Consider the following 60,948-nt stretch of genomic DNA (forward strand, 5'->3'; position numbering starts at 1 on the left):
AGACATTTGGGGGTGCCGGTGTGCCACAAACCAGCATTCGCCGAAACTCGGATTATCGTGAAAAATGTGTTAAAGCTCGTTATTTGAGGCTGAAATCGAACAGGTTAATTCATGAAATCGAACATGTTGATTCCTGAAATGAGATCGGACGCGTGATTGAAAAACAGGGAGAAAAAGAAACAGAGTCCGGTACGACCTTCCGAACGGCTGAAATTGAAGTGTATAATACACGGTTTTTCGGGATTCCGGAACAAAATTCTCCGGAAATCACATAAAAAGTTCCTCGGGTCATATAAATCGGCCACGCAAAGTTTGAGCACCAACGCAAGACATTTGGGGGTGCCGGTGTGCCACAAAACAGCATTCGCCGAAACTCGGATTATCGTGAAAAATGTGTTAAACCTCGTTATTTGAGCCTGAAATCGATCAGGTTGATTCCTGAAATCGAACAGTTGATTCTGAAATGAGCTCGGACGCGTGGTCAAAAAACAGGAGAAAAAGAAACGGGGCCCGGTACGACCTTCCGAACGGCTGAAATTGAAGTGTATAATACACGGTTTTTCGGGATTCCGGGGTCCCGGGACAAAATTCTACGGAAATCACATAGAAAGTTCCTCGGGTCACATAAAGCGGCCACGCAAAGTTTGAGCACCAACGGAAGACATTTGGGGGTGCCGGTGTGCCACAAATCAGCATTCGCCGAAACTCGGATTATCGTGAAAAATGTGTTAAAGCTCGTTATTCGAGCCTGAAATTGAACAGGTTGATTCCTAAAATGAGCTCGGACGCGTGATTGAAAAACAGGGAGAAAAAGAAATAGGGTCCGGTACGACCATTCGAACGGCTAAAATTGAAGTTTATAATACACGGTTTTTCGGGATTCGGGATCCCGGAACAAAATTCTCCGGAAATCGAATAAAAAGTTCCTCGAGTCAGATAAAGCGGTCACGCAAAGTTTGAGCACCAACGGAAGACATTTGGGGGTGCCGGTGTGCCACAAATCAGCATTCGCCGAAACTCGGATTATCGTGAAAAATGTGTTAAAGGTCGTTATTCGAGCCTGAAATTGAACAGGTTGATTCCTAAAATGAGCTCGGACGCGTGATTGAAAAACAGGGTGAAAAAGAAATAGGGTCCGGTACGACCTTCCGAACGGCTGAAATTGAAGTGTATAATACACGGTTTTTCGGGATTCCGGGGTACCGGAACAAAATTCTCCGGAAATCACATAAAAAGTTCCTCGGGTCATATAAAGCGGCCACGCAAAGTTTGAGCACCAACGCAAGACATTTGGGGGTGCCGGTGTGCCACAAAACAGCATTCGCCGAAACTCGGATTATCGTGAAAAATGTGTTAAAGCTCGTTATTTGAGGCTGAAATCGAACAGGTTGATTCCTGAAATGAGCTCGGACGCGTGATTGAAAAACAGGGAGAAAAAGAAACAGGTCCTGACGACCTTCCGAACGGTGAAATTGAAGTGTATAATACACGGTTTTTCGGGATTCCGTAACAAAATTCTCCGGAAATCACATAGAAAGTTCCTCGGGTCATATAAAGCGACCACGCAAAGTTTGAGCACCAACGGAAGACATTTGGGGGTGCGGGTGTGCCACAAACCAGCATTCGCCGAAACACGGATTATCGTGAAAAATGTGTTAAACCTCGTTATTTGAGCCTGAAATCGAACAGGTTGATTCCTGAAATGAGCTCGGACGCGTGATTGAAAAACAGGGAGAAAAAGAAATAGGGTTCGGAATGACTTTTCGAACGGCTGAAATTGAAGTGTATAATACACGGTTTTTCGAGATTCCGGGGTCCCGGAACAAATTCTCCGGAAATCACATAGAATGTTCCTCGGGCCAGATAAAGCGGCCACGCAAAGTTTAATCACCAACGGAAGACATTTGGGGGTGCCGGTGTGCCACAAACCAGCATTCGCCGAAACTCGGATTATCGTGAAAAATGTGTTAAATCTCGTTATTTGAGAATGAAATCAAACAGGTTGATTCCTGAAATCGAACAGGTTGATTCCTGAAATAAGCTTGGACGCGTGATTGAAAAATTGGGAGAAAAAGAAACAGGGTCCGGTACGACCTTCCAAACGGCTGAAATTGAAGTGTATAAATACACGGTTTTTCGGGATTCCGGGGTCCCGGAACAAAATTCTCCGGAAATCACACAGAAAGTTCCTCGGGTCAGATAAAGAGGCCACGCAAAGTTTGAGCACCAACGGAAGACATTTGGAGGTGCCGGTGCGCGACAAACCAGCATTCCCCGAAAATCGGATTATCGTGAAAAATGTGTTAAGCTCGTTATTTCAGGCTGAAATCGAAAAGGTAAATTCCTGAAATTGAACAGGTTGATTCTTGAAAAGAGCTCAGACGCGTGATTGAAAAAAAGGGAGAAAAAGAAACAGGGTCCGGTACGAACTTCCGAACGGCTGAAATTGAAGTGTATAATACACGGTTTTTCGGGATTCCGGGGTCGCGGAACAAAATTCTTCGGAAATCACATAGAAAGTTCCTCGGGTCAAATAAATCGGCCACGTAAAGTTTGAGCACCAACGGAAGATATTTGGGGGTGTCGGTGTGCCACAAACCAGCATTCGCCGAAACTCGGATTATCGTGAAAAATGTGTTAAAGTTCGTTATTTGAGGCTGAAATCGAACAGGTTGAATCCTAAAATCGAACCGGTTGATTCCTGAAATAAACTCGTACGCGTGATTTAAAAACATGGAGAAAAAGAAACAGGTTCCGGTACGACCTTCCGAACGGCTGAAATTGAAGTGTATAATACACGGTTTTTCGGGATTCCGGGGTCCCGGAACAAAATTTTCCGGAAATCACATAGAAAGTTCCTCGGGTCAGATAAAGCGGCCACGCAAAGTTTAATTACCAACGGAAGATATTTGGGGGTGCCGGTGTGCCACAAATCAGCATTCGTCGAAACTCGGATTATCGTGAAAATTGTGTTAAAGCTCGTTATTTGAGGCTGAAATCGAAGAGGTTGATTCCTGAAATCGAACAGGTTGATTCCTGAAATGAGCTCGGACGCGTGATTGAAAAACAGGGAGAAAAAGAAACGGGGCCCGATTTACCTTCCGAACTACAAATTGAAGTGTATAATACACGGTTTTTCGGGATTCCGGTCCCTAACAAAATTCTCCTAAATCACATAGAAAGTTCCTCGGGTCAGATAAAGCGGCCACGCAAAGTTTAATTACCAACATAAGACATTTGGGGGTGCCGGTGTGCCACAAACCAAAGATTCGCCAAAACTCCTGATTATCGTGAAAATTGTGTTAAAGCTCGTTATTTGAGGTCAAATCGAATGTGTTGATTCCTGAAATGAGTTTGGACGCGTGATTGAAAAACAGAGAGAAAAGAAACAGTCCGATCGACCGTCCGAACGGGCCGAAATTGAAGTGTATAATACACGGTTTTTCGGGATTTCGGGGTCCCGGAACAAAATTCTCCGGAAATCACATAGAAAGTTCGTCGGGTCAGATAAAGCGGCCACGCAAAGTTTGAGCACCAACGGAAGACATTTGGGGGAGCCAGTGTGCCACAAACCAGCATTCGCCGAAACTCGGATTATCGTGAAAATTGTGTTAAAGCTCGTTATTTGAGGCTGAAATCGAACATGTTTCCTGAAATCGAACAGGTTGATTCCTGAAATGAGCTCGGACGCGTGATTGAAAAACAGGGAGAAAAAGAAACGGGGCCCGGTACGACCTTCCGAACGGCTGAAATTGAAGTGTATAATACACGGTTTTTCGGGATTCTGGGATCCCCAAAATCACATAGAAAGTTCCTCGGGTCAAATAAAGAGGCCACACAAAGTTTGAGCACCAACGGAAGACATTTGGGGGTGCGGGTGTGCCACAAACCAGCATTCGCCGAAACTCGGATTATCGTTAAAAATGTGTTAAAGCTCGTAATTTGAGGCTAAAATCGAACAGGTTGATTCCTGAAATGAGCTCGGACGCGTGATTGAAAAACAAAGAGAAAAAGAAACAGGGACAGGTACGACCTTCTGAACGGCAGAAATTGAAGTGTATAATACACGGTTTTTCGGGATTCTGTGATCCCCAAAATCACATAGAAAGTTCCTCGGGTCAAATAAAGAGGCCACACAAAGTTTGAGCACCAACGGAAGACATTTGGGGGTGCGGGTGTGCCACAAACCAGCATTCGCCGAAACTCGGATTATCGTGAAAAATGTGTTAAAGCTTGTTATTTGAGGCTGAAATCGAACAGGTTGAATCCTAAAATCGAACCGGTTGATTCCTGAAATATACTCGGACGCGTGATTGAAAAACAGGTAGAAAAAGAAACAGGTTCCGGTACGACCTTCCGAACGGCTGAAATTGAAGTGTATAATACACGGTTTTTTCGGATTCGGTCCCTAACAAAATTCTCCGGAAATCACATAGAAAGTTCATCGGGTCAGATAAAGCGGCCACGCAAAGTTTAATCACCAACGGAAGACATTTGGGGGTGCCGGTGTGCCACAAACCAGCATTCGCCGAAACTCGGATTAGCGTGAAAATTGTGTTAAATCTCGTTATTTGAGGCTGAAATCAAACGGGTTGATTCCTGAAATCGAACAGGTTGAATCCTGAAATGAGCTCGGACGCGTGATTAAAAAACAGGGAGAAAAAGAAACAGGGTCCGGTACGACCTTCCGAACGGCTGAAATTGAAGTTTATAAATACACGGTTTTTCGGGATTCCGGGGCCTCGGAACAAAATTCTCCGAAAATCACATAGAAAGTTCGTCGGATCAGATAAAGCGGCCACGTAAAGTTTGAGCACCAACGGAAGACATTTGGGGGTGCCGATGTGCCACAAACCAGCATTCGCCGAAACTCGGATTATCGTGAAAAATGTGTTAAAGCTCGTTATTTGAGGCTAAAATCGAACAGGTTGATTCCTGAAATCGAACAGGGTGATTCATGAAATGAGCTCGAACGCATGATTGAAAAACAGGGAGAAAAAGAAACGGGCCCCGGTACGACCTTTCGAACGGCTGAAATTGAAGTGTATAATACACGGTTTTTCGGGATTACGGGGTCCCGGAACAAAATTCTACGGAAATCACATAGAAAGTTACTCAGGTCAGATAAAGTGGTCACGCAAAGTTTGAGCACCAACGGAAGACATTTGGGGGTGCCGGTGTGCCACAAACCAGCATTCGCCGAAACTCGGATTATCGTAAAAAATGTGTTAAAGCTCGTTATTTGAGCCTGAAATCGAACAGGTTAATTCATGAAATCGAACAGGTTGATTTCTGAAATGAGCTCGGACGCGTGATTTAAAAACAGGGAGAAAAAGAAACAGAGTCTGGTACGACCTTCCGAACGGCTAAAATTGAAGTGTATAATACACGGTTTTTCGGGATTCCGGGTCCCGGAACAAAATTCTCCGGAAATCGAATAGAAAGTTCGTCGGGTCAGATAAAACGGCCACGCAAAGTTTGAGCACCAACGGAAGACATTTGGGGGTGCCGGTGTGCCACAAACCAAAGATTCGCGAAACTCGATTATCGTGAAAAATATGTTAAAGCTCGTTATTTGAGGTGAAATCGAACAAGTTGATTCCTGAAATTGAACAGGTTGATTCTGAAATGAGCTCGGACGCGTGATTGAAAAACAGGAGAAAAAGAAACAGGTCCTGCGACTTTCCGAACTACCAAATTGAAGTGTATAATACACGTTTTTTCGGGATTCCGGGGTCGCGGAACAAAATTCTCCGGAAATCACATAGAAAGTTCCTCGGGTGAGATAAAGCGGCCACGCAAAGTTTGAGCAACAACGGAATACATTTGGGGGTGCCGGTGTGCTAAAACCAAAGATTCGCCGAAACTTGGATTATCGTGAAAAATTTGTTAAAGCTCGTTATTTGAGGTCAAATCGAACAGTTAAATCAAAATCGAACCGGTTGATTCCTGAAATAAGCTCGGACGTGTGATTGAAAAACAGGAAGTAAAAGAAATAGAGTCCGGTACGACCTTCCGAAAGGCTGAAATTGAAGTATATGATACACGGTTTTTCGGGATTCCGGGGTCCCGGAACAAAATTCTCCGGAAATCACATAGAAAGTTCGTCGGGTCTGTTAAAGCGGCCACACAAAGTTTGAGCACCAACGGAAGACATTTGGGGTGTGCCGGTGTGCCACAAACCAGCATTTGCCGAAACTCGGATTATCGTGAAAAATGTGTTAAAGCTCGTTATTTGAGGCTGAAATCGAACAGGTTGATTCCTGAAATGAGCTCGGACGCGTGATTTAAAAACAGGGAGAAAAAGAAACGTGGTCTGGTACGACCTTCCGAACGGCTGAAATTGAAGTGTATAATACACGGTTTTTCGGGATTCCGGGGTCCCGGAACAAAATTCTCCGGAAATCACATAGAAAGTTCCTCGGGTCAGATAAAGCGGCCACGCAAAGGTAGAGTACCAACGGAAGACATTTCGGGGTGCCGGTGTGCCACAAACAAGCATTCGCCGAAACTCGGATTATCGTGAAAAATGTGTTAAATCTCGTTATTTGAGGCTGAAATCGAACAGGTTGATTCCTGAAATGAGCTCCGACGCGTGATTGAAAAACAGGGAGAAAAAGAAACAGGGTCTAGTACGACCTTCCGAACGGCTAAAATTGAAGTGTATAATACACGGTTTTTCGGGATTCCGGGTCCCGGAACAAAATTCTCCGGAAATCGAATTGAAAGTTCGTCGGGTCAGATAAAGCGGCCACGCAAAGTTTGAGCACCAACGGAAGACATTTGGGGGTGCCGGTGTGCCACAAACAAGCATTCGTCGAAACTCGAATTATCGTGAAAAATGTGTTAAAGCTCGTTATTTGAGGCTGAAATCGAACAGGTTGATTCCTGAAATGAGCTCGGACGCGTGATTGAAAAAGAGGGAGAAAAAGAAACAGGGTCTAGTACGACCTTCCGAACGGCTAAAATTGAAGTGTATAATACACGGTTTTTCGGGATTCCGGGTCCCGGAACAAAATTCTCCGGAAATCGAATTGAAAGTTCGTCGGGTCAGATAAAGCGGCCACGCAAAGTTTGACCACCAACGGAAGACATTTGGGGGTGCCGGTGTGCCATAAACCAGCATTCGCCGAAACTCGGATTATCGTGAAAAATGTGTTAAAGCTCGTTATTTGAGGCTGAAATCGAACAGGTTGATTCCTGAAATTGAACAGGTTGATTCCTGAAAAGAGCTCGGACGCGTGATTGAAAAACAAGGAGAAAAAGAAACAGGGTCCGGTAAGACCTTCCGAACGGCTGAAATTGAAGTGTATAATACACGTTTTTTCGGGATTTCGGGGTCGCGGAACAAAATTCTCCGGAAATCACATAGAAAGTTCCTCGGGTGAGATAAAGCGGTCACGCAAAGTTTGAGCAACAACGGAATACATTTGGGGGTGCCGGTGTGCTACAAACCAGCATTCGCCGAATCTTGGATTATCGTGAAAAATTTGTTAAAGCTCGTTATTTGAGGCTGAAATCGAACAGGTTAAATCCTGAAATCGAACCGGTTGATTCCTGAAATAAGCTCGGACGTGTGATTGAAAAACAGGGAGTAAAAGAAACAGGGTCCGGTACGACCTTCCGAAAGGCTGAAATTGAAGTATATGATACACGGTTTTTCGGGATTCCGGGGTCCCGGAACAAAATTCTCCGGAAATCACATAGAAAGTTCGTCGGGTCTGTTAAAGCGGCCACACAAAGTTTGAGCACCAACGGAAGACATTTGGGGGTGCCGTGTGCCACAAACCAGCATTCGCCGAAACTCGGATTATCGTGAAAAATGTGTTAAAGCTTGTTATTTGAGGCTGAAATCGAACAGGTTGATTCCTGAAATGAGCTCGGACGCGTGATTGAAAAACAGGGAGAAAAAGAAACGGGGCCCGGTACGACCTTCCGAACGGCTGAAATTGAAGTGTATAATACACGGTTTTTCGGGATTCCGGGGTCCCGGAACAAAATTCTTCGGAAATCACATAGAAAGTTCGTCGGGTCAGATAAAGCGGCCACGCAAAGTTTGAGCACCAACGGAAGACATTTGAGGGTGCCGGTGTGCCACAAACCAGCATTCGCCGAAACTCGGATTATCGTGAAAAATGTGTTAAAGCTCGTTATTTGAGGCTGAAATCGAACAGGTTAATTCTTGAAATCGAACAGGTTGATTCCTGAAATGAGCTCGGACGCGTGATTTAAAAAAAGGAGAAAAAGAAACGTGGTCCGTACGACCTTCCGAACTACCGAAATCAAGTGTATAATACACGGTTTTTCGGGATTCCGGGGTTCCGGAACAAAATTCTCCGTAAATCACATAGAAAGTTCGTCGAGTCAGATAAAGCGGCCACGCAAAGTTAGTGCACCAACGGAAGACATTTGGGGGTGCCGGTGTGCCACAAACCAGCATTCGCCGAAACTCGGATTATCGTGAAAAATGTGTTAAAGCTCGTAATTTGAGGTCAAATCGAACAGTTGATTCCTGAAATGAGCTCGGACGCGTGATTGAAAAAGAGGAGAAAATAAACAGGTCCGATTCGACCTTCCGAACGGCTGAAATTGAAGTGTATAATACACGGTTTTTCGGGATTCCGGAGTCCCGGAACAAAATTCTCCGGAAATCGAATAGAAAGTTCCTCGAGTCAGATAAAGCGGCCACGCAAAGTTTGAGCACCAACGGAAAACATTTGAGAGTGCCGGTGTGCCACAAACCAGCATTCGCCGAAACTCGGATTATCGTGAAAAATGTGTTAAAGCTCGTTATTTGAGGCTGAAATCGAACAGGTTGATATCTGAAATGAGCTCGGGCTCGTGATTGAAAAACAGGGGGAAAAAGAAACAGGGTCCGGTACGACCTTCCGAACGGCTGAAATTGAAGTGTATAATACACGGTTTTTCGGGATTACGGGGTCCTGGAACAAAATTCTCCGGAAATCACATAGAAAGTTCCTCGGGTCAGATAAAGCGGCCACGCAAAGTTTGAGCACCAACGGAAGACATTTGAGGGTGCCGGTGTGCCACAAATCAGCATTCGCCGAAACTCGGATTATCGTGAAAAATGTGTTAAAGCTCGTTATTTGAGGCTGAAATCGAACAGGTTAATTCATGAAATCGAACAGGTTGATTTCTGAAATGAGCTCGGACGCGTGATTTAAAAACAGGGAGAAAAAGAAACAGAGTCCGGTACGACCTTCTGAACGGCTGAAATTGAAGTGTATATACACGGTTTTTCGGGATTTCGGTGTCCCGAAACAAAATTCTCCGGAAATCACATAGAAAGTTCCTCGAGTCAGATAAAGCGGCCACGGTAAGTTTGAGCAACAACGGAAGACATTTGGGGGTGCCGGACTCACAACATCCCGTCTTTTTAGAATGATAAAAATAATTCGTCTGAAATAAGAGTTTGTGATAGCCTAAATTTTGTCCCAAAATGATCTAGTAGATACCCTAGCCGTCTAGAGTCTAGACAATGAACAAAGTCAAGATTCTATCAATTGCATGGAATGGACGGTTGGTTTTATCCTGAAATTCTAATGCATTCATTTTTTTTCCACAAATTCTCGTTTGTAATGGCTGATATTAGTCACAAATTTGTGACGGATGACTGGTCAAGTAAAATTCACATCACCACATGGTTAGATAAGGTAAATTATTTATAATTTCCTATGCACTTTAATTTATGTCTTATCTACTCATGTGAGTGATATATTGATATTTGACCCGTTACAAGCTTGTGACGGATATATCCGTCACAAGGGAGACTTATTGTTTTTCTTTGGCAGCTTAATGCATTCATTTATCATGTTAAATGACAACTCAAACCTTAAATAGCATCATAGCATTAAGTCGGAAAGCAAAGTTATAAGGGGTCGTAGTTGTTCATTAGAGTTGCTCTAATGCAAATTTGGTAGCCTTTCTTGACCAACTTTCTTATATATGAACACTAGGATATCACCACCATCAATAAATTCACCCCTTTTTTTACCTATTGGTCAAAAATAGCAACTAAAAGCAACTTTATTGGTAAAAAAATTGTCTCATTTTTATTTACATAGTGATTAAAACAAGTGTGAAAAATAGCAATCAAAAGCGACTAGATATAGGAGTTGATCTTGCACAAAATTAATTAGAGATCCAAGAAAAAAAAATATTATGACGAATTACAAAACTATCAATATATCTTAGTATAGTGGTTAAGAAGGAGATATAATAGACAATAGGTCTCAAGTACGAATTCCCCACCATCGGTATTATACCGCCCTTGCATCACACACCAAAAAAGAAACAAATTTAAAAAATCTCATTCGGAATCATTTTAAAAACTTTTTCATTTCAACTACTAATTAATATTTACAATATACAAAATTAACACAAAACAAGCCCATGTCTAATTAAACAATTATACAAAATAATCTAACTTGAAAAAACTACACTTTTCATTTCGGTCATTTATTTACCTTCTATATTCATTATAAGAAGTATTTTACTAAAAGGTAAATAAATAAATGAGACGGAAGGAATAATCAAACAGAACTAATTATTTCTTTATTATTAGCAACACACTTATGACTATGAACATCAGGCAAAAGATTACCTTCACAATCATACTCAATCTTCCCTGAAAAATCAAGTGGTCTACATTTTTCACCCTTAATAATAGTCTTCTTCCAAACAATCTCATCTCCTTCATCATAACCATCATTATTAATTTCAATATAATCATCTTCTTCATGTCGAACCGGCTTTCGCCATGATTTCATCTTGAAAAGAGCCTTATTGCTAAAATTACTAGCTTTGTTGAAACTTGCCAAAAGATTTTTTTTACTAATATTAATGAACTTTGTATTTTTTAAACTTACCTCTTTTTGTTTTTCATTATGAGATGCACATAAAAATGTTACTAGGGTAAATATGGACAAAGTTGCTAAAATCACAAAAATTATGTAACTCATTGTGATTATATTAATTGGTAGGATATATTGTATGGGAAAATTTCTTGCCATGATGATGAAATTAAATTAAAGTTTTTAATGAATTTGATTTTTTTTTTTTTTGGGGATTTATGGATGTTTTAAGGTAGATTTGGTTATTATATGTGTATGCATGTGTATTTAATATAATGTTTATATAAAGAGTGAGATTTTGTTTGGTAGACTAATAATGTGGCGTGAGACTAGGGAGGTTATGCTTGTTAAAGTTTGTGTTTGCATCACTTTCATTCTCTACTACTTTTAAGACTTGAAAAGTCCTTAAAAAACAAATCTTGGAGACTTTCTACTCCCTCCGCTTCAATCATTTCTCTATCTTTATTAAAATATCCCTCACAAAAAATTAAAAAGGTAAACAAATAAACGGAAGAGATGAAGTAGTGTACAAAGAAGTAACTTGTTCTTCCTCATTAAAATTGTTTTATTTTATTGTTTGATAGTACCATATATTGAAATAATAAGATGTTAACAATATTAAACACGATCAATTAAATTACGTCATAAAAATTATTTTACTATTAGGTTATGATTCGAAAACTTCATTTAGTTAACCCACGGTATATTTCATTCACACTTAAAGTAGGTCGTCCTGATACTTTTATAATTTGATAATTTTGTATTAAGACATTGCACACATAGTCACATAGTGCAACACAATTATGATATCAAACTCAAAAACATAATTTAAGGGTGTTTATTTTCGTAATACACGGCCGCGATATCTCATATTCTCATGTAAGATTAGTAGTAGTAGTCTAGTAGACTAGTATTAACTTACAAGTCAATTGACTTTGGAATTGGCAATGAGTGAAGTCAATATGAAAGTGTCAATGTAGACTATAGAGGTGGGCCGTGGGCGTGATTTACCCGTCGGCCCAATCCGGTTGACTTGGAATGGGACCCAAACCTACTTTCCCAAGTCATCCATATAACGTAATAAAAGGCCCCACTCTATTTGTTGCCTTGCAAATGGACCGAATAAAACTAGCCGAGTCCGAATGACCCGGGCTATTCTCGACCGGAAACAGGAACTGAGAATTCGAGCTTGATCTGACTAATGTAATCTGACCCGAATGTTTATTAATGTACAACGGCCAACGCCTATTACATCTAAATGACTTCATAATAACTACCCGAGTTAAATTCTGTCAAACTTGAAATGACAATCTGATTGACCCGATCCACCTGACCCGGTAGAACGATTTACAAGGTCTACTTGCAAATATCTCACGAGTCCTTAAATATCTATGGCGTGCATGTCATCTCACTTTCCTACCAAACTACCAATAATCTCTTCAGCAATTCTCCCTTGTGACGGTCACAATTTGCGACGGGTAAATGTGACCACTTTTTGAGAAAATGTAACCACTCAAGTATTGTTCATAAAATGTCACCTATAAAAAAATGGTCACATTTTCTCATAAACTGGTCACATTTAACCCGTCGCAAATGTGAATAGTGTTTGTGACGGAATAGTACCCGTCACAAGGGAGAATTTGCGTACTCTCTTATGTCTTCGCACGAAGTAGTTCATGATTTCACATTTATTTATGAATGGAAGTATTCAGTATACTCCCTCTGTGTCTCAGTTAATAATTATCTATTTTTATTTTGATTAAATTATTATGGGTCATTTCTTAGATAAGTGGGATATTATGATTTTGTCTAGTCTAAAATCACTCTTATTTCTTTCCTTCATTTATGTGCGAAATGAATAGATAACTATTGATCGGGATGAAGGGAGTAACAATTATGGAATATTAATATACCAATTTAAAAGTTAGGATATTATTCTACATGTTAACCTTGTGTTTTTTTATTTTCTACATGGTAACCTTGTTTTTAAAAAAAAAAAACGCATTTGATTGGCCATAATTCACGATTAAAACTTCTGAAAGCGGCGATTTTTTTTTCAAATTGATTGGCTTTACGAGATCTTTGATCTGGATTAAGAAAATTTCAGTTTATGAACTCGTGGCAAGAATTACGTTCAGTCAAAATTTAAACTTTGACTGATCGTAACTCTTTATAGCGTGTTCCGAATGCGACATTTTTTTTTCAAATTGACTGCGTCTATGATATCTTTGATTACAAGGATTGCCCTTATAGGTGGCCCCCCATGTAAACAAGTTACATGGAGAAAAGGCTATTGTCGGCATAATGCATTAAATCCAGTGGCTCAATACATTTTCTCCGTGTATATATAACGACTACCCTTAAAATAAACCATTGAAATTTGATACATAGGCCTGCCCCTTTGGATCTTGAACCGGCCCGTGGACTCGGCGAATCAAGCCAATTGAACAAGGTAGGCCATTTTTCTCCGCATTTTGTCCGGCTTAGGATGGAACAGGCTACAAATCTTAGACCCTAACCAACCCGATAGGAGAGACAACCCGAGCCAAGCCAGGTCTAGTTACATGACTTACATCATATTAATGACGCAACAAGTGTCAAAGTGTGTTGTGTGTGTAGATAGCATAGTTTAAACTCAAGGAAGCAAGAGAAGTTTGATGAGCCATCATCTTAATTAGGGGTATTCAGAATAAACCGAACCGCAATAATTGAACTGTAAAACCGAAAAATCGTCCTTTTTTAAGGTTCGATTAACCGAACCGTTTCGACAAAGCGGTTCGTTGAACCGAACGGTTAACTTTATTATGAAAAAGGTTCGGTTAAGGTTCGCAATTTTAGATAATCAGGTTAATCGCTATGAATCAACTGTTTCACAAAAAAGTAAGCAAAAATTAAAATATTATATAAAAAATGTTTTTCGTTTAATTTTCTTAGTGTATCCAAATTTAAAATTTCTTAAATTGATTAATGCTAAAGTTTAGCTTATTAACTTTATTGTTGGGTATAATATATAATGAAAATTTAATTAAACTATTAGAAAAAGTTAACGAAAACTGAAAAAAAAAAAAGTAATATAAAACGATTATCGGTTAACCGGTAACCGAACCGCTAATAATCGTTTATAACCGTTTCTAACGGTGTGGTTTAGGTTCGGAGTTTTGCCAAACCGAACCGTGTGCAAACCGAATTAAATTAGAGGTTCGGTGAACCGAACCGCGAATGAACACCCCTAATCCTAACCATGGCAAGATCACAAATTTTCATTGAAGACGGACACTATCCGTCACAAGCTGAAGACGGATAGTGCTTCTCTCACAATATACGCAGTTTCACTATCCATGTAAATGCTCCATTTCCCACTTTAAACTGCCTCCCACTGCCTTATCATGTGAGAGACACTATTCGTCATTATGAAGATCGATAAACCTACACAAAATCATACAGATATACAAAACACAAAATCTTAAAATAAGACCGTCGACATCCACCATCCTCATACTTGATCTGTTCAATTGATTGTATATATCTTTCAAATTATATAAGAAAGTTTCGTAAAAATCAAATGAAACGAAGAAACTGATAGTTATGCACTTTGTTCGTTGAAATGCGCAAGCGACGTTCATTACAAAAGCAACTTTCACGTATACTGTACAACGATCTTACGCAAATAATACATATACCAGCAAATACTCATTATCATTATCAAGAGATAAAAACATACATTAGTATAAACCTTATTTTACATGATCAAGTTACAAGTTACAACTACAAGTCAAAAACTAGCAAACTCAAACTTCAAAAAAAAAAAAAAAAAAAAAAAAAAAAAAAATCATCACTTGGTCTTACTTAAAACATCAAACCTCTATTTTAATCGGGTATAAGTTAAAACCGTCTTAAACCAGAATTGGTGATCCATCAGAAGGGTATAGCATCGCTGACTTTAGGAAAAACAACATTTGAAGGATGATTCATAATCCGACGACCCTTCCTATGCTTAAACGGATACACAATTATCCCAATCGGCCACTCGAACACCGCCGTCACCACAAAACATACAAAACCCACCGTCGGCCCTACCACCTTACACCCCATCTTGTTGTGGGTCCCACACTGACAACACAACGGCACCCCCAACGTCGGCATCTTTATCCTCTTTTGAAAGAATGGTTCTCTTTGCGGCAATTTAGCAAACCCTTGGTGTGCACTAAAAACTACGACACGAACAGGGTTTTTTTTCTTTGAGGCAATTTATCAAACAGTTGGTGTGCACAAAAAAACTACGACACGAACAGGGTTTTTTCTTTGCAATTTATCAAACACTTGGTGTGCACAACAAAAATACGACACAAAAAGGGATTTTTTTTTTTTTTCTTTCAGGCAATTTATCAAACAGTTGGTGTACACAAAAAAAAAACTATGACACAAAAAGGGTTTTTTTCTTTCAGGCAATTTATCAAACAGTTGGTGTGCACGACAATTTGCGACAAATAAAACCCGGGTTTTCTTTGGGGCAATTTATCAAACACTTGGTGTGCACTAAAATCTACGACAAAAAAAAGTGTCTTTCTCTGTGGCAGTTTATCAAACACTTTGTGTGCACGACAATTTGTGACAAACAAAATACGGGTTTTCTCCGGGACAATTAATCAAACACTTGGTATGCAAGAAAAATAAAACTTAGATGAATCTAGATAAAGTTGGGACAAAAAGACCATATAAAAAGTAAATGATTATAAATAATTTTCTGATAACTGCAAGATTATGAGTAAAACGAAACATAATTTTATAGGGAAAGATGGTGGGATTGTAGAAGAAGTTTCATGGGGTTGTGGATTATGTATTTTAATGGTGAAATTATATTATATTAGTTTGTGTGGTGAATAATTGTGCAACTGGAATCTGTTCCGTACTTAATTTTGCTACTTGATTGTTAATTTAATTGAATAAAATGACTGATTTGTGAGTCACTATCAAAAATTGATTTTGTTTTGTTTTTTTACTTGGCCGACCATATTTTTGTTATTTTATTCCAGTTTCGGATTATTTTGTTAGTAAAAAATTATGGCCGACCATAATTTTACCGGTGACGGTAACTTTTATGAGAAGGAAGTATTTGAATTTAGAGCATCTTCAATGATAATTAGTTGCTACTTCTTCCGTTTCATTGAATTGTTTACGTTTGCTTTTTGGGCACTATTCATAAGTGAGAAGAATTTTCCATACAACTTCTAATGTATAACATAAAAGATAGTCATGTGAGATTTTTTTTAAATCGTCTTAACGAGTGCATTATGAATATCAAATTTTTATAATTTTTAATGATATGTAACTAAAGATATGAACAAAATAAAACAAACATTGGCATACGTGCATAAAGCAAACGTAAACTATCATATGGAACAGAGGAAGTACTTGCTAGTGCTACTAATTTATCTTTGTCACCTCATTTTTGTAAGTTATACTAATAATTTTAAGCTACTCCGTACAATATACTTCAATGATTTAGCCAATTTACGAGTAGCTTGATTGGACCCACTTAACACATTTTTCTATTTATTTATTCAATATCCAAATTTTCAATTAAAATTAAATCTTTATTAATTGAATTATTATTTTCCTATTGGTCATATTTCTTTTATGGGTCCATTTGAGCAAATAGCTCTATGGAGCTACTAGTTTAAAATTAGGGTTATTTCATGGGAATAATCCAAACTAACCCGCCTCTTCTCATATTAATCCATCCTATTGTTTAACTCAGAAAAATCCAAACTATTACTTCATTTATCTCGCATTGAACTCGTCCTATATTTGACTTGTTATAACAGGTTTCCCTTCCGGTCATGAGGGTGTGGGCCCCTTCTTTTCTATTTCTTCTTCCTTCTTCATTACTTGTACAGTTGTACCGTTCTTCTTTCTTCTCCATTCTTTCTTCTCCATTTTGTCTCTAATTTTATCCTTCAATCTCTCTCCAATACCATTTCAAAGGAGCACTAGTAAGTAATGGTGTAGCTATCATTAACAAACTGATTAATAAATTTAACAATCCGTTCTCCCAATATCCGCCTTTCTAGCTCATCAATTTTGTCCATACAATACGTCAATACCCTTCTTTTTTCTCCATGTTCCATCAAAATACCCATCTAAAAATCATCAATACCCAATTTAAATTTTCTTAATTTGTGTAAATTTAATTGATTATACAATTTACTGGAATTTCAAGCTTTAAAAATCCTAGATTCTTTGAAATTATACCCTTTTTATCAGGTGGATACAAAAATTTGAATTTTTTTCACTGGATTTTTTTATGTTTTATACTGTTTTTATATTGATTATGATCAGAAAATTTGAGTTATAAATTAAAGATTCAATCGTTCAATAGGAAAAAAAAATCAAAGTTGGTAACTTTTTGTGATTAGTGGGTTGATGAGCAATTTAGTGTACTGCGCTTGAATGAGAGAAGAAATAACTCAATAAGAACGAAAAAGTAAATAAAATTAGGAAACTCATCACATTTCCCATGACGACTGAAGCTCCTACTCGATATCAATTCGTTCAACAATCAGAGATTGAAGGACAAAATTAAATTTTGGGGGATGATGTTTTGTTTTATTTTGTTTTTACTTTCAACTGATAATTGAAACGCTTTACAAGTTTCCCTTCCAAGAGTTCAATGCAAGATAAATGAAGTAATAGTATGGTTTTTTCTGAGTTAAACAATAGTATGGATTAATATGGGAAGGGGAGGGTTAGTTTGGATTATTTGAGCAAAGTTAGTCTATATGAATAATTTCAATGGTTGAGCTACTAGTTTGCAACTTCTTAAAATTACAAACATGTCCTTTTTACCAATCATTAGAAATGTTCTTATTGGCGAGGATAAGGATTATCTATGATGATTGATAATCCTGATCTTCGCTTAATAGACTTCTTGTATAGTTGCATAGTTCGTGATTATAATTAGTTGTGATTAGTTGTTGATGTTGTATTTTGGTAAGTTATATTTTGTAGTTTCATCCTAAACCTTGTTATTCGTTAGTATCGAGACTTGTTCATTGAATGGTATTCAGGATATTTTCCCAAATTCGTTTTGTTTCGGAATAAAAACTAGTACAAAGTTTTGATGGAGTGAAGGTCATCAAATGTTGGTGATTTAAGTTAATCACGATGTCATTTGAATGCAATTGGAATTTGGCCAAAAATCGTAGCAAGTTTGACCATTGTAAAAATTAGTTATAATGCAAATTAGTCGAAGAAATCGTAGCAAAAATATGGAAAATTGACTAACCCCGATCGGGGCTATTGTTATCTAGAGGAAATTTCCAAAATTTTGTTTACGTAAAAGTGGAAAACCACGTCCCCGATTGAGGACGCTAACCCCGATCAGGGTGAGTGATGTTTATCGGGTTTTTGCAATTAATTGCTATAAACCGTGTTGCATTGTTTCATATTTGTCCCAAAAGGTACCTATTGGGAAGTAACTTATTATTTTGTGCACGATAATGTGTATATATATACACGAGTGTGCATGACGAAAATCATGAGAAAAGTCAGAAACTTTTCAACTTCGAAAGAACAAACAAATTACAAAACTCCATTTGTATTCTCTCGATTCTATTTGCCTAGAACGAGAGGGAATCGATAGTCTTATCCTACAAGAGATTTCGTGCAACCCGAGGCAAATGTAAGGGTCGAAATACTCTTTAAGGAAAACGATTCGTGATTCTATCGTTATCCAAGTTTAGCATTTGTCTTTAGCGGTCGACGGAGTGTCAACCACCATGTATATATCCAACATCAAAATGAAATCAGTATACCTTCTATGCTTTACTATATCAAAGTGTCTTGCTTATGACGGGCTAATTTCGTCATAAACTTGTGACCTCTCACAAAAAAGGAGAGGGGATAAGGTGAGGCACCCCTATGTGCTTTCCCACTTACTTCTCATGGATATTTTATGAAAGAAAATGGTATCCGTCACAAACTTGTACGGATATCGCCGTCACAAATGAGATTTTGTGTTACTATATTTTCCATATATGAATCTACGGTTTTGAAGAGAATTAATTTCATTTAACTAGATAAACAAGATAGAGTAGTTGATAATTATTGTCGGTTTATGGTAACAAATAACTAATCAATTAGTCTTAATATAAACGGATATATTCGTCTAAAATAAAAGATAGGTCAAATATGCTTAAGATGGTGATATTTTTGGGCCCCAACATACAACTTGTTGCCTGTCTTATGATTAAATAGGTGAATATTTAACCCGTCTATAACTATCTCCCATTTATAATGAAAATTTGTGCTAACTAATTACTATAGTAATGAATGATCGTCCACGCATGTGCCTAGGTTGAGCCAGAGAAGGCCTACAATCTACGCCTAGGCATGTCCGTGGGAGATTTACGTCTAAACCTAGGCTTGATTGTGGATTTTCCGAGGCTAAGGGTTGAAATTGGAGTAAAGTCCACTACAAGGACCCAAAGTATTCTTTTAGACCATCCTCAAGCAAGGTCACAAGGGAGGTCGCGACCTTGTTCGGTCGCCTTAACCAACAATTAAGCATAAGATTAGGGTGACCTTTTGGTTGCTCTTGACCTTATAAGGTCAATTTGTGACCTCTTTGGTTGCTCTTGACCTTATTAGGTCAATTGCTGACCCAATAGGTGTCAAATTATCATTGGTCTTAAACAAAACAAAAAGGGTTGGAAGGTGAAAAATGATTGGGTTGATGACCTAGGTCGCGACCTTCTGCTTGGGAGGTAAAAATGGGTCAAGGTTAATAACGTGGGATTAAGAGTAAAATCGGGTCGCGACCTAATTAGCGCGACCACTGCTTGGGGATGGTCTTATATAGCTTTAAAGACCTTAACTATTTTTATGTAGCTTTAAGGACCTCAACACATGTTTTGGACCAAAATACCCTTATCTTTATTTATCATTCGTAGATATTTTAAAAACGAAAAAAAACGTAACAAAACTTGAAATCATCGACTAATCTATTTTCCGAGTTACTTTAAGCCGTCGGTACAAAATTCCTTATCATATCTATAATATTTACAAATATTTAACGATATTTAGATTTTTTTTTCTGTTTTCTAATAAAGTATTTCTTAAAATTACACCCGTCCTTCCATTAAATTTTTCCTTTTATAAATTCTCATTTAAATTTTTATTTTTCGTCAAAATCACGCCTATTGTTAATAGCCCAAAACGACCATGGCCTGGCCCGAGAAGGTCTGAGTCTTTATTTTAGGTTTGTGTACGGCCCTATAATTTAACCCGGATTTTGAGCCAACCCAGCTCAATATAGAGATTCAATGGATTTTTTTATTTTTATTTTTAATCTTTTGGGAACATTTCACTAACTTGTATACTTAATTGTCCCGAGTTCAAAAAATGTTTCATACTATAGCATAGTAGCATCTGCAAATTTATACACAATAGTTAAGTTATAAAATATTGTTTTGCGCAACATTAATGTCGATAATCAATTAAATGAGTTACTCCTATTTAGCTAGTTTTAATTCAGCAATAGCCTTTGTTTTTGGTGTAAACCGGGGTGTCCACCGTCGACAACAGTGTATAATCCCCTCGCCGCGCGTGCTCTCACGAAGAGGTAAACGGCTGGCCAAAAAGTTTGCTTCATTCTCATTGGCAGGGATCGAACCCCTGACCTCATGGTTAAGGGATGAGGTGAGCAACCACCACACCAAACACATTTGGTTAGCAATAGCCTTTGTGTAATGGTCAAGACTCCTCGTAGACCGAAAAAAACCTAAAAGCTTGTCGAAACCCACAAGGATTGCACTTGGGCCCATCAAGGCCCATTTGCGTATCCCTATCCAGCACAACACTCATATGGGGGCTTATTTTATTGGCTAAGTCCGTCCCAACTCAACCCGACTCAACCCATGTTCACTTCTAGTTGGCGCCTTATAATTGAAACTATGTTTCCGTTGATTACGTTAACCATTACAAAACACGAGTATCAATATTTAGACGTTCCAACTATAACCAATAAAGTATTTAGAAATTAGATTAAACATAAGGGCATTTTGGTCTAAAATATGTGGAGAGGTCCTTAAAGCTTCATAATAATAGTTGAGGTCCTTAAAGCAACATTTGGTGATAGTTTGGGTCCTTGTTATATGGTTTACTTGTTGAAATTGTGATTTTTTTTCTCCATGCTAAATTCCAACTCTCATACTCAAATTCTTAGTTGTTCCTAAACCATTATAAAACTACTTCAAATTTGTAAATCAAATACAACCAACAATAAATTCATGCATATATACATACAGTAGGTCTCCCTTACGACAGGTCGGATATTGCGACGGGTATTATGTGAGTGGAAATGGGTAGAGGGGACAAGGTGGGCACCCACCCCATGTGATTTGTCTCTCACTCTTATGGGTTTTTTGTGAGACGATATGGTATCCGTCGCAAGTTTGCGACGGATACCCTCCGTCATAAGGGAGAATTTGTGATATACATAATAAAAGGTATGAATGTGGAAAAAGTAAACTACTACGGTTATCGATGACTCGATGATGCCGTATTTGAAGCTGTAGTCGTTGTTTTATTATAATTGGTCGGGTTTTGGAGATACATAATGGTATGACTGTATGACGGACTTATTCAAAGGAGAGATAAAAGACAACTGCATAGGTGTACAATAAGGTCGACGACATAATGTACGTATTTGTCGACGATGCATAGCCGTTGACTATTTAACTGGTGACCTTGTGTCGGCAATTGCTAAGATCCTTTGTTTTAAGTACAATTAGAAACAACCCGGGTATTGTGCATTATTTTTCAGTAAAGCTAATTTACGGGAGCCACTAAGGAACACGGGTTGTGGTGGTTGTTGCTGCTGTCCATTCTGTCTGGATTGGTGATTATAATGCTGAAGTCCATTGTGTCAAAAAGAATGACAAAACCTTAGTCCTGGAGGGATCGAATCGGCAGAATCTGATCATAGGATCGTAAGATCGTACAAACTAACTAATTATAGTTTTTATTTGGTAAAAACTTAAATTTGAGGATCAAAATACATATTTATTCATAAATTATTGATGATAAATAAATTTTGTGTTAATGAACATATTTCTACACCTTACACGAGATTCAGATTCTACAAATTTTCAAACGAACAGAGATTCTACAACCATAATAAAATCGCAAGATCTGAGAACGGTTAAGCGTTTTTGGATAGTATAATCGTAAAATGATTACATCACAATTAATCGAGAAGAAGCTCATTGGTATTCGATTATGAGCTTAGTCTCTTGAACTGTTGAAGCGATACAAGAAGCTCATCATCACTGCTAGAAGCTACCTGGCTTCGCGCTGTTTGATTCCGTCCCACCTTCCATGAGATCAGCGACAGTAATCTTATCGTGCTCTGGATTCTTCATAGTTTCAAACTGTTGGCAGATTTCTATTATGTCTTTCTGGTCTATTTTCCCCATCTCTTTTAGCTTGTACACGACATACTCGGCTTTACTGCAACAACAAAGTATTGTTCAAGTCTAAGTCTTAAGCTTAAACCGTCTTACAGAAGACCTACTGAGAAATAAAAGTTACCTGATAGATCCGTCATTGTCCAAATCTGCAGCCATGAAATCTGCAAGAGTGAACTTTCTTTGAAGAACCAGATTTGCGATTCTCTGATTCCGCTTTTGAACCCTGTACTCGACAAAATACATTAGAGCCCGAGCAACTACTAATATGATAATAAGAAGCAAAACAATCGCAAAGCATCGTCCAGCCGCTGTCTCAAAAGCATGATCTCCGTAACTAACTCTCATAACTGATATCACAGATAGGTAAAAACTATCTACCCAACTCATGTCTTCCATGAAATGCACGGTAACTGTTCCGATCACAAGGGAAAGGGTGACAACACCTAAAGTCAAACAAAATTTGCGACAAACAAAATACAGGGTCTCCCTGTTGCGACAAACAAAATACAGGGTCTCTCTGGGACAATTTATCAAGCACTTGGTATGCACGACAATTTGCGACAAACAAAATACGGGGTCTCTCTGGGGCAATTTATCAAACACTTGGTGTGCACGACAATTTGCGACAAACAAAATACGGGGTCTCTCTGGGACAATTTATCAAGCACTTGGTGTGCACGACAATTTGCGACAAACAAAATACAGGGTCTTCCTGTTGCGACAAACAAAATACAGGGTCTCCCTGGGGAAATTTATCAAACACTTGGTGTGCACGACAATTTGCGACAAACAAAATACAGGGTCTCCTTGGGGCAATTTATCAAACACTTGGTGTGCACGACAATTTGCGACAAACAAAATACAGGGTCTCCCTGGGGCAATTTATCAAACACTTGGTGTGCACGACAATTTGCGACAAACAAAATACAGGGTCTTCCTGGGGCAATTTTATGGGGTGAGATTGTGAGATTGTTGAAGAAGTTTAATGGGGTTTTGATAATATTTAATTATTGTGTATTTTAATGGCGAAATTATATTATACTAATATACAGTTGTATGTTGAATAATTGTGCAAACTGGCATGTTACCATAGATTGATATTCCGTCATAACATTATTTATGTTATTTGATCCGTTTTTAATTTTAGACGGATAGTTCTGTCCTAAGCAAAATGTTCTGTTGTTTAATTTAATAATATAAGCGATTTGAATTGATGAATTGAGTGATTTGTGAGTTATTATCAAAAATTGATTTTTATTTTTGTACATGGCCGGCTAACACAGGTGTCTTTTTGTGATTTTTAATTTCCCTTTTTTTGTATTATTTATTTGTTGGTGGCGGTGATGGTGACGGTGACGATGACGGTGATGGTGAATTCAATGAGACCTGGTTGGAATTGAATATACAGGTGAGGATAGTTCATAGTTGCATAGTTGACGGTGACGATGACGGTGATGGTGAATTTTTATCCGGGCTTGGGACCGGCAGCGAATGCCCGAAAACACTCACAGGCGGGTAAAGAAATCAGGACATGACTTTAGGAAGGGTAGTAGGTTACGTTTTGGTACTTGGAATGTTGGCTCTTTGACAGGGAGATTAGCTGAGGTAGGGGAGGTTATGAAAAGGAGGAGAGTGCATATAATGTGTCTACAAGAGACAAAGTGGGTCGGAGATAAAGCAAGGGTGATAGCGCATTGGGGTTATAAGCTTTGGTACACGGGTAAAGACAAAAGTCGTAATGGATTGGGTATTGTCATTGATAAAGATTACATTGATGATGTGGTAGAAGTATCGAGAAAGAGTGATAGGATTATGAGCATTAAGCTTGTAGTCGGGGATGAGGTGGTGACGGTTATAAGTGCTTACGCACCTCAAGTAGGTTTGGATGCTTCTGTTCGACGAGCCTTCTGGGAAGATTTGGAAGAGGTTGTAGAACGAGTCCCTATTGGAGAGAAACTGATCATTGGTGGTGACCTCAATGGGCATGTGGGTACTAGTCGAGTTGGCTTTGAGAACATTCATGGAGGTTTTGGGTTCGGGGAGAGAAATGAAGCAGGAAGTGACATATTGGATTTTGCTTTGGCATATGACTTGGGTATAATGAACACTTGGTTCGAGAAAAGACATTCTCATTTGGTGACTTATAGAAGTGGAGGTAATGCTAGTCAAATTAACTTCCTTTTGGTAAGGAATGTGTGGAGGAAAGAGTACACCGATTGCAAGGTCATACCCGGGGAAAGTGCCGCAACACAACATAGACTAGTGGTTCTTGATTTTCGGAGTAAGAGAGACTTGAGGAAGAGAAAGATAATCGGTGAGGCACGGATCAAGTGGTGGAAGCTACAAGGGGGAAACCAACAAGCGTTTTTGGATAAGGTTGGAAGTAGCGATATTTGGTCGGATTGCGAGGAGAAAGATATTGATGCAACGTGGGATAAATTGGAGCATGTTGTAAAGGATTTGGCGAGAGAGGTGTTAGGGGAATCTAAAGGGAATAGACCATCAAGTAAGGACACATCTTGGTGGAACGATGTGGTGAGACAAGCGATAAAGACTAAACGTGAATGTTATAAGGTTCTGGGAAATGCATGAGTGATGAGAACTTTGAAAAGTACAAGGAGGCTAGACGAGCCGCTAAAAAGGCCGTACGAGATGCGAGGGCAAAAGTTAACCAAGAAGTGTATGCCGGGTTGGACACGAGAGAAGGAGAGAAGGATATCTATAAACCGCTCGGATAAGAGACCGAAAGACGAGAGATATTGGGAGAGTTTGGTGTGTGAAAGATATGGACGACAAGGTTCTCGTTCGGATACCGAAATAAAGGCTAGATGGAGTTCTTACTTTGATAATTTATTCAATGGACATCGGGAACAAGGTTTTGGGGATGTAGAGGTAACACCAAGCATGATTAATCGGGAATTTGTGCGTAGAATACAAAAGAGTGAAGTTAGAAAGGCGTTAAGGAAGATGGGGTCAAAGAAAGCAGAGGGACCGGATGGTATACCCATAGAAGTTTGGAGGTGCTTTGGGGAGAAAGGGATCGAATGGGTAACCATGCTCTTCAACATGATTTGGAGGAGCAACAAGATGCCATCGGCTTGGAGGAGAAGCACTCTTGTCCCTTTGTACAAGAACAAAGGTGATGTTCAAGAGTGTTCCAATTATCGGGGAATTAAACTTATGAGTCATACGATGAAGTTATGGGAGCGGGTAATCGAGCAAAGGCTTAGGAGATGTGTAGACATCTCGGAAAACCAATTTGGATTTATGCCCGGGAGATCGACTATGGATGCGATTTTTATCATGAGACAGTTGATGGAATACCATCGGGACAAGAAGAAGGACTTACATATGGTTTTTATTGACGTGGAAAAGGCATATGATAGGGTACCAAGAGAAGTACTTTGGTGGGCTTTGGCGAGAAAGGGTGTGTCGCGAAAATATATTGACCTCATAAAGGACATGTATGAGGGGGCTAGTGCAAGTGTTCGCACTAATGTTGGGAGAACGGAAGAATTTCCTATTACCATCGGGGTGCATCAAGGTTCCGCACTTAGTCCTTTTCTCTTTGCTATAGTTATGGATGAGTTGACAAGGGATATTCAGGACGACATCCTTTGGTGTATGATGTTTGCTGATGATATTGTGTTGATTGATGAGACAAAAGACGGGGTGGAGAGAAAGTTGGAATTGTGGAGGCAGACTTTAGAGACTCGTGGGTTCAGCCGAGCAGAATAAGACCGAGTATTTGAGGTGTCAGTTCACTAAGGTGGCGGGGTTGAGATCGACAGAGGCAAGGAGTATTATTTTCGATGGGAATGTTGTTGAGGGTTCAGATTTCTTCAGATATCTAGGATCTATTATTCAAAAAGATGGGGAGTTAGACGGAGATGTGGCTCACAGAATTAAAGCGGGATGGTTGAAATGGAAGAGTGCTTCAGGGTTTCTATGCGATAAAGATATGCCCCAAAGATTAAAGGGAAAATTTTATCGCACGGCAATTAGGCCTGCCCTACTTTATGGCTCCGAGTGTTGGGCCGTGAAGCATTGTCACATTCAAAAGATGAGTGTGGCGGAGATGCGCATGTTGAGGTGGATGTGCGGACATACAAGGAAAGATCGGTTAAGGAATGAGGTGATTAGGGAAAAGGTAAAAGTGGCGCCAATAGAGGACAAGATGATGGAAAACCGACTAAGATGGTTTGGCCACGTGAGAAGGAGACCTATGGACGCACCGCCAGGAGGTGGAGACTTGGAGAACAGAAAAGGTCCCTAGAGGTAGAGGAAGACCGAGACAGACATGGTTGAGAGTGATAGAGCACGATATGAGAGTTCTGGGGCTTGAGGAGAGTATGGTGACGGAGAGGGCAAAATGGAGGGAAAGGATACATGTGGATTTTTAGTATTTGATGTTTTTTGACATATTTAGTGTTTTTTTATTTAATTTAAAGAAATTAATTTATTTATTTTTCTCTCCTTTATTACACTTTTTCACCAACCACTTCCTTATAGATTTCATCTGGTTCATTCCGGATCCTTCACTCTATTTCGGTTTTTAAAAATCGTTTTAATCTTTTCTCTCGATTTAAATTTTAAGTTTTTATAAAAGAAAGACGGAATTCGATTTTAAAACCCCTAAGTTCACCTTGACTTTCAATTACATTTTCGTTCTTCCTTTTTGTTTTTCATCTTCCCTTTTTTATTCGCATTTTGAGGCGTGCGTGCACCCATGGACGGTTCGAAAAGATGATTCATGTCAGCCGACCCCAAATCATTTTGGGATTAAGGCTCTGATGTTGTTGTTGTTGTTGTATTTTGTACCAAAAGAGAAATTCAGACATATTATTCGATAGTGTCGAAGCTCCGTCATGGAATGGTATTCAGGATTTTTCGACAAATTTGCTCTCTTTCGGAATTGCGAACGTCATTTTTTGTTTCGAGTAAAATTAGAAACAACCTGGTTGTTTTGCTTTTCTTTTCGAGTAAAGCTTATTTGCAGGAGCCCTTAAGGAACACGGGTCGTTATTTATATTGTCGTCAGTTGCTGTCATTCTATTTCAGTCGGGATTGGTAATTATAATACTGAGCTCCAAATTGTGTCGAAAAGAATCACAAAAATTTCAATATATAGTGATCATATATTTACATGGTCCTAAAGTTATCAGATAATTACATCACAATTAATCGGAAAAAAGCTCACTCTTATTCAGTTATGGGCTTAAGGGTAGGCATGTTGAAGCGATACAGGAACACTTGAAGTCGTTAGCAGTTAAATATGTGAGGTATCATCATCGCTGCTGGCAGCTATCTATCTTCGTGCTCTTTGATTCCGTCCAACTTTGTGCTCTTTGATTCTGTACCAGCTTCCATGAGATCGGCGACAGTAATCTTATCGTGGTCTGGACTCTCCGTAGTTTCAAACTGCTCGCAGATTTCTACTATGTCTTTCTCGTCTATTTTCCCCATCTCTCGTAGCTTGTACACGACATACTCCGCTTTACTGCAACAACAAAGTACTGTTTTCAGATTGAGACGAAATGAACATCGGTTATCCGGTTGTTCTGAGTTTCTGACAATCAGTTTTTGTTAAACCGTCTTCACTACAAGAAAACACTAATCGGGCGACTAAAAAAGGCGACAGCTGGTAATAGTCGTCAAATTGGCGACTGATATAAAACTCGGGCGACTGCCATCAGTCGCCAAATTGACGACTGACGAAAGTAATTGGAGTCAGAATTCAGTCGCCAATTTGGCGACTATCTTCCTCCTCCGTCGCCATTTTTGGCGGCGGATTTCAATCGCCATATGTTGCAAAAGGCGACTACTTCTTCAGTCGCCCGATTTCTATTAGGCGACTAAGGCTCGCGACTGGTATTAAGCGACTGTCTGTGATCGCCCTTTGTAGTCGCCCGAATAGTTTTTACTTGTAGTACTTACAGGAGACCTACAGAGAAATAAGAAGTTACCTGATAGATCCGTCATGGTCCAAATCTGCAGCAACGAAATCCCCAAGAGTCAACTTCTTTTGAAGAACAAGATTAGCCATTCTCTGATTCCGCTTTTGAATCCTGTACTCGACGAGATACATCAGAGCACGCGCAACTGCCAATGTACTAATAAGAAGCCAGACAATAGCAAAGCATCGTCCAGCCGCAGTCTCAAAAGCATAATCACCATACCCAACTGTCGTAACAGATGTAACAGACAGATAAAAACTATCTACCCAACTCATATCTTCCATAAAATGCAGCGTAACTGTTCCGATAACAAGGGAAAGGGTAACAACACCTAACGCCAAGCTCATTTTAGTCCGAATCCTCATCCGTTTCTTTTTTTTGTCGAAAACATAAGTTTCAATCATCTTTATAAACTGATTCTGATCTACTGCACCAAGTAAAACCCCTTCTTGCAGGTCAAGAACATAAGTAACGAGCGCGTTCAGCAAAGTATCGACAAAAGCGAACCCTACCAGAATGAATATGCAAGTGAAGAGTTTAGTAAAGGTTGTCGCCGGAACAATGTCACCATATCCTATCGTCGAAAGAGTTACAATGGTGAAATAAATGGCGTCGATCAACTTATTTGTTTTTCGGCCGTTGAAACTTTCATTAGCGAAAGAAAAGACGGTAATTCCAACAATTATGTATACCAATAAGCCTAACAAAGCTACCAAGATGAGTTGTGGGGCCGTGAGTCGACGTCGATTAGGAGCGAATGAGTCTCGATGGATGAGCCCTTTTTCTTCCGTGTATAAGGCGGGTGCGGAACTTGACCGGTGGAAGTTGATAACATATTTTGCGATCTTTTCTTGTGTTACGGTTGTTACGGTCCGAGGCGTTAGAATGTCCTTTGTAATGAGAGCCAGAGTTTTGTCATTGTTGTTAAAGTTGAAAGTTGATACGCGCCTTGGGGATCTCAGATCGAGGAAGCCGGGTCGTGGTGTGTTTGTGTCGTCTCCGAGGTTTAAAGTCTCGACACGGCGGATTAATGGTTCATCAGCCATATGAATTTGGCTGGTTAATTAGTTTATGTGAATGAATTTGCTTAAGGATTTTGGATTTTTACTCGGAACATTATAATATAAATAAGGAATTCCTATATGGATATGGAAAATGAAAGGGCGCCACCGGGTGACACCCAATTTGGGCGCCACCCTCTCACATGAGGTGAGTGGGGACCCCTTCAATAAAGAATTGTTGTGAGAGGGTGGCACCCAGTTTGGGCGTCACCCGGTGGCGCCCTATCACTATCCGATGTATATTTATATTTATTATCGAGAAATTAATTTTATATTCGTATTGTAAATTGTCTTTTCTCTTCTACCTAATTTACATGACCTATTCATTCTATATAAGTTTGCCATGTTCTTGGTTGACTAGGTACATAATTGAATTCTCAACATTTCAAAAGACAGAACACATTGTTACTCCGTATTTGACAATGTCGTATAATCTCGAATCATTGCACGTAGCTCATTATTACCTTATTTTTGAAATGATAATCCTCTTTTCAAATCAAACGCCCCAACCAGACTGATTTTATGACATTGATTTAAACATATATGACCTAGATTTAAAGGAGAGATTATATACTCACTCTGTTCCGGTAATTTGTTTATCTATTTCAGCATTTTGATGTCTCAGTCAATTGTTTAACTCTATTTTGGTGATGTCTTTGACCAAAGGTAAATAAATGACTAGAACGGTGGGAGTACTTTGATACCAAAATGAATAAGTGCCAGAATTTGGATGTAACTACATACCCTGTCAAAGTTATTTGCAGGGAAGACTTTATACTTCATCATGTTAAGGTGTAGGGTTATTCGACTTCATTTTGATCTTTATCATTTTATTTTATTTTTACTAAATGTACACTTGTTTATTTGCCAAGTACTCAAAAAAGTCATCTCTAGTCTTTGAATTAGTTTAAAGGTTACAGTCATTCAGTGACGGGGCGATAATTTGTCGCAGTGGTGGAGCGAGGTGGAGTTAGCAGAGAAAAAGGATTATACATCTGAGGTAGTACCTCATACAGTCATACCTTATAATTTTTGAGCATATATACATTTTTTCTGAGCATATTACCATTTATAAAGATAGTTTTTGAGCAATATTATATTTTTTTAGTGTAATGTTTTAGTAAATGTGCTCAAAAACTTTATACTAAAGTAGAACTCAAAAACTTTAAAATAAAACTCAGAAAATAAACAATAAGAGGTACTACCTCAGATGTATAGTCTATGAACTGGAGTTAGCAGCAGCGGTCACTCCCGTTGAAGTTGGAAAATTTCAAAAAAATTTGTTAAAATTTTCGAATTTTTTCGAGCCCCCCTTATAATATTAACCTTTTACCCCCGCTCAAAACTTTCGCCCCCACTAACTTAAAATCCTAGCATGATATTTTGTCGTTAATTAGCGAAATTTTTCAAGAAGGTTAATCACTAATGAAATAAAGCATACAAGAAAATAACGGAAAACAAACTAAAAATATTGTTGTAGATTTAAATTGTTCATGGAGGGTTAATCGGCGTCCGTGTTAGCACCCCTGAATCCACCACGATAGCCATTAGCCCATTATAACTTTAGTAGGAGTATTTACTAAACCACCTAACATAAAAGAGGATGTTATAAACTTATCAGAAGGTCTGTAAAAAAAAAAAAAAAAAAAAAAAAACAAAAACAAAACGATTTTACAACAATATTAAAATGAAAAACCGTGACACACAAGTGTATATATATGTAAACTTCTCTCTCTAAAGTTTCCTCTCCCTTCTCTCTAAAAACAACAAAAACCCTAATTTATTTTGAGCCGCCGCCTCCACTTCCCACACACTGCCCCTCCGTCTTCCCCTACTCTATCACCGGAGATGGGATCACCCCGCCTGTCTCCGGTGATCCAAGGTCTCATCTCGTTCTTGGCTGTCTCTTTTTAGCCTGATCTCACTCCTTCCTGGTTTGTCGGCGGCTCTCGGTGTGCTCTCGGGTGTGTCTCCGGCCGTCTCTTTGGTGTTCAATGTCTTGTCTCAGATCCCGTCCAACCGATTCTCTGTCCTGTCACCGGTGGTCTCGCATGCTTCCCAGGGGTGTTCCCCCTTTCCCTCGCCCCTTCCCCCACCCCTGGTATGGCTTCTTCCTCTTTCTGGTCTGATCGTGTCGATGAGCATAGCTCATCTTGTTGTTTCACTGTGTTCTTAGTGGTGTGTGGTTTTGGACCGATATGGTGTTCCCCTTCCCCTCGCCCCTTTCCCCACTTATCGGTCCCTTTTCCCGTGTCACTAGTGTCTGTTTCCGTTGTTCTCTTGGTCGGTCTGTTTGCATGTGTGCTGGTGGTCCTGGGGGGCCTCGTTTGGATTAAAGGGTGTCTTTGTTGGTGTCTTGGTGTCTTGCTGAATTGGCTGGGCCTTTTGCGCAGTGTCCGTTGTGTCAGTCGCTTTCTTCGGTCGGAGTGCGGTCATGGTTGTTGGGGCTTTTGTTTGAGATGTTCCTGGTAGGGTGGTGTCGGAATTCGGGCAGTGTTTGTGGGTTGGCTAGGATGCGGTGGTCTCCAGTTTGTTTAATGCTTCGTCCTTGTTTATTGTTTTTCTTGTTTTTCCGAATAATAGCCTTCTCCAGATTGCTGGCTTCTTCATGGATATCTGGGGTGTCCTGTCCTCATCTCCATGTGGCTCCTTCGTCCTTGTTTATTGTTTTTCTGCTTTTTTATTTAATAAACTCCCGGTGGTTTGGGGTGTCCTGTCCTCTTTCCCACGGGTTAATTAGGACGACTGGTACTTTGCATTGGGTATGTGTTGAGCTTAACTCTCTGCGGTCTGCAGAGATGGTTTTGATTAGGGGGAATTTCAAGCCGTTTCCTCCTTTAGTTACCACCTATTTACTCGCTTTTCTTCGTTATGCGGTTCTGGTCAGCGGGGTTTGTGTTACAAAGTGTAGGAGATTACTCTCCTCTGGAGACAGATTTTTGTGGTCTGTTTTCCGCCTTTTCTTTCTACGTTCTTGTGGCGTAAGTGCACTTTGTTTTCTCTCGTTGGGTCAAGGGGCTGGTTGGTTTCCAGATAAGGTGTATCACAGCCAAGGAGATGAATCTCCGAGACGCTTTCTTGGGTCTTGTTGTAGGTATTTCTCTGAAGCTGATTTGATTAAGACGAGTAAAAATGAGTATGTGGAAGCTCGTTGGTTTTCTAAGGAAGATTTTCAAAGCCAAGGAGATGAATCTCCGAGACTCTTTTTTGGGTCTTGTTGCAGGTATTTCTCTGAAGCTACATCAATCAAAACAAGTAAAGATGGGTGTTTTCCTTTGGCTAGCGTTGCTCATCCATTAGAGATTGAGGTGGATTTTGAGTTTGAAGAGCGTGTTCCGACTTCCGTCATACGCCATCAACACGACGTTTACCGATGCAATTGTTACCATCCTCTAGTTTATGTTATTAGTAGTTATATTGTGTTTTATGTTGTAGTTTATAGGTATGGTTTAGTTAGCCGTACCAATATAATGTAAAACTCTTTTTCACAGCTGCCAAAAAAAAAAAAAAAAAAAAATTGTATATATGTGTAAACTTAAGACGGTCTCAATACTTGTTCTCAGCAACAAATCCAGTCGTATAGATATTTCAATTGAGGAACTGATTCAGCTTGAAAAATAATAATTCAATGGCGTAATGGTTATACCGTACTAACGTATAACTCCTAGTATTAAAGACACTGCATGGCAAGGACAATGTATTAATCTCCCATTATGTATATGGTTGGCTAAATTTCCAACTAGATTAAAATACATAAAAACTTTAGAGAAAGAACGTTATTAAGAGATCTCTCAGAAGATCTATTGATTAAAATAAACGACCTATACTAAGTGGCGAATCGTAAAAAATGCATTTGCTGGGGCTCGAACTCAAGCAGCCTCAAAGGTGGGTGACTATTTTTACCACTAAACCACTGAAGTTAATTGAAATATATATATGCACACAATTATACATATGTATATTGTATCCATTAAACTCTCTCGTAGTACAATAGTTTACATCTTAACACTACTATTGTACAGTACTACATATTAGTAAATGAACATTATTTACTTAATTACTAGTGAAGCAAGAGGGTCTTATGTATAAATCCTTAAAAAAACTACACAATAACTACTACAGGAAACACGTTAGTTACCGTCAGGGTCGGTAAATTACCGACTGAATACCCCTTCTTAGTCGGTAAACAAGCTATTTCAGTCGGTTAATTAAGAAATTATGAGCTACTCCGTATATATCAACCATTGAGACTTCATTATGCTTAAACGATGGTTAGCGACTCAACAAAAGTTAAATCATCGTACATAATCCTACTTTACTCGAATCTAAACAAAACCGAATGATAGAATGATTTAAAACTCACATAAAAACCAAGACAAGCAACACCTTGGCATAAAAAGAAACAATACTAATTTCTTACAAAAAGGAGCAAACATATACATTTAATTAGACAAATGTAAATGCAACCAACCTACAACACATCAACTACTTTTCTACCTGCATGTATTTATTTCCTTTAGCAAACACAGCTGTATTATTACAAACCCTAGCTCTTTAAAAATCCTCTCAAAATCCTCATTTTATTCACTCACATTTTCCACAAAAACCTTAGTATTTTATCTCAAAAAAAAAAGAGAGAAAAAATGGGAAAAAGTAGAGAAATTTTTGCTAAAAATAATGCTATTTTATGGGTATTTTTGGTTATGTTATCAAATAATTTGCTAATTCTTCCTGTTTTATCAGCTACTAATACTATTATTGATAATAATAATTATGGAAATGAAAAGAACTACTACTCTTCTCCTGCTGACCCACATGTTACAACTCCTTCTTCAGGTGTGTTTCCTTAATCATCTCTTATGAGTTTTTTTAGTTCGGATAATGATAGGGCGTCATCATTATGTAATAAGACGGTAGTAGTAAGAGTCGATATCACCTGGGGGGTCTAGCTCATTTTGTGTTTATTTCTTAAGATGTTATGTTGCTTTAATTTCTAGATTAGTCATTAGTGCTTGTTTTCTTGTTTTCTTGTTTATTGTACATGACTAAAATGTCTTAATATGTCTTAATTATTGATTCTTTTAATACAACAATATTTTATAAAGTATAACATAAATTGCATGGTTTTTTCACTTATATCATGAATGAAAGATCTTACTCCCTCCGACTCAACAGAAAGTTTACCCTTTTATTTACAAGGAGTATTTTAATCAAATATAAACAATCAACAATCAGTTGAGTCAGATGAAGTATTACATTAAAACTCCTCAAAAATGATGTTTTTTTAAATACTTTCCCTTAACTTGTATTTTATTTTTTTTGGTCACATGCACTAGAAATAAAGAATAATTCAATATTGTTAATTGTATTTAATAAAAGTGATAATAAAATTATAATAATATTAGTAAATACTAAATGTTCCATGCATTATATATGCATATATACATGCATATTTAATTAGCTTAAATACTTAAGAAATAAAACATGCTTTTAATTATATTAACAATTTAAATGATTTTATATTGTAGGGTCTCACCACCATGGGTCCCACCACAAACCACCCAGCAAAGGCGGAAGCGGTGGCTACTACCCAAGCCCTACACCAACCCCTCCAAGTGGTGGTGGAGGAGGAACTTACAACCCTCCTTTAGTACCATCTCCTCCTATTGGTGGTGGTAGCGGTGGTGGTTGTTCATGCCCTACACCAACAACACCGTCATTACCACCACCAACTGGCGGCGGTGGCGGAAGCTATTATCCTCCAACAACCCCGGTGTCTCCAAGTACACCTTTGGTGCCTTCTCCTCCTTTCATTACTCCTATTGTTCCTACACCTCCTACTTTCCCTATTTCTCCTCCTACTCCTTTTGATCCTAACACCCCTCCTTTCCCATGCACGTAAGTCTTTTTTTACTACACCCTTTCTTTTTATATTTACTTTTTTATTGTATTCTGAACGTAATTTTCATCATGAGTCATCCGTAAAATAATCTATGTTGGTTAACTCAAGGTTACAAATTTACAAATTGCACAAATTTGATGTCCTTCATGAAGTTATATATGTTCATGTTTATTTATGTTCGATATTCAGTAATTATTGTGTAAGACCGTTATACAGATAATAACAACCCTTTTGTATGTTACATACCTAATTTATTTTGATAGTATAATATGTAATTTTAATAATCAATTAAAAGACTCTCTTACATGGTGAGACGATCTTATTCTTATTCGACCATGAAGTTGACAAGTAAGCATTTGATCTTGAAAATAGTAAAAAATTTGACCACTAGTAAATGACAAGTGGTTGACTATATTATTTTGACTCCTATACTTTCTTTAGATTATTTATTGCTAAGTTTAAAGTTGTGTCATTTTATTTGAATAAATATTACTCCGTATTAAATGTGTAGTAATGTTGTGTTACCAACCTTGTTTGTCATTTGTCAAGTGTAATTAATTTTACGTACAAAATTGATGAGCAACAGTCAATAATGTAATTAATGTGTCATACAAATATAAATGGATCGTCCATTTGTATTTAATGTGTATTAATGTTGTGTTACCAACCTTCTTCATTTTACGTACAAAATTAAGGAAAATGTAATAATCAAAAGTAAATAATGTAAAGTGCTTTACTTGATTGAAAGAGTTTACAAGCTATGTTATTCCAACTCTTCTGATTTTGCCACGTGTCCGTATCCGACATTCGGCATGTGGACCAGGTTATAACACTTCAACACCTTATTTTAAGCCAAAATATACTTATCTAAATAAAAAATTTTTAAAAAAAGTCGTGTTTTTGGCTTACAATGAAGTACCCGAATCCTATATCACCAGTCCATATTCGAGTGTCTAAGTGTCAAAAACACGTACACGAGTCCCAATAACTAATTTTTTTCGCATGTGTTGTCGTTGTTATGTGCAGTTACTGGGGAAGCCACCCGGCGTTGATATTCGGAGCACTAGGATGGTGGGCAACATTAGGAGGAATAATGGGAGTAGCAACATTACCAGGACTAGGAACAAGTAGCACCAGTCTGCAACAAGTCTTAAACAATCCTCGAAACGACGGGTATGGATCACTTTACAGAGAAGGAGCTGCATCTTACCTTAACTCCATGGCTACCAAGAACTTCTACTTCACTACTCCACAAGTTAAGGATGGGTTCCTTTCTTCGCTTAACTCGGAAAAAGCCGCTGCTCGTCAAGCTAGGCTTTTCAAGCTTGCTAATGAAGGCAAACTCAAGAAGTTTGTTTAATATAATCCTTGATTATTATTATTATTCCATAGTAGATGAGTTTGATGCATGAATGTGTTTAATTGCTTTTTTAGTTGAAATTTTTATGTGGTGTGGAATTGTGGAATTTTAAGAGACTTGTTATTTGTTAGAGACCTATATTATGAGTGATTTATGTTGTTTAATTTATCAGTTCTTCTCTAATGCTGACCAAAAATTCTTGTTTAAGACGGAGGTATATGTTTTTTAGTTAAAACGGGTCAAATATTGAATCTCGACAGATCGAGGATTACTAAATGGGATTGTACTTGACCTGTTTTAATTATAAAACACATATCTCAGTCTTAAGGGAGACTAACGAATGTCGATAGACCGAGGATTTAATAGTATGATGGTGCAACAAGATTATAAGAAAATTATTAGGATTTTCTTGAAATTCAGACTGATTTTTCTTCATTGTATGCCCTTAGAATGCATGATTTTTCTAAGAAATGCTCATAATAAGTAGATAAAGACATTTTTATTTGACATGTAAGCGGAATTTGAAAACGTTTATATTTGTCGAACACAAATACCTTCTCGAGAAAGCGAGCGATGTCTTTTGCCAGTTGAGCCAGGTGCACGAATTGTTTAGTTCAGTTTGGTTCAGTTCATTCCTTCTCGAGTATCCTACAACAATTCAGAAGATAACATTACGTCAAACATATGTTGGTAGTAGTATCACGTCAATATTCGTATAAGTCGTAGACTCGTAACAACAATCCACATAATGGGACCGTCTCACAGTAGTGAAAAATGTGTGTTAAGTCTCAATAATGAGATAAGACCATGCCTCTTCATGACTGAATAAATGACATTTATTTAGTTATTTTGAATCCTGAGCATGTACCACCAACTTCCCACTATACTTATTGCAGTCTGCAGTCTGCAGTGAATGTGTAATGCTTCAGAAAAATTAAATGAGGGAGGATGACTACAGCCTGTGTTCAAGGGAACTGTAGAGTGTAGACTTCACCATGCATTGACACATGCAACTACAATGGCCAAATAGGGTATTCGGGTCGGTTAGATCGGCTTGGATTAGTTCAAGAATGTAATGCATTCGAGTCGGGTCAGATCAGAGTGGCCTATTTCAAGTTTGGTCTATATTTGGTCATTTACATTCAACTGTAACCTTATTTCAATCATGTGCAAAGTAAATGTCCACTGCATTTTATGCATAAAGCATCCAATGACAATTAAAATGAACTTCCAACCAGAACCGTCTAATAGCATGTTCAAAAGGTTCTCCAGGGCCCAAAACCGATCACTTGTTTTAGTTTGCTAGCCAAATGCTAGGTTTGAGTATTATTTGGTACAAAAACGAAGTTTTCCTATTATATGGGACCTCAAAACCGGACCTTGAATTGTTTTTGAGCATATCTTCAGAATAATTCCATGATGAAAAGCCATCTATTTGACATCTTCTACTTTTAATTTGAGTGACAGTTCCTGGACAGGTTAAAGAGATATTATTAAGATAAGTCGATAAGCAGGACTGCAGGAATGAGATCACGAACATATGTCAATGACTCAATCAGAGCTAACAAGACCCATATCCAAACAGACTGACCCGTTTGCCAATTAAATCAGTAGCGTTTTGATTCCAAACTCGACCATGCTATAGATTGAGACATACCGAATGTTCTTCAAGATACGATCTAAGATTCATGCTGAAAATGCCTGCAGGCCAATAAGAAACAACATCATGATTTCATAATGGCATTATGAATACAGGATTACAGTATAAACTGAGAGTAACCTGCAACCAGAGCTCCGATTGCTAGATTGCTACACAGAATCTGCCAACCTGAAGAAGCAACCTCCACTTTGCTTACTTCAAGTCTCCGAGAACTGGCACAAATTTACACAACAGCACAGTTAGCAGATGCCCATTACCGAGAGCCAGAGGCCCTTGTGGACACACAAGATTTTGTTTTTGGGGCCGTGTTGAAGATTATACGTAATTCTATAAAATTATGGAAAAATTATTCCTTCCCCCTTAAAACAAAAAAAATTGATACTCAAAATTCAGTATTATTAGAACAGTATCCTAATAAGCTTCTAAAAAAGGTCAACAAAAATAATCCTCCTCAAAAATGAACTCCACTATATACATCCGACTGAAAGCAAAATCCGTATCATATGCAGTCGTAATCACAAGTCATTCATCTGTAAAAATTACATCGACTTACATGTAATACATAAACTGCTATCCTCAAAAGAGTTAACCTGTAAAGAACAAAAACTCGAGAATAACCAGTGTTGAAGAATGATCTACAAGCTACCTGCAGATGCATTAGCACTAACTATTGTGTCGAGATATTACAGTGAAACTTAATAATCATATTCTCTCTAATAAGCCGTCTGGATGTAATGTGCCAGTGGAGGATCTATTATGTGTAGCAAGTAGCAACGAAAGGTACTCTACTTGTATAATTAGTTGATCCGACTATTCGTTGCTACTTGCTACACAAAATACCCAAAAAAGGATCAGTTAGGGGGGAGTGACACCTAATTTACAGGAAAGGCAACACAGCACGACGTCACACATGGAAATGCTCATTAATTCTTCTGCAAATTTCGTAAAATGAACATTGTGTAAAGGAAATTTTGCAAAAAGGATACCCAGAAAAGGATCAGTTATGGAATTTTAATGAGAACTTTGTTTCAGGAGCACTAATTAAGGACTCGTTCTTTGCAAAAACAAACTAAATATCAAACATAAACGCAAAAAATGTGTTGCTACACACACTAGAGTACAAATTGCACATACAGGGGTCTTATAGACTTTGAGAGACTCTCATCTCAAGCTTTAGTTAATCAATACTCAACAGCATTCTTTCAGTTCAACAGATGTTACACATAAATACAGTATTCTTCAAGGCCCTAAGCTAACTAAATGTCAGGTGTTCTTAAGAAGACAATATTGGACGTCAGCGTCTCAGATGAAGAAAATACCTAGTGAGCTGGAAGAAGTTATCTAAAAGATCTTCCGTACCTCTGATATTGACATCGTCCTCGAAGGCATCTGATGGCAACTGAACAAATTAATGTGATCGATTTGAGGGCATCGCGTTCTAAAACTAGATTTAAGGAAGGACTTAGAGAAAGGGAAGTAAAGCATACTAAATCAATTTTAGTCATACTGTCATACATCTGTGTAAGCTTTATCATCCCAATATCAAAATGGCACACAGATGAACATTAACAGGAAAAACTCTGATTATGCATGAACACAACATATACCATAGAAAAATACTTTTGTTAAGTAATTTTTTATTTAAACCATAACTATCATGATGCATGTACTACTTGATAAACTAACAGCTTGTTTAGTGCCCGCATCCTTTATCACCAAATTTTTTCGTAAAACCTCTCTGCCATTGAAAGGTGGTCTAGAAGAGTAGAAGGTTTTTCATTCAAAATTTTGTCATAGAAGGACCAATATCATGACACAATATCACCTTCGAATCACCAAATATATTTTCAACCCTATAGTGACCTTTAATTAACAGTTGCAACAATGATACCACTTATGATAACTCGTTTTAACCTTCGACTTAATACCTATTCCATCAATGCAGATATTCAAGGAAACTGTCCAACAGATTGAACTCAAAAAACTTGATTGTTTTGCTTATAATCCCAAATTAAAGATGAAAATTGATCTGATCCAATAGAGATACTACTAGAGGCAAAATGTCTTTAACAGTCTTCAACATCAGAATTGAAGCAAACAGATGCCTTTATGCTGCCAATAAGAACACTATCTTAGATTTTGATGCTGACGGGTTTTGCTGACAACAATTTGCTGCAATAGATGAGGTGAAGTCACTCAATAGACGGACTTTAGAACATCCTTCTGTCAGGAAACCATCTCAACCAAAAGCTTAAAAAAGCTTAAGCTGATGGTTGGAATCCCAACATTGGTTCTCTGATACCATGTCACGAAACCATCTCAACCAAAAGCTTAAGCTGATGATTGGAGTCCCAAGATCGGTTTTATACTCTTAACACCTTCAACCAATGAATTGACCGCATCCCTTCTCACTCAGTCACACTCTATTGAAGAGTATCCCTAACACACATACCCGCCTTACGCCTTACCCTAGAACTGCCCTTCCTAGTTCAATTTCAATCCAGCTAAAACACTTCTACAAGGCTACACCTTATCAAAAAATATCAATCACAAATTACCATCCAATCCTCAATTCTTAATCACTCATAAACCAACATTTCCAACATCCCACAAATATACTATCAGTCATTCATTCATTCATTTCTCCTACTTGGACCCTCCCCTCAACAAAACTATTGCTTGCAATATTGCATGCCTCTCCAAACACATTAATCCCCTTTAAAATCACCACAAATTATAAAATAAGACGGTCTTACATGTGAGACGGTCTATTTCTATTTAAAAAAAAAATCATTTATTGTAAATAAATGAGCTGTCTATTTATACAATAAGACCGTCTCATCAAAGTATAAAACCGTCTCACGCAATAATCACTGTAAAATCACAAGTTCACAACACATAAACATAAGTAATGGAAAAGGGCACAACATGGTATCATGGTGATCATAAAGTTTGAAACTTTAAGCAAAACAATGGCAATTGAATTGAAAATGTAGAGATAATATGAGATTAATTAAATTCTAAACTCGAGAGGACAAGTGCTGAAGTGCAGATACCTTCTTAATCAAAGGGCGTATGTTTGATGTCCAAGAATCAATCCATGATGGCAGTCGAGCGTATTGTTGATTTCGCAGTAACGGCTCACCTGTAATTTGTATTGGACTTTCGAGCCCAAATCGACTCGACCTAATTTTAATCGGGTTTGGGAATATAACCCCAAGTAAAATGACTACGAGTAATCCAACCTGCTAAACCTCGTCGACATTTTACTAATTATCGTTGATACGGAGTATTTTTTAATGACTTTCCTAATCTACCCCTCACTCTAAACCTTCCATATTTTAACATCTTTTTTTCAAGTACGACATTTCCGTCATCACCGCTTCAATTCCGCCACCAAATTCAAGGAATCGACGACAAGTAATCTAAACTAGTTTAATTTTTTAAAAATTTGTAATTAGTTAATAGTTTTAGGTGGTTTAGAATAGAATCGTTATTGTTAGAACGGATTAGTGATTATCGATTACCGCGCCAAAAATTAATCTAAGTCGGAAAATGAAAAAAAAAATTCCGGACGAAAAACATTTTCGTCCAGACGTAGGTTCACACGAAAAAAAAATTTCGTCCTGACGGAAAATATTTTCGTCCGGAATTTTTTTTTTTTTTTATATATTTTTAAAACCGTTACTACCTTGATCGTTGTTACCGTATGTTTAAAACCGTTTTAATCGAAAATTTCGTAAATTAAATTACGCTTTTTTCCCGAAAAACTTTTTTTTGTTTTAAAAAGATTAGAGAGAGAGACAAGGGGAAGTTAATGGGGGGCAAAATTGAAAAGATATACTCGTATTAATTGTCGACGATAATTAGTAAAAGTGTCGAAGATATTTAATACGACTGGTAATAATAATTAGAAAAGGACTACATTTTTTTGACCCAACTAAAATAGATGACATATTTTTAAAACATAAAATATTTTGGGTGCTGACGACTTATATTTAAATACACAAAATCTCATTGAAGACGGGCACTATCCGTCATAAGCTGAAGACGGATAGTGCCCCTCTTACAAGATGCAAGTGGCAATATGCATGAGTGCTCCATTTTCCCTCCCACTTGCCAACCCACTTGCTTTATTGTGAGAGGTCTTCAGCTTGTGACGGATATTGTCCGTCACAAGCAAGACGCTTTGATTTAAATAATTCACATTGATGACTCGATAATAATTGGCCGACCCTAACCTACGTTGGTCGTTGGGAGTGGGGCTTTGTTGTTGTTCTTGTTCTGTTCTTGTGTACACTGACCTGATAATAGTAATTCTGTGTAATTTTGGTCACACAAGCGGCTATAAATACAATAAATGGTGAACTTATAAATTTAGACCTACACCTAATTCAAGACCGGTTAACGGGTCGCTCGGGTCGGGTACGGGTCGGGTCAGTTTGGGTCGGGTCATTTCGGGTCTGCCACATATTTCGGGTCGGGTCATTTTCGGGTTTCGGGTCAATTTCGGGTGGCCTGTTGTCGGGTCATTTCGGGTCGGGTTATTTTCGGGTATAGGTCATTTTGGGTCGGGTTGCTTTTGAGTTAATGGCTAAGCACTTAAGTTAATACTATTTTGATTAAGAAATACTATTTTGCAAATTTAACTATTTATTAGGGATTATTGTAACCAATAAAACTTTATTTTGATATATATATAGTATTAATATGAGTTAGTACTAGTCGTTTCGGGTCATTTTGGGTCACTTAAAGTCATTTGGGATCAGGTTAGTTATGAGTCGGGTCTTTTCGGATTGGGTCACCTCGGGTAGGGTCAACATTGGGTCAGACAATGTTCGGGTCGGGTCTGGGTTGGGTCGGGTCAATTCGAATTTCGGGTCATATTCGGGTCAAGCAAGTTCGGGTCATTTTCGGGTCTCGGGTCAGCCTTTTCGGGTCGGGTCATTCGGGTTTGACCCATTTTGCCAGGTCTACTTATAATTGGATTAAAATATATTACAATCCATCTAAGTAAAAACTAAATTGCAACCTTGAATACTTGCACTTATGTACTTCTCATATGACTTCATTATTAGGTTAATTAAGCTAGAAATTTTGATGAATCTATGCTACATATTATTTTATATGAGTAGATTTATGTGTCAAAATAGATGAGCTTGCTCGTTTTAAGTTATCTGGATTATTGGTTTTTGAATGTTTTTTTTTTTTTTTAGACAAACGTGTACTATCTTATATAAACTTAGTAAAAAGAAATTACATAGTATCCGATTACCATACAAACAGAGGGGAATTAGATACCCCTAAACTACTAGAAATGGAAAAAGCCGGGCTAAAACTAGAAGCAGAACTATTTTGAAATGAAAGACGACATTTCTTAAAAGGTGGATGATAATAGTCCGCGAACTGGAGCAAGTCAATCTCCTTTCTTTTACAACTTTTAATAGCAATGATCTTTTCTTTTTCTGTGTACCTGCAAAAAAAAAGGTAAATTGTCAACAAAACCTAATGATCTCTTCCTCGAAGTCGGACCAGACTTCACCCTTGGAGTTCTCTCCATCTTGCGACAACACTTTCTGCTCAAGGAAATCTTCTTGACTGCAACAAATTGAAACTGAAACATGGACAATTTACTATCCAGAGATGAATCACACGAAAGTCGTTTCTTCTTGGCAACATGCGAAACAGCATCCTCATGACCCAACTGATAACTCTCAGGCCCCAAATGCAAATGTGAATGCTGATGGCGCACTTCATGTAAAGGATATTGAATAGGAACTGCTGCTTCCCTTGAAATTGTTTCATGGGGTGTTCCCGTCGAGATAGAATTTGTAGAAATGAGGGGACGAACCCTCAGGGATGCCAAAGATCTTGGATGGAAAAAAAGGATATCCTTCCCGCGTAACAAATTATCATAATCTTGCGACGACAAACGCAATTTATTTGTAGGATGATTTTTGTTAGAGAAGGAATAATTTGTAGGTCCTGAGGTAAAAGTATTGGAGGGAATACCATCATCCTTAGCTGGCAAAGCGGGATAAGCCTCATTAAGGTTTTCTGAGTCTGAGTCTGGAATAATGTCAGAAGCAGTACCCGTAAACAGGGAACCAGACACATTAGCAATGTCGGAATCACTAATAAAAGCAGAAGTAGATGTAACTTCATTGTGAGAAGGAGAAACATGGTCTGCAGAACTAAATGTAACATCAGAGAGAGGAGGAGAAACATGTGTAACCAAAGGAGCTGTACTACAAGACGCTTCATTTAAACCAACATGGGTCGCTAACTTATCAACCACTTCATTAGCAAGCAAAGGTTTCTTACCTTTCTTGTCTGAGGCCAAAGGATTAAAGGGGTAAGCGACCCTTTTACCATTAACATTTAAAATTAAAATGTCAACGACGGAATGGAGTTCCCGGTTAACATCTTTGTTAAGCGGGTCAACTTTCAAAGCATGTTCAAAGTCGTCAAGAGACTTATTGAGAAGATTCAGGTGCTTAAAAGCAAGGCCCCTACGATAAAGGGCCTTAACATTGCTTGGATCAAAAGATAAGACGAACGTACAGTAACAGCAAACCCGATTATACTGGGAAAGTTTCAACTCACAACCCGCTAAATTAAGGACAAGAGAGAGGCAGAGGGAAGTGGCTACGGGCTGGTCATGTACGGGTGGAAGGCCTAAGAAACACACGAGTTTAAGGGCTTGAGTATAGTGACGAGCAGCCAAAACAAAATTACCTTCCCTGAAAAGGGAGTTTCCCCTATCTTTCACCAAGTGGACATTGGAGATGGATGGTACCCCCAATTCCAAAACCAACTTAGCAAGGTCATCATCATCAACACCATTATCACCCACAACCACCAAATCACAAAGATTAAGAAGAAGAAATTGATATTCCATTTAAGAAATCAACGAATAAAGCCTGGATATAACAACGGTCAACAACTATTCTTCTCGATCGAGTCGTCACAGTATAGACAGCAAAAATTAACCAGGAGAAGCCCGACAAAACGCACAACCAAAGAGGAAAAACCGAGGAAAAAGTAGAAACAAGCAGACGATAGAACTAAGATCAAAGCAGAAAAAATAAAGAGAAAACCTGATAGATAAAACAAATAAGGGAAGTTTTAACAACGATCGGAGATCAGGCCCGGACGGTCGCCTCTCCGGCGAAGCGAACAAAACAGATGAGCCTTCTTCTACGTTTATGAATTAGGATTAAGGATAACAGCTGAAGGGGAGGATTATCTCTCAGTTGATGAAACGGTGAGGCGGTTTTTGAATGTTATGTTACTCTAAACTTTAGTCGGGTTAGTTGGATGCCTTCAATCAAGTCATCAGCATCCTCTCTATTTCTTATCCATTTTCTCTAATAGATTTATATAATCCTCGGTGTACTATTTTACCCCTATTTCATCCTTCATCGCTTGGATCAAGTCAAGATCCTCTCCATTTAGACCATCCCCAAGCAGAAGGTCGAGTTAATCGGGACACCAATATTTTTCCTCTTAATCACACCTTAATTATCTTGAGCCACTTTCACTCTCCCAAGCAGAAGGTCACGATGACCTAAGTCAGCAACCCAATCATTTTCCACTTTCCAGCCAATAAGAGAGTGTCACCTACTAGGTCACCATACTCAACCAAAGATCACCTTCCCTTTGTTTTGACGGTATTGTCTTTTTTTTTTTTTGTTTCCAGCTAATGGGAGAGTGCCACCTACCAGGTCACCAACAAGATCACCAACTCAACTAAAGGTCACCAATTGACCCTGAATACTTCAAGGTCACCAAAATCTTTCCCTTAATCCTAATTTAAGGTGTCATTAAGGTGATCCAACAAGGTCGCAACCCAGTCGGTGACTTTAATTGGGGATGGTGTTAAAGATCATCGGGTTTACATAGATTTTTGACAATTTAATGTGTACACAAATATGAAATGACGCAAGAGATTTCATAAGTAGAAGAAGAGGGCAGAGAAAAAAGGGCTACAAAAAGCAAAGCAACAAGGGACAATCCTTGACAAAATAAGTTTGCCTTTAACAATCATATGTCAATATCAAAGTTACATACCATAACATATACCTTGGAAAACCAATATGCAAACCAACCTTTACTTTTGTTCGTTATTACTCACTCTATATATTTCGTCGGTCCACATGAAAATACATTGCCCTCATATATAGCAGACTTCAGAATGTTATGTCCAACACGTACGTTAACATTTTCTTGAGCTACGTATCATTTTTTGTTCAACAATTTAATATAAGAATATAAGATGTTACGTTATTTATAAATTGGATATTCAATAACAATCGAATGCGATACTTTATACTCCGTATCTTATTCTAATACAGATTACTTCGTAGTACTTTGTGTATATATATACGTGTGCGTTATATTCTTTGTATTTAGTACATACGGAGTATTTATTAAATATTCGTATAATTTAGAATACAGCATCATAAAACAAAACAAAAAAATAATACTATAAATAATTTATATTAAAATAACAGTTCAAAAAATAAGTGAGAAAGTGGTACTGTTTTGGTTCACCATGCTCTATAGGGTCTTTTTATTTATTTATTTTATTCCTGACTTTGCGAATATGATAAATTCAAGTTGCGAAAGGTTTTTTTGAACGTGCTCGATAATATGATTTTGATTTTACCTTTATGATGACTTTCAATACTCAATTAGGGCACATATTATTATAATTAGAATCATAAATTCATAACTCATTACTTATCCATCAAAGTCATATATAGTAATAGTACGTTTGATATAGACGTAGGCAATTTTAATAAATGTCTGCATGTATGGTACTACTCATATAAATATACTACTCGTACGTACCTCAGAGGCTCAGATAGTGACCCATTTTACCTTTGCTCTTCTCATATTTCATATGGCTTCTCATAGTAATAATGCAAGTATGTGACAGTCCATAATATCTTATGTACTTCGTGATTTGTTCACATCAATCAAAATTCTAGTAAAATGATCAAATTCTAAGCCAATTAATAACATCAATAAGTAAAAAACTTATTGATATGCATTAGTTACCTTGTTTTTATAAATTAAATCATAATAATTTCACAAATCAAACACGACATTATTACATAAAATTTTATACATATTTGAAGAAATTAACAATAAAGTTTAAAATTTAAATTTATCTAATCAACAACTTGCGTCGAGTATTACGTACCATATAAATGAAATGAAACTAATAAATAATCTACCTTGAAAAAGCATCTACATACAAAATTTAAAATTCCACTAACATTTATTAATTAATATTAATAATATCAAAATAATAAGACAGCTTACTCGTTTAAAAGACCAAACTATTTTAATCTGTCTTACATAAAGTTTATATTATATTAATGTAATATACTTATTACTCGTATATTTTATTGAATAATTAACCCGATAAATCCACATTTATCCTTAGCTTACCAAAAGTGCGCCAATGCAATGGGGTTGATTGAATCAAACGAAGGGAGTATATTTTACACGAATGTAATACTGGTGTTGAATTTTGTACTATCGAGTGACGACCCAAATTACTATTTATTATTTAATTTTCTTTTAATAACATTTTTAACAATTGTAGTGAAAAAAAAAAAAAGAACGAAAATTACGTCATTGTCCCAAATGCAATATATAAGGCGATTGACAAAAGTCCAATTCCCCATAGCACAAAAAAAAATCCCGTGTATATTTGTGATACGTTAACATCAATCAACATTGTATTAAAGTCATTAAATTCTAAACCAACGTAACAACATCACTTACTACAAAACGTAACATTTGTACCATCGCTCTCACATTATACAAAATTCACGTGACCTAATATTCTTCTAAACCTAGTAATACACGTACAACTACAAATAATAATGATGCATTAATCACGAGTACCATGCAAACTAAAATTACATGTACCGAGTTTTGATAACACCTTTTACATACCTATTTGCCTAGAATTGTCATTATTATTAGCGTCATGCAAACTAAACTATACAGTATTGAGTCTTGATAACACCCTTTACATACCTTTTTGTGTAGGGTATATCACTAGTCTGTTTGTGATATATAGGGCGGTACCGAGACTAATTTTCCATACAAAAACTGGTAATAAAAGTTGTTGGAATAATCCATGCAACCGAGTCTTGATAACATCGTTTACATACCTTTAATATAGGGTTCATCCATCATCTTAATGAGTTCTATATATTATATGTGAAAGAGTGGTATCGAGACTAATTTTTCCTTACAGAAACTGTAAGAGTGGTCATCAGTGCGGGTCAGCCGGGTCAGGGGCGGGGCGGGCTTGGCTTGGGAGGCCCGGAACCGGCCCGAGATTGAGGGCGAGTCGAGACGGGTTGAGGCGGGTCGGGACAGACCGGTTCAAAGGCGATCTGTGAGGTGGGTTTATGGCGGGTTTTAGGGCGGGCCTGGTGCGGGTCCGGGTTGGGACGGGTAAGGCTTGCCTTTGGGGGACCCGGAACCGGCCTGGATATAGAGCAGGTCGGGCCGGGTCCATGCACGAGTTAAGCGGGTCGGGTCCGGGTTAGCAAGGCCGACCCACACTAATGACCAGCCCTAAGATAATAAATTCATTAAAATCCATGCAACCAATAATACTTTTCTCATACTTGGAAATACTTAATGTTGAAATATTAACCTCTCCATCTTTCTTCAAATCAACATTTTCTAGTTACATAACAACTAGAAATAATATAATAATGATGCATTAATCATTAGCCCCATGCAAACTAAAATGACACACGTACCGAGTTTTAATAACACCCTTTACATACGTTTTTGATATAAAGTCTGTTATTAAACTGTTTATGATAGGGTGATATCGAGACTAATTTACCTAATTAATTATAGAAACTGATAATAAGGGACAAAGTCATTAGTAATTTTCTCCTCCTTAGAACTACTTAAGCATGAAACAACCTCTCCATCCTTCTTCAAATCACCATTATCCCCATCATCACTCGGCTTCACCACCGGGAACAACTGAAGCGTAGGAACCACCACACCGTCACCACGACCACTATTCTCGACCACCGCGGTCGAGTTTAGGGAAAAGAGGTTTAGAGAAGGTGGAATAATAGTGAAATGATGTGGAGAAGACCATGTGGCATTCCCTTGGTCAGATAAAAATAAATGTTTAGTAGTAGTAGTAGTAGGGTAGGAAGAATTATTGGGATTATAATTATGTTGGAATTGTTGTGCAGAAGATTGTTGATGGAATTGAAATAAGCATTGAAGTGAGTTGCTGGAATTGTCTGATTTTCTTGGCCCAGCTGCTGTTGTTGCTGTTGCTGATTCTTGTAGTATTGGTGCTTCAGAATCTGATTCCTGCTATTTGTCATCACAAAAAATTGTACAGTATATATTATGGTACGTTACATTACAATCAATAAGATTATAATAACATGCAATAATATTACAAAAATGAATAGTCTTTTCGTCTTGGTAATCTATTTACTTTTTTTTATTCTTTGCGACGGATATTTTATTCTTCTATCAATCATCGATCTTAGTAAATTCTTACTTTTCTACATTCATATACTCCCTCACCCGACTTGCTTTGTTGTTTTATTTTGACTGTGATCGTCAACTTTGACTATTAATCTTTACAAATATATATAAAGGTATAATTTGTGACATTTGATTCATGAAAACAAATAATGCATGTTATATTTTTTATTTAAAAGTATAGTTGGAGTTGTATTTTATGTGAAATTAGTGATCAAAGTTAACTAGTCAAAAAAAAAAACATGACGGTATATTTGAAGTCGAAAAAGTACAAATAAAATTGATAAGACAATTGATTATGCGATTGAGTTTATTTCAATTTGAATGGACTAATCTAAAAAAAATATAAAAACAGCAACAATTTCATGACTGGTCTTAATTATTCGACTTGATTATATCTCTATTTTTGTAACCACCGATTTCATGTTAGCTTTTAATGATCAATAAAATATCTTTTTTTTCCCTAGAAAACAATCTTAAAACCGACCAATCTCAATTATTCAACTTGAATAACGTATCTGAAATAACCCAACCTGGCCCGACATATTCAAATAAGTAAACTTATACGTCCTAATTAGTACTTACTCTCTTAGTCAAATTCGAGATTGAACTTTGAATGATTCTAATCAAATCTACATAACAATAATCTTATGACCAACCTCAATTATTTGACTTGAACAACGTATCTGAATAACCCAACCTTTCCCGACATATCCAAATAAGTGAACTTATATATCTTAATAGTACTTATTCTCGTACGTGGAGTTAAATTCGAGGTTGAACTAACTTTGAATGATTCTAATCAAATCTATATAACAATAATCTTATGACCAATCTCAATTATTCGACGTAAATAACGTACCTGAATAACCCGACCTGACCCGACATCATCAACAATATGTCACGTATCTGACCTAACCCGACCCAACCCGACATGACCAATAATGGGCAACAATGGTAGGAGCATGCATTAGTTATTGACCATATTGAATCAGAAGTAGTAGGGATGAAGTATGTGTGGATGAAAAAGAAAGAGGATGATGCAAATAGAAGACAAAGAAGAAGAAAGGCATGCAAAGGACCCCGACAGAACGGAAGGAAGAACAGCTTTTAGATTTCTATTCATTTCCCAACAAATTTTGCTTTTATCATCACTCCAATTCTACAGTTGTACTACTATTTTACTATACTCTATACACTTTTTCATTTTGTTACTTACCTATCTTTCTTATTTACCTGTCTCCTCCTCTTTTTCAATGCATGTAAAAGTTATGACTACTATTAATTTATGTATCACCCTATTAACCTATAGCTATTCTACCCACGTCCTATACTTGTATAGAAATTCGGTTCTCAGATAGACGGGTGTAAGTATAAAACGGATTTAAAACAGCTAATTTATCTGGTATTAAGCAATAGTTCTTCCACATCCTATACATGTATGGAAATTTGTATTTAAGATAGATGGATGTGAGCATAAAACGGATCTAAAACAGCTCCTTTATCTGGTCGACTGGTCAGTATTAAGGATTAGTTAGTGTTAAAGGCATATTTTCGGACTCATTATTTCATACTTACGACTATTTGTACAAATTAAAAGTTATTTCAATCATTATTATAATATGTATATGTGACCAGTAACTAAATCATTGTACAAGAATATAATTATTTGGATGTATATCTGTAATTAAACAAGGTATATGAAAGAAAACGTGAAATTATTTCAATCATTAGGTGTACATGTGACTAGTAACTAAATCATTGTTCAGGCAAACGAATCGGACGTAAATTATATAACCTCGTTTTATCTAAACGTTTTTTGTGTGATAATGTAAGCCACGTGGTTAATGTTATTGTAAGAAAAAGGGAGTTCAAACTTGATATTCCGTATATTGTATATGTACAATCCATCAATCTCTATCACTAAGAGAGAGAGAGAAAAAAAAAAAAAAACTGTACCAAATTATGCAAGTGCTTTGGAAAAGTTAATAGGATCTCCTTAATTATATCTATATCATAATTGACATTTAAATAACATTTGACTTTTGCAATAACAAAAGCTAAACAATCCATGACCTTTGACTAAAAACTATGATTGGCAATTTGAGACATAAAAAACACCATGCACGTACATTCCCCATAATGTAATGATTGTGTTTTTTTATAAAGAGGAAAGAGTGCGTGGTTGGTAAAAGGATATTGACGGAAACTTACCATGAAAAAAGAAACTTAAAGCAAACAAATTAAAAGATGAGAAATTTTGAATAATAATGCACACCTTATTATTATTGATTATAAAAAGTGCCCTTTTTCCATTCTTCTCTTCTTCCTCTTCTTCAAACCCTATCCACATTTGAATTAAATAAATACATTATAGTATATAATTTCAAACTTGATAACAAGGGACAAAACTAAACACAGGTCGACCAGACCATAATCCGGGCGAGCTTTTAGGAAAATAATACACGCAATAACTAGCTTTTAGGAAAATGATATTTTGGTCTAGATAAAATTTGAACCTAAATTCGTCTCTCTAAAGTGAATCGTACATAATAATCTCAAATAAAACCGATGTACATTGGATAATAATCTTACATAAAATTAAATAACACCAATGAAATTTAATAATAACAATTATTATTATTGTTATTAAATTAATTAATTTTGTAAACTTTAAACTTGAGACCTAATTTGTATCTTAAAATACATATCAAAAATAAACAAATAATAATTCAAATCTAAGAAATATGATAATAAACTCTTGCACTTTTAATCATTTTTTTTGAAGCCAATAATAATAATTAAAATAAAATAAAATAAAATGTACCTTTATCCGTTACGTGATTAGCATGGCTAGTAGTATTAGTAGCAGTAACATGAGGTTGAAGCTGACGACGTCGTTTCTGCCTTTCCCTAGCCTTATGATTTTGAAACCAATAGAACACATTTTTGCCTTCAATCTTACCGTAACGTCGAAGTTGCGCCGTTATATGCTGAATTTGCTCGGCAGACGGTGTACGGGTCCCACAACGGTACAATTCTTCTAACGCCGTTAGTTGTTCCGGTGTCGGGTTCCACCTTGAGCTCACCATTACTTGTTGTGCATTCCCTTCCTTATTACAATCTTCTACTACACCCTTGTTAGTACCTTCATGCAACATTAAAACTTAATTATAATGATGATTGAACGTAAAACGTCATAAATTTCAAGGGTAAGACTGCATACAGCTGACCCTGAATCGTAACATGTAAATTACAAATATAGTGCTTACCAAAGTCATGGTGGTGGTGGATTAAATGATTATGATTTGGAGGAGATAAATAAGAGTTAGGAATAAGAGGTCTAAGATTATGAATTCTTTGAAATATTGGATCTCCTAAACTAAGTTCTTGAGCAATTGATTCTTTGTAACCCATCATAATTTAAATTTAATTATATAGAATTATTATTATTATTATTAATATTATTATTTGATGTAGAAATATAGATGTGGTTTGTGTGGATGGGGTTGAAGTGGTGCAAAAACCAAGTGTTATATTTATAAAGAGAGGATAATTGACAAATTAGGCAAATAAAAATGACATAATTAATTAATGTAATAATATAAAACTATGGTTTATAGGGTATGAATTGAATTGAATTGAATTGATGAGGAAGTTTGAAATGTTATTAATATGGAAAAGTTTGAAAAATTGTGCAAGTGTGAAATAATGAGTAGTATGATGTAGAAAGAACACTTAAAATAGATAGAGAGATAAGAGAATGAAGAGTATGTAAATGTTTATGGGTGTTTTATAAAAAGGGAAAATAATGAATTAATAGTAGTGGTACGTAGTAGAATTGAAGTAGTGATGGGAAGAAAAAGAGGGACCAAATGAAAAAGCAATTGAAAAAAAATACAAATAGAAGAATCAAGAGCTTATTGTATTATTGGAGACTGTTTTGTAGTACGAGACGAATTAACAGATTCAGAATTTATTTCGATGGAGCGAAATTAAATTTCAGAGAGTGATGCGAGCGAGAAATGATACAAATTAAAATTAAAAATTCTCGAAAATTTAACTAAAAATTTTGAATTTTTCATTGTTCAGTAGGGTTAGGTGTTCTTGCCAGCCCCTCGCACCACCGTTGTGTGAGTAGAGGTCTTTTTATATATAAAAGCACTTGTTTATTGATAATAACAAATTATTGTTAAATCGGTAATAATTTATAGAAAGCTTATTAATCATATGGTAAACGAATGTTTGATTAATAAAAGAATCGGCTGATCTGTAGAACCAGTGGTGGAACGAGAGAGATAGCAGAATAGCAGGGCGCTTGTTATTTCAAGTTTTACTTGTGACATTACTTGTCCTAGCTGAAATTTCTCGTTTTCCTAACTGCAAATCCTGACTCCACTAAAACGGTCTTATTTTATACTTTGGGCACAAGAGAATGGTAGAAGAAGAAAAAGGAGGAAGGCGTGGAATTCTGAAGTTATTGGGAGAAGAGAAGGAGAAAAAAGGACGTGACATGAATGAGGAGGGCTTATCATAAGCATCATCATCACACACTCTATTTTCATTCATTCATTCATACATGCATTTGTCCCTCACATACACTAGCATTTATTTTCATTTTGTTGGTCTCATGTTTCGTAGCTTTCATAGTTATTCTGAATCCCAACTGCCCCCTCTCTTCTTCATCTTTTTGTCTATACTTCTTTCTTTTTTACTTGGTCATGTCCAATATTGACACGGGTTTTAAATTCGGAAATCGGATGGTACTAGTTTTAAACCCGTGCAAAAATTGCACGGGTATATATTTAGGACGGTATGAATATTTTTTGATGAATATTTTATTTTTACATTTCTATTGCAATTATCTAATAGTTCTATATCAGTGGTCTACATGTTTAATGTAGATCAGTGATCTAACTGGAAATGAACATTCTCGACGTTTGTTGAAAAGTTAATTTACTCGGTAGCCTATCATTGTCACCTACCATTTTCGATGTGCGCGGCTAGTAGTTAAGTTGCCGAGTTTTAAACTGTAAGTAAATACTCCGTCATGATTTTTTTTTTCAAATATATCGTACTATCTAGTTTAAAAAAATTATGTTTGTAATTTATTCGCATTATATGTAATTCAATCCCGTAATTAAATATAAATCATTCTCGTAATTATGTAATTTTATTGTTATTCAATTTTTTTGTAAAATTATGTAAATTCTATAATTTGTAATTAGTTTCATTTATTCCGATTTGTAATTCATACCGCTTATATGCCATTAATTTCATTTATTCGGAATGTATAAAATTATTTCATAGTATTATTCCATAGTATTTGTTCTAAGACGGAATTTGTCGCATGTTTGTATTTACGGAATTCTGGAGAAATAAATACTTTGCACACTAACGGGTCCCACCATAACATGAATTTAAAAAAAAAAGGTTATATTAATGACGTGGCACGTCCTGGATTGAGTATTGTCTTCTGAATTAATAAAGATAAGATTATGGTATCGAGTCGTTGTATTGTCGTCTCACATATTTTTATGGTTGTTTTATCATTTAAGTAGATTTAAAGGTGGGCACGTGTGTGTCGGATTAGAGCCAACTTGTGCCGATCAATTATAATCTTAGGGGTTGTTTGGTTGACACTTTAAAAACACACTAGTTTTAAACCCGTGAAATTCACGGGCTGTTTTATACTCTGTAGTTAGATGATTACCTTGAAGCTAATACTCCACATATTGTTAATAAACTTAAAGTCATACGAAAGTCGATATTACACAAATGTAGAATACAGCAAAATAGAGTTGGTTATCTGTACAATTCGTATCCATATTATTATTTTAACTAAATGATAAGTTATGAGTTTAAGACATGACTAAGATATAAGCTTGTCAAATTTCGACCCAACGCAACCTCATCCATTTTTTCAAGGGTTAAAACCCGAAAATCTCGAGCAGTAACCCGTTCGATATGAAACCCGAAATGACCCGTTAATTTAAATGAAACCCGACACGAACACGTCGATCTATTGAGTCAAAGATAAACTAAAATAATTTTTATAAAAATATTAATATTTACTGTATTATATAGTAATATATTTGAAAAAATAATTAAAAAACTAAACATTGAATATGATTAAAATATTAATATTAAATATACTAAAGTTTTTACAAAATATTTTTCCGATCTATAAAAGGCGTTAGATATTAATTGTTGACCCGCACTTTGCCCCTAATAACCTGACCCATAACCCGTATTTGAACCCATCGTACCCGACCTGTATGTTCCAAGTCTTCCAACCCGCCAAACCCGTTTGAGATATATAGACAACATAAAGGATATTTAACCCCACTTAAATAGTGTAAAAAAATTATCGGGAAAATAATATCAAATGAAGCCCGCCCTTCTACTCTCGTATACACATTAAAAAGTCATCGGAAAAAAAAAAATAATGCTTGTAAAATGTATTCATAAATTATAGGTTAAGACAACCTCAACTATGAAACTGTCCATTTTTGTTAATAAAAAAACGTTCAATTTTATTATTAAATTAATAAAAAAATTGTCTTTTTATTTAATGAGTTAAAAATTATAAAATAAGAGGGTCTCACACCATGAGATGGTCTATGTTTATAAAAAAAAATTATTTAATGCTAACAAATAAATTGTCTTTCCACATTATAGAATAGTCTCACAGTATAAGACCGTCTTAATTTAATAATTAATGACGACCACAATAGCTGATGGAGTATTTTTTTTACCATTATTGTAGTTTGTAGATTTAACATGGTGGTTAGAAGTACGTTTGTTTTTGGGAAGAGTACCATCAATATAGGAAATTAAAATATATTCCTTAATTTCGGTTATAAATTAGTTTTAGAATCATATATTCCGTAATTTTGCTTATATAAATATATTTCGTAATTTTGCTTGAAAGAATATCATATAGCTATAGACCTATAGTAGATTAATTTATAATCTATTTTTGCTTAGATATTATATTTATATTTATTATTTACTTTTTATGTTTTTATAATACGCAAAGATTATATGGTTTTTAAGATATATTGTGTAAGAATTTATATGTTTTTTAATTTTTAATTTTAAAGATATATTGTGTAAGGAGAGAATTTCAAAATATATATGAAATATACACCAAAATATATATAGAAAATATTTTATATGTTTTTTAAAGATATTTTATATGTTTTTTTAAAGATATATTGTGTAAGAATGAGCGAGATATTCAAAATATATATATAATTTATGAATATAGGAAATATACACCGAAATATATATAAGAAATATACTATCATACTAGTTGGAAAACCCGTGCGATGCACGGGGCTCCCAATAGGATTATATGTAAAAACTTATACTAAGGTTGATAAAAAAAAAGGTTCAACTATGTTGAATCATTGATGAAAGAAAAAATCGTGGTTGATTTAGTTGATCACCGATGAATTATTAGTGTTTTTAGCATAAAAGCTTTGTCATTCAATAGTATAATATCAAGTGACATAGTTATGTTGTTAGTTTTTCATTATTACGCAGAACTGGTTTTTAATTAAAACAATGATATCAATGTTATGTAAAACAACAGGTGTCAAGATTATATATATTTAGTATGTTCAAAGAAGATTTTAAATCTCTTACAACATAATTTTAATTTTATCTTGACTATTTACAATTAAGAGTATTTGCCCTTTATTACTTTTCACAAAATCAAATCCAGAAGCAATTCCAACAGAATTAGTAGTCTCTAAACAACAATAAAAAATATTTGGGATTCTATTAAATAGAATGCAGGGGCCATGGGGCACTTAGTAGTATTATCTTTGCTAACATCATTTAGTAGTTTATGGCATCACTAAAATCGTTGGGTTACCAAGTTAGTATTTTATGTCAATGCTGAAAAAGTTGGTTTACGTTACCATGGTCTAGTAACAGAAAATTTTAAAATTTAACAAAAAGTCAAATCATGCTGAAAATGGGAGTAAACAAAATTCCGGGGGTTGATTTAGATGAGGATCGATTAATCATCAGTTTCAATAACAAAAACGCAACGAAAACGTTGTAGCATTTGGTATTAACTATATCACTTGTATAACATTTAGAGATATAGTTGGATTATAGAGTTATCGTTCTTATTATCTCACGCACCATCAATTTTTTTACCGAAATAGTCTTTGACTATGTATACTTAAGACTACTTATCCTTGAAAGTTTCATGCAAAACATTTAATACGACACCTAATTTTTAAAATTTGTGAAAACGTCTTTGTAAAGAATGTTCCACTTGGTCTCTATCATCAATGAGAACCTAAATCCCTCGGATGACATTGTTTTTGACGCTTCTACGTAAAGCATGCCATTACTAAATACTGGTTTCGGCATATAAATTCCAACATGATTAAGTGACTGTCCATGACTCTTGTTTATTGCCATGCGTAGAACGGCCTCAATATATATTGTCTCCGATTAAGAACGAAAGGAATCTTTGCATCCGAGGAAGTCATTATTATCCTCGGGTTAAGTATATTTTCCGACTTTGAAACCTGTAATTATTTTCCCTTCTACAACGAATTTTCCAAGGCGATTGATAATAAGACAAATCCCGTTATATAATCCTCTTACAGAGTTAACGATCCTCAATTCTCAACAACATAATTGGCATACCACACTTGGTCTAAGACTCACCTTGCTTTTTAAACAAATCATTATGAGTTATATTTAAAAAAATCATCATGGATACTCCCTTCACTTCTTAAACATCTTTCACCTTACTTTTTAAGGCTCAAGCTTTAATAAGTTTGACCATTAATATGTCTAGAATCATAGTCAAACTACCCCATTGATGACTGTGTAAAAGGAATACAAACGATCATTACGAAGAGGATGAAGTACATTTAGTCAATTCCTAAAAGTAATTAATGTTGCTCCCAAAATATAACCCTACTAAAATAATTTGTCATGTCTCGCATAAAAAAACGGCTCCTAAAAGCAAGGATGTCATACGAGGGAGGGGACTGGACGGATGTAGACCTTCTCATACCCGTATTTAATAGAAAAATTACATGCCCCTAGTTGTCGTGGGTAATGTTTTCAAAACCATAATCGCCTCAACTTGTGGTGATCTTAAAATAGTTTCCTTCCATTTAAATGTTATATACTCGTTTATTCTATAATTTTCTTAAATAATTCTGATATAATTTGTACCCATGTCTAAATCCCATGGTAGACATGATTTAAAATTCAATTTGAGCCTAAAATTTTATTTATATACACTGCATTCAAGACAAATGCGATATAATTGGACACTTGTGATAGATTTCCTTTTTGATCAAATTTTCTTTTTCTTATTGTAGAGCTCGCCATTTTTATTCTTAGCTAACATTTATTTTGAACCAATTACTTATTATTCCGTTCCTTGTGATGATGGACTATATTTGTACTTTGCATTACAATGTCTAATTGCCAATATTTATCTGAACCAATAACTATTTATTCTATTAATCAAGTTTATAAAATTAAAAAAAAAACTTGAGATAAGCTTCTAACAATAGGCTCAAAAGCAAGTAAACATGGCAAAAAAAAAAACATAAAAAACAATTCAGTTTTATATGAGGATTGTTCGGAGATCATGAAAAAGCTCATATTTAGGCCTTGTTTCCAAGAAATAAGCTTAAGCTTATTTGACCAAAATTTCATTTATCTTAGTTTTTTATAAGTATTTGGTATATAACTTATTTACCAAAATAAGTGTAACATATGAGAAAGCTACCAATTTTTTTAATCATTCTATTTATAGTATTAAATATGGACTACTTATTATGTCATTTTACAAAAAAATCAGCTACCTTTTGATTAATTAGTGAAATATATACATACATAAAAAATTCGAAAAATCAATATACTTTAAAAACTTTCGAAGCCTGCATAATCTTTGATCATCTATCTCAAATTTTACCCCTACATACATAAAAATTTAAGTAAATATTAATTTAATGTATAGAAACATGAGTAAATAGAGTTTTACTTAGTATGTAAAACCAACACTAAATTACAAAGATACATGGTTGAGTAACTATTACGTAGTGCACAAGCAAGATTTGGTTAAATTAAAACATAATGCGCGTTCTTTTGACTTAATTAATTAATTACCATAATACATGTAAACTCTTGAGGCTTTTACTAATTAGTAGTCTAAATTATTAAGACTCTTTAAAACTTACACTTATTCGAAAATTAGGCTTATGCGTGAGTTTAGAAATGATCAGCAATTCATCATATGAATAATACTATGAGTTGCTCCATTGTTACAAAAAGTTTTGAGTTGTCGAAACTGCCAAATTCTACTTCTGTTCTTTTCGGTTCCATTTCTCCACCTAATGATCTCTGCATTTTTATAGAGAGTAAATTGACGAAACAAAAATAGTGACATATATAGATCGGTGTATTTTTTTATATGCATTGATCACTTGAATGCATATAGAGACATTTACGATTTATATACGCACTCCAATGATTATTTAGTGACTATATTTTGATGGAACCATAGTTTATACTCCATGTAACAACGTAAGATTATATTACATCATATTAACATAACATTTTAATCAAATAAATTCATTATTTATCCGCCAACTTCTTAAATGTATTTTAACGCTAGAATACAAAGTATAAATGTATGATGCCATAAATAGGGTAAAAATAAAAATGATAACTTGAATTATTACGAATGTCCATTATTTATTTGATAATTTTAATCTACTTATATTAGGATAATTTTATTAAGATATATTTGATCTACTTATATTAGTGTTCCGGGTGTAAATCCAGAGCAGATGTTTGATACCACTCGTAGCTAGTAGAATGATGTCCTTGCTAGAATCCTTCCTGCGGTCTCCTGAAACGATGAACAAACTGAGGGCTCGGCTTTGGCCGAGCGTACTCACTCCGACGCTCAAGTCAGTAAACTTAGAGAGGTAAGTCGTTGTTACTTGGCTAAGAGTGTATCGTAGAGAGATAAGGAAGATATTACCAGATGAATAGTGGTTATTAGGTCAATTTTTGGATCCTTTCCTCAATGAAGGTTGAGGAGTAT

The 60,948-nt window shown here is 36.5% G+C and overlaps 4 protein-coding genes and 1 long non-coding RNA gene across 10 annotated transcripts; 1 reads left to right on the forward strand and 4 right to left on the reverse strand.

Annotated features, from left to right (window-relative positions):
- Positions 1-14,732: 14,732 nt before the first annotated feature.
- LOC141612661 (uncharacterized) lies at positions 14,733-15,884 on the reverse strand. Its single transcript, XM_074431468.1, has one exon. The coding sequence runs from the start codon at positions 15,015-15,017 to the stop codon at positions 14,790-14,792; it is 228 nt and encodes a 75-aa protein (XP_074287569.1). The 5' UTR covers positions 15,018-15,884; the 3' UTR covers positions 14,733-14,789.
- Positions 15,885-22,105: 6,221 nt separating this feature from the next.
- LOC141612806 (two-pore potassium channel 3-like) lies at positions 22,106-29,348 on the reverse strand. Its single transcript, XM_074431557.1, has 2 exons — positions 28,312-29,348; positions 22,106-22,385 (listed from the first exon to the last, which is right to left on the reverse strand). Exons 1-2 carry the CDS (start codon positions 29,346-29,348, stop codon positions 22,208-22,210), a joined length of 1,215 nt encoding a protein of 404 aa, XP_074287658.1. The 3' UTR covers positions 22,106-22,207.
- A 4,556-nt stretch (positions 29,349-33,904) lies between these two features.
- On the forward strand, positions 33,905-36,789 carry LOC141610792 (uncharacterized). Its single transcript, XM_074429052.1, has 3 exons — positions 33,905-34,199; positions 34,892-35,261; positions 36,292-36,789. Exons 1-3 carry the CDS (start codon positions 34,007-34,009, stop codon positions 36,623-36,625), a joined length of 897 nt encoding a protein of 298 aa, XP_074285153.1. The 5' UTR covers positions 33,905-34,006; the 3' UTR covers positions 36,626-36,789.
- On the reverse strand, positions 36,664-41,479 carry LOC141610793 (uncharacterized). 5 transcript variants are annotated; one of them, XR_012528407.1, is made up of 6 exons: positions 41,342-41,479; positions 39,605-39,684; positions 38,839-38,875; positions 38,406-38,497; positions 38,005-38,326; positions 36,664-37,273 (listed from the first exon to the last, which is right to left on the reverse strand). It is a non-coding gene; the product is annotated as an uncharacterized LOC141610793 (long non-coding RNA). The 5 variants fall into 5 exon arrangements; XR_012528408.1 differs by having other exon boundaries at positions 38,005-38,095; positions 38,283-38,326; positions 38,839-39,684; XR_012528406.1 differs by having other exon boundaries at positions 38,005-38,095; positions 38,217-38,326; positions 38,839-39,684.
- Positions 41,480-48,943: 7,464 nt separating this feature from the next.
- On the reverse strand, positions 48,944-53,688 carry LOC141610795 (uncharacterized). Of its 2 annotated transcripts, none has more exons than XM_074429053.1 (4): positions 53,117-53,688; positions 52,672-52,992; positions 52,123-52,187; positions 48,944-49,667 (listed from the first exon to the last, which is right to left on the reverse strand). In XM_074429053.1, exons 1-4 carry the CDS (start codon positions 53,262-53,264, stop codon positions 49,182-49,184), a joined length of 1,020 nt encoding a protein of 339 aa, XP_074285154.1. In that variant the 5' UTR covers positions 53,265-53,688; the 3' UTR covers positions 48,944-49,181. The 2 variants fall into 2 exon arrangements, with proteins under 2 accessions (XP_074285154.1, XP_074285155.1); XM_074429054.1 differs by having other exon boundaries at positions 48,944-49,664; positions 53,117-53,686.
- Between the last annotated feature and the right edge of the window lie 7,260 nt (positions 53,689-60,948).

The sequence above is a fragment of the Silene latifolia genome, chromosome 11, assembly GCF_048544455.1.
Source record: "Silene latifolia isolate original U9 population chromosome 11, ASM4854445v1, whole genome shotgun sequence".
Lineage (NCBI taxonomy): Eukaryota > Viridiplantae > Streptophyta > Magnoliopsida > Caryophyllales > Caryophyllaceae > Silene > Silene latifolia.

Excerpts from the sequence above, each read along its gene's own strand:
- LOC141612661 (XM_074431468.1), bottom strand. The coding sequence starts at position 15,017 with ATGCCGACGTTGGGGGTGCCGTTGTGTTGTCAGTGTGGGACCCACAAC.
- LOC141612806 (XM_074431557.1), bottom strand. The coding sequence starts at position 29,348 with ATGGCTGATGAACCATTAATCCGCCGTGTCGAGACTTTAAACCTCGGA. Across the intron at positions 22,386-28,311 it reads GACCATGACGGATCTATCAG|TAAAGCCGAGTATGTCGTGT; the intron begins GTAACTTCTTAT and ends TTGTTGTTGCAG.
- LOC141610792 (XM_074429052.1), top strand. The coding sequence starts at position 34,007 with ATGGGAAAAAGTAGAGAAATTTTTGCTAAAAATAATGCTATTTTATGG. Across the intron at positions 34,200-34,891 it reads TGTTACAACTCCTTCTTCAG|GGTCTCACCACCATGGGTCC; the intron begins GTGTGTTTCCTT and ends TTTATATTGTAG. Across the intron at positions 35,262-36,291 it reads ACCCCTCCTTTCCCATGCAC|TTACTGGGGAAGCCACCCGG; the intron begins GTAAGTCTTTTT and ends TGTTATGTGCAG.
- LOC141610795 (XM_074429053.1), bottom strand. The coding sequence starts at position 53,264 with ATGATGGGTTACAAAGAATCAATTGCTCAAGAACTTAGTTTAGGAGAT. Across the intron at positions 52,993-53,116 it reads CCACCACCACCATGACTTTG|GTACTAACAAGGGTGTAGTA; the intron begins GTAAGCACTATA and ends TGTTGCATGAAG. Across the intron at positions 49,668-52,122 it reads TTATAATCAATAATAATAAG|CAGGAATCAGATTCTGAAGC; the intron begins GTGTGCATTATT and ends GATGACAAATAG.